The 72,089-nt window shown below is 36.1% G+C and overlaps 2 protein-coding genes across 4 annotated transcripts; both read left to right on the plus strand.

Moving 5' to 3' along the window:
• Positions 1–7,752: 7,752 nt before the first annotated feature.
• Positions 7,753–24,341, plus strand: gna14 (guanine nucleotide binding protein (G protein), alpha 14). The gene is made up of 7 exons (XM_056458416.1): positions 7,753–7,946; positions 11,670–11,854; positions 11,984–12,138; positions 18,779–18,907; positions 18,992–19,121; positions 19,201–19,354; positions 23,014–24,341. The coding sequence occupies exons 1-7, from the start codon at positions 7,778–7,780 to the stop codon at positions 23,202–23,204; spliced, it is 1,113 nt and encodes a 370-aa protein (XP_056314391.1). The 5' UTR covers positions 7,753–7,777; the 3' UTR covers positions 23,205–24,341.
• Positions 24,342–51,002: 26,661 nt separating this feature from the next.
• Positions 51,003–67,778, plus strand: prune2 (prune homolog 2 with BCH domain). Of its 3 annotated transcripts, none has more exons than XM_056458417.1 (13): positions 51,016–51,059; positions 54,852–55,031; positions 55,816–55,935; positions 57,232–57,308; positions 57,442–57,642; positions 57,711–57,887; positions 61,892–61,994; positions 62,119–62,250; positions 62,324–62,410; positions 63,995–64,093; positions 65,653–65,691; positions 65,786–65,830; positions 66,322–67,778. In XM_056458417.1, the coding sequence occupies exons 4-13, from the start codon at positions 57,254–57,256 to the stop codon at positions 66,347–66,349; spliced, it is 966 nt and encodes a 321-aa protein (XP_056314392.1). In that variant the 5' UTR covers positions 51,016–51,059; positions 54,852–55,031; positions 55,816–55,935; positions 57,232–57,253; the 3' UTR covers positions 66,350–67,778. The 3 variants fall into 3 exon arrangements, with proteins under 3 accessions (XP_056314394.1, XP_056314392.1, XP_056314393.1); XM_056458418.1 differs by having other exon boundaries at positions 55,819–55,935; XM_056458419.1 differs by lacking the exon at positions 54,852–55,031 and having other exon boundaries at positions 51,003–51,059.
• Positions 67,779–72,089: the final 4,311 nt, after the last annotated feature.

A 72,089-nucleotide genomic window follows, 5' to 3' on the forward strand; every position in this document is an offset into this window, starting at 1 on the left:
TTCATCACATGGAAGACAAGTAGGAATCATAAAAGGGGTGGTCCGCTACGATATCATATTTGAAACTTTAGTTGATGTGTAATGTAGCTGTGTGAACATAAACAAGATCTCTAAATGTAAGACGCTCAACGGTCAATGCAAAGGGAGACCTTGGTTTTTACAGAGTTAGCTTAAAAAAATACTTCCGGGACTGTGAGATCACAAATGTATTTTACCGCGCACACATACTGCGCAGCTAAGGGGCGTGGCCAGAGGCGCTGTAATGTTACAACAGAGAGAGAGCTAAAATCCGGCTGCTATATTCACAGAGCTTGTTCTGTTTCTGTATTTGGGGCGAAGGGCGGGCCTTTCAGAGGAACTAGGAAATATGACAGTCGTTTTCATGTTAGCTGAGTAGCTGTATATAATCGAAGTAAGATATATGAAAAAAATAACCTGATTTCCTTTAAGTGAAACATGAGTACACGTTGCTTTGCATCTTATAAACACAACCAAGCCTTAAAATTACTTTCTGGACCACCCCTTTAATAAGTGTGTATATTATGCTAAGCGCATTTAAGCATCACATATTATTTGCATGGTAATGGTACCCCCATGGAATGGTAATGTTTCACGTATGCAAATTCGTCTTCAGATGGCGTCTTTATAGCAATGTGCGTGCAGTCGATTGCTCCGATTACATTGGGAAAACCGGCGATCAATGCAAATTGCGTTTTAATGTTTAGCTGGTCAACTGCATGGTATGGAAACCTTATATACCTGCTAGACATCCAATACAGCTGGCATTGCACGGCTCAAAGATACTTTGTAATGTTCAATTTAACATAATTGCCTCTAGGAGTCGCCAATGTACGCCAGACATGAAGTTAGTGTGGACCAACACACATTCTCACGTTCATTTCATCAATCATTTCACCCTCATATAACTTACGGGATATTAATTTCCGTTCACCTTACAACCACTTCCGTCACGGCACAACAGGTAAAACTTCTTAAACATAAATACTTGAATTCAGAAACAAAACCTCCATTATACAATAAACAAATATAAAACAAATAATTATTATATAATTACAACAAATAAATTAATTGACAACTGGGCTTCACACATTTGCTCTTGTGTTGGACCACTGCCTGTCTGACTACTTCTTAATAAAACTGCACGTGATCCTCAACTCCATTGTCCAGCGTCCTCACAGTTACACAATGTGATTGGGCTCTACAATAATATCCAGCTGCAAGCAGCAGTTTGATTTCTAATACCATTGTGAATTGATGCTTCAAAATATGGTAGATTACTGCAGTTACAATTATTATATTTTAGTATATTATTGTTTTCATAGTAATTAATATCATATGTGGAATATTATTACTGCTCGTTTACAAATGCTTACGAAGTACCTGGAGAAGTATCATTAAAAATAAATTTGCAGATCTTTTTTTAGTTTACAATGACACTTCATATGATCTGATTACTGCTAAAGTCTGCTCAATGTCATCAGATTTCACAGACTAAAACTAGACTAAAATATCATACATTTTTGTTGACTAAAACTAGATGAAAATAGTCATGGATAATTTTGACTAAAATACAAATCCTTAGGCATTTAGTGGTCTAAATCTTGATCAGACTAAAAAGAGTTTGAATGTGACTAAAACTAATAAAAAGTAAAATGACAGCTTCCGCAAAGACTAGATTCAAACTAAAATTAAACAGAAAGCATTTAACCTGCCAGATCATGGCCTGATCACAGCAATGGACACTAAGCAACAAATGATAGAAATGATATAGAAAGAGCAGAGCCCTCTGTCTGTTTTCTCTGAAAATCAGCATGTGCGACATCTGTTCTCATCCTGGCAGGAGATTGATATCCTTTGGTCTGTAGGCAAGGACTATGTGAACATTTGTACAGTTGTACATTTACTGAAAACTAAAACATTGACTGATGATGTGGAAGACAAAGAGCTGACAGACTAATGCTGGCCTACATGGAGGCAAAATATGATTATCATACAACCCAAACTATGCTATTATTTGCCAATTGTATAGACCAAGGTTCAAGAGAGTATATTTTTCAGAATGTAAAATCAGAAATGAAAGCAATTTAGAAGGTAAGAATATTTTAAATGGCAAGAATGATTTGAGCACACAAGTACCTCCATACTTTAATTACAGTACTTTCTATTGTAGTAGGCACAACCTGCTTTTGCTGTTGAACCTGCTTGTTTATCTCCAGATACTGACTCTCAGACCTCTTTCAGACCTCAGTCACAATCTATAGTGATTTTGCTATTGATGCTGAAATTTAACAAGCAAGCAAGTAGTGTTACAAAAGAAAAATAAAGATTTAAATTCATTCTGTTTCTGCTTACCTAAATGATTTTTATGTTTTTTTAGGTTGATACAACATGCCAGTTGAGCATAGTGGTGGTGATATTCATTTTACCTATTTTTGTTTGTCTACATTGTTAAAATGCCTGATCTGTCTTGTCTGCAGTCTTTCAGGTATTTAAAACAGTCATGTTCCTGTCAGAGCTCCAATTGGGGTGGGTATTCATCAGCGGTATAGTTAATAGTGATGGCATTATATATTTTGCTTTTATTTCTGGTGTTGGTTCTTACAGAAACTGCATAAAAACCTATATAATACAAGTGTATTGACAGTTATAGGTACTGTACAATGTTATAGGTCAATGATTCAGCACAAATCCATAAATATCTCCCTTCTGGCTTCATGTGTGTCTCCTCATGAGTTAGTAACACTATTTTATAGCCCAACAATAAGCCTTGGCAGCGTTTTGGCAAAAATAACGGTTAAATTCATAATTTGCATATTTCTTGGGAATGTCTGACACTGGTGCTTTCCTATTGTAAATGATGTGCCAGACATGAAAGCTGGAAAGGTGTAACTACAATGAGGTTGTCAAAAGCAGGGCTTAGAAAAGGGTCAGTTACGTAGGATATTGTTTTGTCACCAAGAACAGACTTGTGATGGATTTTTGGGTCAAATTTGTAAGTGATAGCATGTTCTAGGTGTCTGAGAGAAAAAATACTAAAATAAAAAGCATTATGGCTGTGATGGTAGTATGGTAGTGTTATGGCAGTATTAATGGGCCAGTACGTTGTTCGATGGATCTAAATACGTTTTGTGAAAATGTCTAGCAATTGAAAATGCCTAGCAATTGAAATGTCGTAATTGGTTGTCTGGTGTCAGGGTGGAGGGGTTGGGATTATTAATGCCACAGCCATATCACCCTGCAGACCAAGACCGGTTACTCACTGAAGCTATGCAGCTGAGAATCTCGATCTTTTAACATAGGTTGATCCCCTACACAGGGGTACCTCAGCCATCTGTTTTTTGTCCCCTTCTATTTTCTATTTACACCGCATGACTGAAAACCATAATCCAATCACATGGTTTCTCTCATCATTGTTATGCCGAAGACAGAAAGCTCTATCTTTCATTTCATTCAGATAACCTTGCACTGCCTGGAGGATATCTCAGCTTGGATAAAAGATCATCACCTACAGCTTAATCTGGCCAAAACTTAACTTCTCATCTTCCCTGTAGCTCCACACATTCAACACAATTTTAATCCAACTGGGATCATCTACTATTTGGGGTAATTCTGGATGATCAGCTGTCCTTCAAACAGATTTTTTTTTTTGAGATTGCTATGTGTTAGATATTGCTAACACAGCTTGAACATATTTGCAATTTTCAACATCAGTAAGGTCAAACACTTATTTACAGATGACAGAGTTAAATCGCCAATTACTTTCATGTATTTTGGAAGAAAATTATGAATAAACATAAATCAGGCATCTCTGTTTGATCTCGACTAAACATGTCGTAGACTAAACATGGCATATCAAAGAATATGATCATTTTTAAACAACTGTAATGACGAAATACATGTTCCTACACATATTTGAAAATCAGAATATTAGATATTTCACAATATAATTCTGACATTTGACAGGGGGGAACTGGATTTCTCATGACACCACCATAAAAAACTCAGACAAGAGGCTGGAGGGTTTACAACTTAATCTATGGTCAAACTAGAGTTTGAGCTTTAATTCTGTTGTCAGCGCTGTGAAAAGCGGCGGGATTAAACAAGAAGGTTAGACATTAAAAAGCGAGCGATTGCTTTATATTTTGCATTTCTTTACAGAGAGGTCATGATTTGATCTTCTATTGGTCTCACGCAATCACGTGATGCAATTTCGCAGGTCAGAGTTGACCAAACTTGAACTTTGTATGAGTATGAATGGATGAATGACGCTTTGTGTGCTTTAATGCACCTTTTGGCCAAAACACACTCATTCAGAGAATAAGGACAACCCTTTTATACCATGCACGCGCAGACCATTTTTTCCATCCTTAAAAAATCCAAAGCAGATTATAATACACCTTAGTACTTTTGCCCCACACGCTTTAGACTTTGCATTTAAATCATTAATGTAGAGAAATTTGTGTTGCTGCATTTAAGTTTATGATAATTATTTTTACCTGACAGTTCGTTGGCATTTAGGCTGAACATTTGTTTTGTTGTCTTCATTTTTCAGGGCAGGTTTGGTCCTGTATTGCCTTAGTATAACTCAGTCCTGCTCCCTGAGTTTTGCTCCCAACCCTAATCATACACACCTAAACAAGACAGTCAAGAAATGAGTATTACTACGCTAACGGTAAGTTTTTTTTTCAAGGTTGCAAAACTTTTTAGGATTGTAGCTCTCCATAATCAAACTTCCCTTTCCCTGCCCCAGATGCTATTAATAATTAAACCTACTACAGTCAAATAGGAAGGAATAACACCCCTTAGCTTTTCCCTTTCCTTCCGTCCCAGTTCTCTTTAGCTTGAAGGCATAGGGCTAAGGGGAGGGGCTAGATATCTCTTGAAACAGACAATTTTTCAGGACCACTCTCGAAACCGAGGAGTAAGAAAATTTCCCAGAATACACCATCTACAACGACAGCATGGCTGCACATGGAAGTAAGGAGATGCACAAATTTGTATTTTTTTGTCATTATTACATTTTTTTACAACAAACAAGCATATGTTTTAATATATTCATAACAGTGTTCGTGTTTTACCGTCATGCTTTTAAAAAAAAAACACGAAATGAAAACTAAATTTCGCTATCTATAATACCTAATAATAATTCCTGTATAGCAGTCCCACAACATTTTGTCACTCGATGACACTCGAATATCCTGTCAGAAAAGGCATAGGGGTACATAAATAGAATTGGGATTGGGCCTAGGTTTACTGTATGTAACATTTAATTATGATAATTAATAGTGTTATAGTTTATTCTAAATTTGTTATTCTTAACAACATCAGCATGCGTGACCATTGCATTTAGTGTGCATTAACATTACAATAAGATTCCAATATCTGTACAGTCTCACTGTACTATAGCATTGTAGCCTGGAGTCCTCCAAGCTGCTTATGGCTGCTGAGCATGTGCACGTTAATGTAGCATGATTTTGTGACACTTTACAACTGTAAATTATTATTTCTTCATTGTTGTGAGGAGTTGTAAGGTACAGCTGTACAATTTAGGGTTGGAATAGGTGTAGACTTTAGGAGTTTAAGAGTACAAGACATAAATAAATCAATCAAAAGAACCATTAGGTTTGTACAATTCACTTGGAACTCAAATCTCAACCATTTGAAGCTGGTTCTGACCTCTGTTTAAATCTAACTCCTTAGATGTACTATGTGCCCCACCTGTGGCATGTCACATTTCACATTGCATTTTTGGTGTAAATAATGAAATATGCACACTTCAATTATGAAACAAACCCAGATTTTTGTTCTGGACAAAAAAATTGTCCTTTGAAATTAATTTTGAGAAGATATTTGACAAATATTACCAAATACAGTTGAAGTCAGAATTATTAAACCCCCTGAATTATTAGCCCCCCTGTTTATTTTATTTTCCCAATTTCTGTTTAACAGAGAGAAGATTGTTTCAACACATTTCTAAACATATTTAATGACTCATTTCTAATTACTGATTTCTTTTATCTTTGCCATGATGACAGTAAATAATTATTTACTAGGTATTTTTCAAGACACTTCTATACAGCTTAAAGTGACATTTAAAGGCTTAACTAGGTTAATTAAGTTAACTAGGCAGGTTAGGGTAATTATGCAATTTATTGTATAATGATGGTTTGTTCTGTAGACTATCTAAAATCATATAGGTTAAAGGGACTAATAACTTTGACCTTAAAATGTTTTTTTTTTAATTAAAAACTGCTTTTATTCTAGCCGAAATAAAACAAATAAGACTTTTTCCAGAAGAAAAAATATTATCAGACATACCGTGAAAATTTCCTTCATCTGTTAAACATCATTTGGGAAATATTTAAAAAAGAAAAACAATTCAAATAGGGTTTAAGAATTCTGATTTCAACTGATTCACAACTGAAAAAGTAAAAAATGTGCTCTTGCGTGCTTACAGCCAAAATCTCTATGCAATCTTAATCAACAAATTAAATCATTATTAAATTGAATAATTTTGGAAAATGCTTTTAAAACACTTTATTAAGAATATTAAATAGTTATATTATGAAATATTTCATATTTGCATTCATGTATAATCTTGTTGGTCTAATTAGCATCTTCTCAGTTTCTTGCAGTCTCGTTTAGCTGGGCTCCTAATCTGAACAATCTGAAAAATGCTTAAATCTCTTATTACCAGTCAACAAACAAGTTTTGTTCAAAGGCATTTTAATTGTGTGGTGTAATACTACAAGAAGTTCCTTGTGTGTGAAACGTGCACTCATGAGTTAGTCTTAACAAGCAGCATTTGTTGGCAGCTGGCTCCAACAAACACTGACAAAAACAAACTGATAAGACAAAATCTATAAGCAGACAAAAAGTGTCTGTCACTATCCATTGGTGCAGTGTTAATTGGTGTATGTTTGATTTTTCATGTGCTGCCAAAACAATGCTTACCCACCGGAGGTTAGGGGGCTCCAGGAACATGGTTGAGAACCACTGGCCTACCCAAATCTTAATATCATTGTATATAATTAATATAATCACAGTGTTTAAGTGCTGAAATGAAATAACCACATAATCACAAAAGAGAATTATGATTATAGTTATGGTGAGAGAGAAAAATAAATAGTGCTACATACAGTAGCTAAATAGCTACATGTTACTTTTAAAACAACAAAGAATTATATACGTTTTCAACAAATTCCATCATAACAATTCTTAGACAAACATAATTGCATAAATAGTGTTCAATTTTACACACAAGCAAACAATTTATGAAATTTCATCTGTTCTACATTTGAAACTTCACTATACCTTTAAAGTCACCATGAAACAGAAGTTAAGATTGTTCTCCTCCCCTCTGATGTACTTCCAGTTGAAACATTCCTGAAATGAGGAGAAAAATGTAGTTTGACAAAGAGTTTGCAGCTTTTTTTATTAAAGCTTTTTTTTGTAGAGAATTTCATTGTTTTTTTTATCCTCATTAAAATCATGAGGATAACATTTTAGTTTTTCAGTCTGATTATGTAAGATTTTTAGACTACATGAAAATATAGTTGAATAGTGCTAGAATCAGGAGAGAGCAGCTGAAGCACAGAGGAAAAGGAAATAAAGGCTTTACGTGTCACTACCCACCCCATCCAGGGAATGAGGAAGAAACTCCACCTGTAAATGACAGCACATCACAGCTCCTGAGGTAGGCGTGTTCCCATAGACTTTCTTCAAGACGATTCTTTTAATACTGCCGAGTGAGCCGATGTGTGCATTGACTGTGAAGTACTGGAGGAGGTTGAGACGGTTCAGGATGGAGGAGTGCTGTTTATCAGGCGAAGACAAAGAAAAAATGAGGATTCACCAAGAAATTGAGAGGAAGCTAAAAATGGACAAGCGGAGTTCCAACAAAGAATTGAAGCTTTTACTTTTAGGTATGTACTTTCTAGATTTTTAAAACTAAACAAACTATTTTGGTGCTTGAAATGAACACTCATTTACCGAAAGAAATGCATCAAACTCATCAATTTTATTTATTTTTTATTTCAGTTATCAGCTCGCAAGGATATATTTATTAGTTTAACTTAGCTTACAAGAAAAGATGTAAAACAAAATAGACATATTTAAGTATTTAAAAAAAAAGTTCCAAAACAGAGAAAAGTAAAAAACAAAAACTAACAAAAAAAAAAAACAACAACAACAATCTATTAACAAATACGACAATAGTAAAACTTTAAATACTACTACTACTACTACTACTACTACTACTACTACTACTACTACTACTACTAATAATAATAATAATAATAATAATACATTTTTAAAAACTACCAACTATTTGTAATGTCAAACATCATTCATTTAAGCTGTTTAGCAGTTTATTTTGTGTAACAAAAAAAATAATTACTTGACATTAATTTACTATCCAATTAAAATGCCAATGTACTTTCATTAAAATACAATTTTAAGGCTTAAAATTCACACTTTAGATGCTTAGACAACATATTTCCTCGGTTTGTGGTTATATGCAAACACATGCAAAAATATGTCAATGCAAAGTAAATCCCTTACATGTATCATTATGTTTTTCAGTTCTTAATAAAAAAGAAAATCACATGATCATATCAACATGTTTGTGAAAAACATGCAAAACATGAACATTTTATGAATGCCTAACACAGCATTTACTGATAGGATCATTTCCAGGATGTGCAGTTGTTTTTATGGAGAAAATAAGCAATTTTCACTGCGATTAAATTCTGTCATTTTTCCCCCTTGTATGTCACTGTTTGACTTGTGCTTTATTTTTTATCTATTTATTACTGTTTAGTTGGGATGTGACTAGTTTAACAGAAGAACAAGCTTATCCAGTGTTTCCTTGTTTTAGACATGATAACAATCTCCACACTTTCAGCAAAACTTCCATTTGTCAGACCTGTTTAACATGTTAGGGATTAGTAGCAATCCAACATTGAATAATTATTTTTATTCCATCATATGTGGTTATGTGTTATCAAACTCAACAGATTGAATTTGGTTTTCTGCATGTTGAGAATTGTGTTTTCTGTATGCATCGTAGACCATACTGAATGTTAGCATGTCTAAAAATAGCTGTTCAGTTTCACATGAATACAAATCATATACAAATAATTTGCACCTTACTGGCAGGGTAGTTTGATGACATGATTACAATATCCTAAGGCAAAAAATCTAACTAGGAAATACATAATAGCAATCTTTGTCTGCATTTCTAAAATGAACCCGAGGAAATCGACATTTTATCGTCCTATTTTTGCATGTCAGCAGTTCTATAGTTGAAGGTTAATTCATTTTAAAAAATAAAACTTTGTCATTTAATTCTCATGCTGTCACAGAGTGTATAACTTTTAATGTGAAGAATCAGGGTAGTCTACATATTTCCATGATGTGTTTTTTCATCAGACTGGATTTTCAATGTTTTCAAAATAACCAGTTGGTTTGTGTGACTTTTAGAAGCCTTGGAATATTCTGATAGATTTGTGTTTTGTTTTGTATCACTTGTCACTTATATAAAACTTATTAATATATATATACTTTTGCAATCTAGTTTCATTTTTGAGTTTGTTAACCATCAACTCTGTAGTCTTATACCAGCAGATTCTAAATGTCTTTGAAGCTTTGTCCCGATTGTTAATATTTTATCATTTTTCTACACAAATCAGGGAATATCCAACAGTTAATGACAACTCCAGGATGATAAATAGAAGAAAATGAACGCGTAAGATGAGAAAAATATAGGCCTACATAAAACAATGTTAAAACTTTAAAGACCTCTAGCGGACAACTGCAGAATCGCAGTCTTTTCCCAAAACGTCTAAACTTGGCCATGTAAGAACTGATCACTGTTTTGACTTTGATCTTTGATCTTTGACTTCTATGTGTTTTTAATTCAGAAAATGTTTTTGTTCTGCTAAACATAAAGCTACGGAAGTCCTAAGAGGCCATGCATTAAAATATTTCTGGACATAACAAAAGTTGTTTTTTTCGTGATAACGACTTAATTATCTCGTGATCTCAACATAACAGTTTTATGATTGCATTATTGCTTTTTTCATATAAATATTTGTTTCAAATATTTTCATTTTTATAGCAAAGGTATGGTTGCACAAATAAACTAACGTTTTTAAATCATGCTTTTAACAACCCTGATTAAAACAATTAAAATATAATCTCCTTATTGATATAAATATTATCAATAATAAATACGGGATGCACGGGGGTGCAGTGTGGGTTTCCTCCAGGTGCTCCAGTTTCCCCCACAGTCCAAAGACATGTGGGTATAGGTGAATTGGGTAGGCTAAATTGCCCGTAGTGTATGAGTGTGAATGAGTGTGTATGGTGGTTTGGGTTGCAGATGGAAGGGCATCCACTGTGTAACACATATGCTGGATGAGTTGGCGGTTCATTCCACTGTGCTGACCCCAGATTAATAAAGGGACTAAGCCAAAAAGAAAATTAATGAGTGAATAATAAATACCTTTAATATTGCCAAAAAGTAGCACCAGTAACACCAGTGACAAAAAAGGTACATGCCATATTTAAAGTACAAAAACTAAGCTGTCATTGAGGTGGTCTCATAAAGACAAAATGTAATTGATTATTGTGGAAGTCTAAGTTTAAATGTAAAAAAAACATTAAATATTTGACATTTTAACAGAAATATTTAAAGGAATGAAAATGTAAAGGTCACTGTCATCATTTACTCACCCTTGACTTAAACAGACAAAAGAAAAAATCTGGGAACCTCTGAATTCCATTGTATGTGTTTATCTTACTATTCTTCAGAATATCTTGTTTTGTGTTTAACAGAAAATATTAACATAAATATGAATGAATACATTTTTATTTTTATTTTGTATTTTGGGGCAACTATCTCCTTAAGCCATTTTATTCTGAACAACCAAGAAGAGATTTAAAATCTGTGGTTTTGTTTATCATTGGTTTAAAAAAAAATGCCCCATAAAATAAAAAAATAAAAAAATAAATAAAAAATAAAAAATAAAATAAAATAAAATAAAATAAAATAAAATAAAATAAAATAAGGGTGTCATGGTGGCACAGTGGGGAGCACGATCGCCTCACAGCAAGAAGGTCACTGATTCAAGTCTGGCTGGGTCAGTTGACATTTCTATGTGGTTTGCTCCAGGTGCTCCGGTTTGCCCCACAGTCCAAAGACATGCAGTACAGGTGAATTGAATTAAATTGGCTAGAGTGAATGAGTGTGTATGGGCGTTTCCCAGTGTTGGGTTGCAGCTGGAAGGGCATCTGCTGAGTAAAACATATTCTGGATAAGTTGGCGATTCATTCCGCTGTGGCGACCCCAGATTAATAAAGAGACTAAGCCAAAAAGAAAATAATTTATAATGAATAAATGAAAATAAAATTTATTTAAATAAAACAAAACAAAAGTCATGATTCACTCAACCTAATTCTTTTCCGTACAAATGAAATATTTGGTGACTGAGCCAGGCTTAAAAATAACAAGATTTAGTGGTAAATCGTTTTATTTTTCTGAAACTATCCATTTAATATCAATAGTTTAGCTTTGATGGCATGCAGCACAATAACTGTGTAATGCATGATTTCTCTGCGCTAAAACTTTTCATGTTACTGCACAGGCACAGGAGAGAGTGGGAAGAGCACGTTCATCAAGCAGATGAGAATTATACATGGCAAGGGCTACTCAGAGGAAGACAAGAGGTCCTTTGCCAAGCTGGTGTACCAGAATGTCTTTACTTCCATTCAAAGCATGCTTAAAGCCATGGAGAGCCTGAAAATCCCCTTTGCTGATGGCAAAAATGAAGTATGCACCATAAAATCTGACACAATGATGTGTTTTATTATTAAATATTTAAACAAAATAAAATTGAAAAGAAATTGAACTGACTGGATTTTTTTAAATTGACTGAAATTGTGCACTATTCTGTTGCAGACATTTGCTGCAATGCTTAAGGAGGTGGAAGCAGAATCAGTGCAAACAATGGAGGCTACATATGCTGAAGCCATCAAGAGTGTGTGGCTAGACCAAGGCCTGCAGAAATGCTATGAACGCAGGAGAGAGTATCAGTTATCTGACTCTACCAAATAGTAAGTGCTTTGATTGTTTCTTTGTTTTACACAGATATGATAGACACTTTTGTTTTAAGATATTGTTTTTAGATTATTAAGTTGATTTCGCAGAGTTAGACATGTTCCTGGATTAACATATATTAATTGATCCTTGAATATCTTTCCTGTTCAAAAAATGAGTAACACTTTACAATAACAGTACATGAATATTGATGTGTTAATATGTAAATGAAACATTACTGTATTATGAATTAATGATGTGTTAATGTATGCGCTAATCATGAACTAACTTTAACTACAACATAAGTCACAAGAGTTCATGTGTGAATAACAGCTACCTTAATTAACTGTTAGTACATGCTTGTTTTTTAATTAATGTATTAATTACCACATTAGTTTAAGCTTGATTTAACCAACATGAACTCATGAGCTGTTAATGTAAAAATATATCATGACTTTACTTGGAGGGGCACATCATCATTAATCCATACTTAACTACACATGAACTCCTTATGCACCTTCAGCTAGTGTGTTTACACAGAATAACAATAGAAAATTGTTCTGTCAACATCAACATGAACAGTTTATTGTGTTTATGAGTAGTTAAGAAAGAATTAATGATGATTTGCCCCTCCAAGTAAAGTCATGACATAATTATACATTCAAATTTAGCTTAAACTTAAATGTTAATTAATACATTAATTAACAACATGTACTAAGAAGTAATTAAGGTAGCTGTTATTCACACATGAACTCTTGTGACTCATGTTGTAATTAAAGTAAGTTCATGATTAGCGCATACATCAATTCATCATTAATTCTTAATAAAGTAATGTTTAGTTTACATATTAACACATCATTAATCATGTACTATTATTGTAAAGTGTTACCAAACCTTAACCGTAACCCTAACCCTAACTGTTAGTTATTCCAAAAGTTTGGGGGAAATAATAAGTGATTCTGTGTTATTCTTGTACGTCTTGATTTAACTGCAACATTTATCAATGGAACATGACATTTTGATCTCTTGTATGGAACATTGGGTGGGCATTACGTGCACGGCCTTGGTTCAATAATCAGAAAGCACGAGTTGTCCTTTCATTTTTATCTGGACAATAGCAAGATTCATTTACCAATCAGGGGTGTGTTTCCGAAAACCATCGTTAGCCTACTAAGGTCAATAGTATCTGGATGCAGCCTTTATGATGCAAGCTGAGACTGCATCACTCAGCGATGCAAAGTCCGATACAATGCACTCAAATGGAGTAAGTGACATCACTGTGAGGGGTAGGGTTAGGTGTGGGGTAAGGTGAGCCCATTAAAAAGCATTAGATGCAGCTCAGATTGCACTGCACCAGGTCGGCATCCAGACCCCTCTCACTAAGGCTGCAAGTTCCGTTGTTACAAAAATAGTTCATTTATTTGATGTTTCCCAAATCCATCGTTCCAACAAACATTCGCAAACTGCGTGGCAAACTTGTGCACTTGCAGCTACACCTCTGGAGCTGTAGTTAGAAACATAGTTCCTGGCTGTGTTCTATTCCCAAATATCCCCCTATGCCCTATTCGTTGAACATTCCAACATTTAAACTTGGAATTATATAAAAAAAAACATTAAACTCATCACTCTTAGGTGTAATTTGCTTTCAAAGTATTTTTTCATGTTTACAGTTGCACTCCCTTTGCAGTGCACTTTGAATCATTGATGTCATTTTTAACACAGCCGAGCAGAATTTGTGTTACGGCTCCAAAGCTATATTATTTACAGTCATTGCTCTAAAGCTTGTGAAAAAAACAAAAAAACAAAACAAAAAAACATATCATACATTAATGCTTTTATTTTATAGTAGGTTATTTATTAAGAAATGTAGCCTACCGTATATGACATGGGCCTGTTGTTATTTCTGCAGTGGTTTGAATGTGTGAAATTGTAAAAGTAGACTTAAAAAAACAATATCCTACTTATTATTATTATTATTATTATTATTATTATTATTATTATTATTATTATTATTATTATTAATAATAATAATAATAATAATAATAATAATAATAATAATAATAATAATAATAATAAATAATAATAATAATAATAATAATAATAATAATCATCATCCTTTTAAATAAATAAATAATAATCCTATTAAATAATAAATATTAAATTTAATTTCTTAATAAATAGCCTCATTATTTATTCAATATATCATTTAAATATGATATTAGAATATGTGTTAGCTTTTATAAGTGATTTTACATTTTAGAATAGAATATGTAATATTCTCAATAATATCTGTAAAGGAAGCATAGGCCATATATGTGCCATTCACATATATTTCAATGAATATAGAAAACGAGCATGTTTTTACCAAAACTAATATAGGATTTAGAAAAAATGTGTGCGTGTAAAACAGTATAATTTGCCCAAAGAAATTATGGGGTTCTACTCTAAAGAAGTTGTTACTCCACCCCGTTTAGAGCATCATTATGGGTGTTATACGTTATAACTAATGTGGTTCAAATGATGGATCTGCGACAGAGAAACTACGAGTTTTGGGAAAAACTCGTCACTACATCATTCTTTTCCCAAATGATGCAACGTACTAGGATAGTTCAGCCGCGAGTTATGTCGTTGTTTGGGAAACACACCCCAGAATAGGTGAAACTGTCAGAGCACTACTTGACTGTCTAAGTTGTAAAGAACAGTTGAAGTGATAGTCTTTCGAGACACCACTTGGACCCTGCTCATCAATTTAGGTACCTTGGCTCAGTTCATCCAGTCAATCATCGTTAACTTTGACTCTGAAAATTTACTCTGACCTGAAGCTCAATAGACAGATCAGGGGTGCGTTTCCCAAACAATGACATAACTCGCGGCTGAACTATCATAACACGATGCATTGTTTGGGAAAAGAATGATGTAGTGATGAGTGTTTCTTTGTCTATAATGATGCTCTAAATGGGGTGGAGTAACAACTTCTTTAAAGAAAAACCCCATCATTTTTTGTGCAAATTATATTGTTTTACACGAAACAGAAAATTCTTTATTAGTTTTGGTAAAAACATGCACTCGTTTTCCATATTAATTGAAATATATATGAACGGCACATATAGGACCAATGTTTCCTTTTGAAATAATATTGAGAATATTCCATATTCTATTCTAAAACATAAAACCGCTTAGCTAACACCTATTTTAATCAAATATATAAATCATATACATCGTTAACGGTTGTAATTTACAGTAGGCTATTTAATAAGAAATGAAGAAAAATCCTACTTAATAATAATAATAATAATTATTATTATTATTTCTATTATTATTAAGTAGGATTTTGTTAATTTTTTTATTTAATTTTATTTATTTAACAATAATACAATAAATTATTGTACAGTTTGACACATTCAAACCACTGCAGAAATCTTCTAACCAACAGGCCCATGTCATATACAGTCAGATACATTTCTTAATAAATGACCTACTATAGATTAAAAGCGATAACGCATGCTATATATTTTTGTTTCATAAGCTTTGGAGAAAAAATAAATTCTGTTTTTAAATAATAGGTCAGCTATAGCTTTCGTCGTGAGCCATGGCTGTGTTCAAAATGGCATCAATTTTTTCAAAGTGTACTACGAAGGGAATGTAATTGTCAATATGAAGATTGCTAAAACTGAACTGCAAAAAAATACTTTGAAAACAACACCTTAAGAGACATGACTTTAATGTTTTTTTTTAATAATTCCAAGTTTAAATGTTAAAATGTTCTAAACGAATAGGGCTTAGGGGTGGTAAGGGGTATGCTTCTAACTACAGCTCTAGAGGTGTAGTTGCAAGTGTACAAGTTTGCAATGCAGTTTACAAATGTTCATTGTAACAATGGATTTAGGAAATGCCAAATCAACAAACTATGTTCGTAACGATGCAACTTGCGACCTTAGTTGGCTAACGATGGTTTTTGGGAAATGCACCCCAGGGCAGTTGTTAAATGGATTTTTTCTTTTTTCAATAGAGGTAGCTGATTAAAGTTCTCCCTAGGCAAAACTCTTGGCTAGATTAGTGTATGGTTCAATTTGGTGTTTTGATATTGTAAAATAAATAAAGTTTAATTGCTTGATTGCTTGTTTGATTATTAGATAGTGAATAACGCAATTTAGAAGCACCTAACCCTGATTGTAATGAATTTAAACTTATACTTATGACATTATAACTTATGACAAAATTGTAAACTCAGATCTGTTGCTTCTGTTGAGAATCGTTGAGGCCACCAGGAATATTTCTGAACTGTAATGAAGTGAATCAACTGATAATGGCAGGTCATGTAATAATGACATCATTACACTTTGTGGTGCAATTGCTTCATACTGTGAATGCTTAAAATTCGCCATGTCTAAGAGTGATGGACACGTTTTGCTCGCAGGATTCTTTGCTTATTTATTTAGATTACACATAAATGTGTTATAAAAAATGAGTCCCTTACCCCTCATCTAATAACAAGTTATTATTTTATAATAAATATTTTGGTTTAACTTACAGTTAAATGTAGCAGAATAAATATAACAATGAATTTATCTACTCGACTGAGTGACCTAATTTAATTGTCTATTTATTTGAAAGGGAAAAAAACTTCTTGTGAAGTAAGGGAATCATTTTAGAAGTTGTATTACACTTTATGAAAGCTGGTACCTTTTTTTTACCATTAAAGCAACTATTCCTGTGAGGCAAAATAAAGGCAAATTCAACACGATTTAAATGATTTAATGATTAACACATATAGCGAACAAAACATAAAACACAGAAAAGCAAGAAAATATAGAATTTAGGTATAGAGTGGAAATATTCACTCAGTTCCCCCGACAACAATTAAGAACCACCAAGTAAAACACCTTTTTGATGAAAAGGAGCACAGCTTAGAAACGCATGTATAATACAGTACCTGCATTGGGTCTCTCTCTCCATGTGATGGACCTTTGATGTGTGCAAAATGCTGGGAAGTCTTTTTGTAAGCTTGTGGCCGAGTTGGGTGATATGCAAGGCGTATCTTTAACTGAGTTTATAATTACTGGAAAAGCAAAGCAAAAATGAGTCTTTACTGGACATGTTCTGCCCTGATTTTTTGGCGTGTAGATAGATTTAACTATTGGCCAAGTCACACCCATTCTCTACTGACTGACCAATGGCTTGAGAGGAAAGTTTGTGCTAGTGCATTCATTTGTTTCTCCTCGCTGGTCTGGGCAGTCCCAAGACAGACAGATAATCTTTTAATTCATGGTATAATAAAATTACACAAAACATACAAGTTATCATCATATGTCTTAGATCATGTGCTGTAGAATTATATACAGAGCACATAGTAAACATGACAGTTAAAAAAAATACATAAAACATTATTCATTAGTTCTTAGTTTATCTAATGCCTTGAAAAAAGCATATTAAAGTGTTTTTTGAAATTAATTTATTAAAGTGTTTCTATTAGATTATACACACATTACATGCATTTTGGAGCGAATTTTGAGTTTCCGGGAGTCCATTTAAATACTGCGTTTGTGTGTGGGTTCCAAAGATGAAGGGGGTTTCCCTCTGGAATATCTTTGAAGACCAGGACAGGATGGAGGGCCAGCATTTTGCTAGACAAGCTGTAACAGAGTGATCTTACTTCCAGAATTTTTGGAGCTAAGACTTGTAAAAGTCAGGAGATCGGACCCAGATCCATAAGGGACACTTATTTATATTCGCCTACAACTTCATCTGTAAACTTGAAAGTATTAGGGCAAAAAGGCAATCTTTTTTGGGAACATAGCCAGTAATGGTGCATGTTGTAATAGATAGAACATTTGAATTTGAACTAATTGCCTGCTAAAACATATTTTCTTTTTATTTTTGAATTTGAAAACTATGAATAAATGAACAAGTTCTTCATCTGCCATGCTACCATTATCACAAGACCAACCAATGCCAGTTTAGCCACTTCACTTCCATTTAGAAAACCTCCCCTGTGTCTTCATGGGATAATACATTTAATGCATACTTCAGAATCTTGACAAAAGAAATAAGTATTTTTTTTCCAGTAGTATATCTTTGTACTGCTCTCAGGGTATGTAGAAACTTAAATTGTGTGCCATAAATTGAAGCCAGCTGGACATTTTAGCACACAAGCAAGTATTCATTAATTAAAAATCATTGGTTCATTTATTCGTTCATTCATTATCTTTTCGGCTTATATTCCCTTTATTAATCCGGGGTCGCCACAGCGGAATGAACCGCCAACTTATCCAGCACATGTTTTACACAGCGGATGCCCTTCCAGCTGCGCCCCATCTCTGAGAAACATCCATACACACTCATTCACACTCATATACTACAAACAATTTAGCCTACCCAATTCACCTGTGCTGCATGTCTTTGGACTGTGGGGGAAACCGGAGCACCCGGAGGAAGCCCACGCGAACGCAGGGAGAACATGCAAACTCCACAAAGAAACGCCAACTGGCCCAGCTGAGGCTCGTACCAGTGACCTTCTTGCTGTGAGGCGACTGCACTACCTACTGTCCCATTGGATCATTTATCCAGAGAATTTTAAAATGTTCATATTTCTGTGTTTTCAGAGTATGTGTAAATTTCTGTGATTGTTTTTTGTCTTTTTTTTTGCATGTTTTTCAGTTACCTTGATGACATTGACAGAATAGCTGCAGGATTTTACATGCCGACTTTGCAGGATATTCTGCGAGTCCGAGTTCCAACCACAGGCATCATTGAATATGTCTTTGACCTACAGAGTGTTCTATTCAGGTAACTACTAACTGGTGTAGTGAAGATGGCTAAATAACAATGGTTCGTTTTTTATAAATTAAAAATTCATTGATGAATCTACAGAATGGTTGACGTCGGTGGCCAAAAGTCAGAAAGACGGAAGTGGATCCATTGTTTTGAAAACGTCACATCTGTAATCTTCTTGGTGGCACTGAGTGAATATGATCAGTTCTTATTTGAGAGTGCAAATGAGGTTAGTCTATTTCTTATGGGATGTTAAGATAAAATCTGGATTTGATTCCTTTTGTTTATACGATGTTATTCCTCCACAGAATCGAATGGAAGAAAGCAAGGCACTTTTTAAGACAATCATCTCCTATCCCTGGTTTCAGGATTCCTCTGTCATTTTGTTCCTTAATAAGACAGATATCCTGAAGGATAAGATCTTTAAGTCAGACCTTGTGAACTATTATCCACAGTTCACAGGTTGGTGTGTGGCTGACAAGCTCATTCTTCACTTTTGGCTTATTTACCAAGTCCTTGTTTTTCCTTTTAAATAGTCCAATTACTTTTAAATAATTAGACACCTCACAAGATGACATGATTTACCAGATGTGCAATTTGTTTTAAAATGTTTTTTTTAAACATGTTTTTATTAGTTTTTTTTCTTTTTAGACATATACAAAACAAAATTACAAACACAACATAAAATACCTGGCACAAAACATAACTGCATATACTAAAATATACATATGGCCTAAGCCATAAGCTTAGATGAGTGAGAAGTTTGATGAAAACAGAATACACATGAATGACTATACGGACATTAAAATATTCCATGGGAATAATCTCTTGAATTATTGAATGCCATCCTTTTATGTAAGGGGGTTTATCATTGATCCATGACATCAAAATGTTCTTCCTGGCAGCAAAAGTTGACAGGCAGAGGAGTCGTTGTTCATACTTGTTCCTAATTAGTTTGCAAGGAAAACCCCAGGAGAAGGGACAGAGGGTTTATATCTATGTCCAGACCAAAAATGTTGTTTATTTGGGCTACAATTCTGCTCCAATAGGCCTGAATCACCTGACAATCCCATATGCAATGAATATAATCCCCTATATTTGATTTTAAAATGATATTTAATTTTTGAATGGATCTTTTGATGCATGAAAGTTTGTAATGACTTTCAATGAAGGCACAAAACTCAAGAATATTTCAAATTGTAATTTGTTTTTCAAATATGAAAGGATGAAAGTATGAGAGGGAGTAAATTATGACATGGGAGTGCCCATAACACTGGATTCTGACGAAATAATGTATAGTCACCCCAGATACAACATATCAACCACATTAAAATATGTGTAATGGATATGATAAAACAAAGAAAATATTGTCATGCTATACAGTGGAGTACAAAAATATTAGTTGTATTGTTATTTCAAGAGTCCACACTTAGTTGATGACTGATTATAAAGCGAGTTTGGCATGCTGTCCCGGGAGAGAGCCCTGAGCTCAATAAGATCCTTGAGCCCGGGGCTCCCTCTCGTTTGCGGGGCGAGAGGAGGGGTTGTAGGAGTGGCTTGTGTGTTGTTGGTAAAAACAAATGGTTTGTCTTAGCCCATTACTTAGTTCATTATTTGGCCAAAACCAAAAAGTGTTACTTTTATAAGATAAGAAAATGCCTGTAGATAATTTTAAATATATATATTGTAAATGTAATCAATCATTACCATTTTTTATGCAACAAATGTGACGGGTTGTTTTAAAGTAAATGAAACCCTACACTGTACAGATTAAGGTGAAAGGGATGTCCCATAACAAGGGAAGTCATGCAAGATCTTTACAAGGTTACTAACTCATTCCCCCAAAAGACTGGTTGTCCACAAAAGGCGAGTGCATATGGGGGCAGCATAATGCAGAGAAACTCAATGAACAATCAGTTCAACACTGCGACTTCTTTGCAATTTCAGCATGATATCAACTCTCACTGAATTGGATGATGGCATGAGATGTAAATGCAGAGCTCAGGATTCATTTGCTCACATGATAAGGTCTGATTGCTCAGCAGCAGATGACTGCTCACACTGTGTGTATGAAATCAACACGTAACACCTGCTTCTTCTTTTTTGTTTAATGGTGGTTGGCAAACCAGCAAATGGTGTATTTAACCACCCAATGGGAGGAAAATCAAAAACCACAACAAATTATTATTATTTTTTCTAATTAGATCTGCATCATACATATATTGACATATATTTATTCATTTTCTATTCGGCTTAGTCCCTTTATCAATCAGGGGTCGCCACAGCAGAATGAACCGCCAACTTATCCAGCATGTTTTACACAGCGGATGCCCTTCCAGCTGCAACTTATGGCAGGGAAACACCTATACACTCTCATTCACACACTTACACTATGGACAATTTAGCCTACCCTATTCACCTACAGCACAGATCTTTGGACTTGTGGGGGAAACCAGAGCACCCACATGAACACAGGGAGAACATGCAAACTCCACACAGAGATGCCAACTGACCCAGCCGAGGCTTGAACCAGCGACCTCCTTGCTGTGAGGCGACAGCGCTATCCACTGCGCCCCCCCTTCACAATTATATGAACTGGATATCATACATTTTTATTTGTTCCAGTACATTCTAGAGTATATTCATTAATAATGCACCAGTTCACCCATGAATCCAGAAGTTCATAGTTTTGATACATAGTTCTGATTGGGGGAGTTTAATCACCTGTCCATTCCCCTGTACACTGCATGAACACAGGATGACAAACGATGCACAACAAAGATGAAATCTGGATTGATATAAAGAAAAGTTGTACGAGTCAGAATTCGGCTCACAATCTGAACCAAAATCACAAATTGTTTGTACCCTCAATGCTTCTGTGTAAAAACCGAAAGAGATACATACACGTCAGGGTCAGAGTGTCGGCAGGATCTTAAAAAGTCTTAAAAGGTCTTAAATTTCAAAAACTAAATTTTAGGCCTTAAAAAGTTGTAGGCCTTAAATAATTTACAATTTTTAAAATTGTAATTAATTCTTAATTTTTAATAAATTTTTGCTATGTCCATGTAAAGTATATCCAATCACCAGCAATACATCTCAATAAAATTTTAACAAAAGTTTATTTATTAACTCTATTTACCAATATGGTTTTATTATCTTCTTTAGAATAAAGTTTATTGTTTAATTTTTTTTAAACAAAGATTTCTTAGCGTTAAGCCCCTTTGTGAGTTTATAATAGTCTTAATAAGTCTTAAATTTGACTTGATGAAACCTGCAGAAACCCTAAGGGTTTATGGGGGTGCTCTGGTGCCATATTAATGAACATTTGGTTTCTTCCCGGCATTCATTGGCCAACCAACCAGCAATTTTCATGCAGAAAAAAAATCAACCCTGTCACACAAAATGGGTAAAGCAGTTCTTTGACACTAAAATCATTAAAAAAAAAAAAAAAAAAAGAAATGGTCAGCTCTGAGTTAAACCTGACTGAAATGCTCTGGAAAATCATTAATGCCAAAGTTCGCACTAGAGTAGGGATGTCATGTAACCACAGATGTGCTGAAGTCATTCAAAACAAGGGCCTGTACACTTCCTATTAACCTCTGAATGCTGTAACCTTCAGAAATGTAAGTTATAACCTTTCTCCTTGCTGCAAACGTTGCTGTTCTTTGATCTCTGTGTTGGTGCTGTGGATATTTTGTGAAACACAATATGCACAGGCATACTTTATAGAAAAGGTCAAAATTCGAGATTAATTTATAAATGCTTAATATAATGTTGTAATTAAAATTTAGTCATTCAAAATGTAATCAAAATTTTAAGAAAAGCGCACAAGCCTACAGTATGGATATGTACAATAGTCTAAACACATTTAGTATGAATTGCTTCTAAGAACATATTACAATTGTCACAATGCTGCATCTTAAAATATAGTTTAGCAGATTAAATGATAAAAAATTTTGTAAAAAATGAGTTACTGCACTACGTTGTCTCAGTTTTCAAAAAAGAAAATGCAGCTACTGTGGGTTAGTAGCTTTGCTCTTTCTTTTTAGTAATTTCTGACACTGCTAGAGATTTTTCAATTAACTCTGATCATTAGAATCTGTTTTCTGCTTCTTCCACAGGCCCTAAAAATGATGCAGATGCCGCAATGAAGTTCATCTTGAAAATGTATGAGGAACAGAATCCAGACAAACAGAAGCGGATCTATGCACATTTTACATGTGCGACTGACACTGAAAATATCCGTTTTGTTTTTGAAGCAGTAAAGGACACCATTCTGCGCAACACCCTCAGTGCATTTAACTTAGGTTAGGCAACAGGAATGCTTTTGCATATACTGTTAGAATGGTTTTCACTCCTGATCCAATGAAAGGGTTTAGATGATCTGTGAATGAGGACTGGAATTGCTGTATGGAAATATGCTGTGAACTTATAGCCTACTTGTGTATACATAAATTATAGACATAGTCTGCCCAAAAAAGAAATGTCTAATTTTATGTTAATCAGAGGTATGCCATACAGGTTTGGAACAACATGAGGTAGAGTGAATGATAAAATATTTTTTATTTTGTGTTAGCTGTCTTTTAAACTTAAAAAAAAAAAAAAGAAAAAGAATATTTTTTAGGAAATGTCAGGAACTTTTTTTTCTCTTCACTAGGATGTTTTTCTATATGAAATGCTATATTATGCTAAATAGATCTAAATTTACTTTAATACCTTAATATGTAATATCAGGTAAATTAGATAAATATTTTCATTGATACTTCCTGTAGCGTCTTTTGTGAATATCTTCAATATTGTATGATATTTCTAACAGATTTGAATAAAATATGAATTAAGGCTTATATCATGAAAGGGATGCTTTGAATCCATGCAAATCATGTGTAGCCACTGTCTTTGCTATTCAAACAGTCTGCTCAAAACTGACATGGATATAAGAATGATGCCATTATACAGATTGTTTCATGTTTATTGTAACATAAATGCATTTGATTACAGATTAATTCTGTGAAAAGTAAGGAAAAAAGCTGCTGCTTATCATAAAATGTACAGAGAAATACAATCAAATGTTTCTGCATTTAGCAGCATTGCATATTAGGTTTACTTAATAATTGATAATGAGTATTGCAATATTTTTTTTCTATCATTTAAACTTTGTGTAAGGACATTTTTGCAGTGAGAACTAGACATTTGAGCTGATTTCTACCCATTCTGATACTATAGGAGTGTCAAAATTGCAGAATTGCAACATAATCTGCTACTACGGAGTCACTGTTAATATAACATTTTTGTATATTTATATTTTGTATGGACAGTCACAGTTTCAATTGTGATCACTTAAAAACTAAATGAATATGTGTGTGACACATACAATTGTATTTATTTTTACAACAAATGTATGTTAGTGAGCCAAAATAAATGTGACCATATGTCATTTTTTAAACCTTAAGTCTGTCAAGTGGCAACTCTGTATATATATATATATATATATATATATACAATGGTCAAATGATAACAAGCCAAAGATAACACAAGTAAACACATCATGCAGTTTTAAAATAAAGGTTTTTATTGTCAGAAACAAAATACAAAACTACATGTTGCTTTGTGAAAAAGTGTTTGCCCCTAAACCTAATAACTGGTTGGACCACCCTTAGCATCAACAACTGCAATCAAGTGCTTTTGACAAATTGCAATAAGTTTGTTACAGTGCTGCTGATGACACTCATCTTTGCAGAATTGTTCAGCCACACTGAAAAAAAATAGCTCTTAAGATTTACTTTAAAAAATCCTTGTAACAATTTGCACTAACAAATTTCAAGTAAGTTTTACATTCTTATATCAGATACAATTAACTTGACAATATCATGTCAAATGTACTTACTGTTTAATCTAACACTCCTAAATTAACAAAGTAAAAGTTAATGGATTATCTTTAATTTTGAGTCTATATTTATTCAAATTAATCAAGTAATGTCAAGTTCATGTTTTAGCAAAAGGAACACTGCTATTTTGTTTTTAAATAACTAAAATAAATCTTATTAGTTACAAATTAGTACATCTGGCATTACTTGTTTAGTTAAAACTTGGAATTTGTTATTTCACTTTAATTTAAGCAAATTGAAACACAAAACAAATTTGCTTTAAAAATCCTTACTGATCTCAAAATTAGCGTTAGCATAGCTGTGGCTCTTTGAGTGAAGCATCAAACATTAATGTTGAAAAAATGCCAAGATTCACTGTTCTTAATCTTTAAACTAATGTTGATTAAACTCTTAACAAGTCTTTCTCTTAAATTTAAACAGCTAAGATTGCTTTTATTTTCAAAATATTCTTCTCTTAATTCAGTCCCGCATGCAAAACATTCCGAGAACTACACATCCATTATGAAAAATCAATTATTAAATTTTTTTATTAAAATATTTAAATATTATGAGTAAATGGGGTGTTGCAGTGGTAGTGCTGTCGCCTTACAGCAAGAAGGTCGCTGGTTCGAGCTTCGGTTGGGTCAGCTTTTGTGTAAAGTTCTGTGTAAAGTTTGCATTTTCTCCCTGCGTTCGTGTGGGCTTCCTCCGGGTGCTCCGATTTCCCCTACAGTTCAAAGACATGCGGTACAGGTGAATTTGGTAGGCAAAATTGTCCATAGTGTGAGTGTGAATGAATGTGTATGGATGTTTCCCAGAGATGGGTTGCAGCTGGAAGGGCATCCGCTGCGTAAAACATGTGCTGGATAAGTTGGCGGTTTAATCCACTGTGGCGACCCCAGATTAATATAAGGACTAAGCCGAAAATAAAATGAATGAATGAATTACGAGTAAATGAATATTAATATTTAATTCTTTCCACCCATTTCATTTATTAGTGTCTCAATTGGATTCAGGTCAGGACTTTGACTACACCACTTCAAAATATTGAATATGTAGGGCTAGGTAAGATAAGGCTTTATTAGTATTTATTATTATTTTTATTTAGCATTGTTTGTATAATTATTATTTTTGCAAATTTGTAGACTTTACTTGATTTTACTGTGTTAAGTGAACTTTAACGTGGATCCAGTAGATAAATTAAAGACCTTTAGTAAACTTTACTGAAGTTCATCAAGTAAGTTTGACTAAAGGTTGGAGCCCTGCAGTACCGCACTTTGGTCAGCAGGTGGAATAAGACATGCACATGCGCAGACGGAAGGTGCGTTCAATCACATGGCGACATTTGAATGGGATTCAAACTGGCGATTTCACAATGCAAACTGAGAAAATAAGTGAACATTTTCCAATTTGTGGATGCACAGGTGAGATCGTATGGTTTATGCATGTTTATTATTAAGGTTAATCAAAAAAGTATGTGTTTTGTGTATTATGTCATTACATAAAGTTGCCATTTTCCTCGTGTGGTGTTCAGGTTATTGCTAACGTTTCACTCGGTTGTGGTATTTCATATACTAGTTGAACATTGATAACCTTGAAATTCTATCACACAAAGATCTGAGATACATTAAATTGCAAAATTTAAGTAGGAGTTTGGAAGAGTTTCTCCATTTATTTGTTAAACTTAAACCAAGTGAACTTACAAATTGTGTTGCATGTTCTTATTTATTGGCAGATGTTAAATTTAGAGTTTTGGAAAGCCCAGATAAAGCTTGATAATGAGTATATCTGACTCTCATCCATAGTTGTAAGTATTCTTTATTTTATTTTATATTATATAGGGCTGTGCAATTAATTGAAATTCCAGTTTCGATTTCCATTTTGGATTTTGGTTTTACATGAAAATTACTAAAAGCATGTACTGTAATGTAACTTTTGCAGAACGAGCTGCGCATCATTCTTTGATGTACATTCATTTAATTCATGTTTTTAAAAGCGCGAAAGAGATCGTATGCTGTTGTGTGTGCGCTCAGCCTCAGAGACGAGCAGAGCACACACATCTAAAGTCATCTTAATGCGAATGCTTTAATGGTCAAATACATGCAAATTTGAGTCAAAAACGTGGTGTTTAGTGATTATTCATATTAACCCTCATTTATGAAATAAACAAACGAGTTGAGAATCAAAAGACATGTGAAAGTGAAACCATAAATCAGAATGGTACTGCTCTTAAGGAGACAGCGCGCAATATACCTGCTGCCGACAAGAATATTTGATCATTATTAATCAAACAACAAAAGGACAAAATCACTCACTGCTCTTGACTGAAGAACTTTGTTTTTTTTCTTACAGTGAAGATGCTTAAAGCACAGTTTGTTTCATATTTTTATTTTATTGTATTTATTTCCCTTTCCTTATTTACAGGGAGGAAAATAACTGTATATACAGTTGAAGTCAGAATTATTAGCCCCACTGATTATTTTTTTTCCTAAATTTCTGTTTATTGGAAAGAAGTTTTTTTAGATTTAACAACTTTTAATATATTTAACAACTCATTTCCAATAACTGATTTCTTATCTTTGCCATGATGACAGCACATAATATTTTACTAGATATTTTTCAAAAGACTAGTATTCAGCTTAAAAGGACATTTAAATGCTTAATTAGGGTAATTAAGCAAGTCATTGTATAACAGTAGTTTCTTCTGCACACAGTCAAAAAATATATCGCTTAAGAGGGCTAATAAAATTAATCTTAAAATAGGTTTCAAAATGTTTAAACCTGCTTTTATTCTAGCCAAAATAAATCAAATAAGACTTTTTCTAGAAGAAAAAATTCTTGCTCTGCTAAACATCATTTGGCATATATTTGAAAAAGAAAAACAAATCACAGAAGCAGCTAATAATTTTGGCTTCAACTGATAATCGTTTTGAATAATCGTGATTACAATTATGACCAAAATAATTGTGATTTTGATTTTTCCCATAATCGAGCAGTCATTATATTATATTATATTATATTATATTATATTATATTATATTATATTATATTATATTATATTATATTATATTATATTATATTATAGGGCAGAGCGGTGGCGCAGTGGGTAGCGCTGTCGCCTCACAGCAAGAAGGTCACTGGTTAGAGCCTCTGTTAGATCAGTTGGCATTTCTGTGTGGAGTTTGCATGTTCTCCCTCGTGGGTTTCCTCCGGGTGCTCCAGTTTCCCCCACAAGTCCAAAGACATGCGCTATAAGTAAGCTAAATTATCCATAGTGTATGTCTGTGAATGAGAGTGTACGGGTGTTTCTCAGCAATGGGATGCAGCTGGAAGGGCATCCGCTGTGCAAAACATGTGCTGGATATGCTGGTGGTTCATTCTGCTGTGGCGAACCCTGATTGATAAAGGGACTAAGTCGAAAAGAAAAAAAAAAAATAACAACAAAAAATAATAATAAGATAGGCCTACATTGGCGTGGCTATAAATAATATATGTATAATAATATATAATAAATATAGATATTATTCATTCATTTTCTTTTCGGCTTAGTCCCTTTATTAATCTGGGGTCACTACAGTGGAATAAACTGCCAACTTATCCAGCTCATGTTTTACACAGCGGATGCCCTTCCAGCTGCAACCAATCTCTGGGAAACATCACACTCATGCCTCATCATCACACACTCATTCCCACACTGGCTTACCCAATTCACCTAGACCACATGTCTTTGGATTTGTGGGGGAAACTGGAGCACCCGGAGGAAACCCACGAGGGAGAACATGCAAACTCCACACAGAAATGCCAACTGACCTGGCCGAAGCATGTGGGGTGATCATGCTACTCACTGCGCCACCGTGACGCCCTATATTCTATTCTATTCTATTCTATTCTATTCTATTCTATTCTATTCTATTCTATTCTATTCTATTCTATTCTATTCTATTCTATCATTGCCAGTACTGTTATTTGGTGATTTTTTTTCTTACAGTTTGCCTTATTACATCTACATGTGGCTGTGCAGAGATTGTAGCTCATCTAACATCCAGATCGGAGCATTTTAAAACACTTGAAGTTGGACACTGTCTGCAAACTAGTGGTACTTACATCACATTTCAGTACGTATCTTAGTTTTTAACTCAGTTTGGTTCAGTTTTACTACTGTTAGGGGAAAGAAATCTAAATCTTAAAATTGCTTATTATTATTACTATTACTATTATTATTATTAGGATTATTAATATTAAAATTTGTGTTTAAAAAATTTTCAAATGTCTGCTTGGTTTAAAAATGTAAAAAAATAAATAAAAATCATCTCCAATAAAATAATTTTCATGTACATATTATATGTACACAATAATAAGCTAAAATAGTATACTTATGAAATTATGTACTTAAGAAATAATTCTGCTGGTAATTGTTTTTGTTTGTTTTTTTCTTGTTCTTAGGTCTTATGTTGAACATGATTAATCTCTAACTTCAATGTGCAATACTACCCTGGGAAACCAACTCATCATATACGAGAGGCACTGAATCATCACTGAAAAACTTGGACAATGTGGCAAATGCATGTTTTTTTTGTTTGTTTTTTTTAACCCTTCTCGTATAGTCTGTTTTGCCCCCCAGTTTTTTTTCCTTTCCCCTTGTGTTTTCTCATGGACCCCACCCACCACCTTGAATTTCTTCTCCTCCTGCTGGAGCATGGGGAAAGAAGCCGTGATATGGAGAGCCACCCACGGTGCGCGAACCAACGGGAGCAACAGAGCCGCAAACCACCGTTCACGAGGAGCTCACGGAACTGTCTGACCAGGTGTGAGAGCCGGCAACATCGCCCAATGTGGGAGTCCTGGTGGACATCGAGGGGCTGAACAAGAGTCCCGCCCAAATACCCCCAACCCCCCCCCCCCACCCCCCCACCCCCATGCGCTGCAGATGAGCAACCCCTGGACACTGGGAAGTTGCTCATTGATTTCTGGAGTGAAGTCGTCCGTCCCCCCACTATCTCCGCGTCTACTGTTCCCAGTCAGTTTCATGGTTGTGCTGTTTCCTGATACTCCAAGCTCCAGAGTTGTGAGTGACTTCCCACCCTATCCACCTCTTCTGATACCAACAACTGCAGTCAGCCAGCTTCAGCGCTGCTGCCCTCAAGCTTCAGAGGGGGAGCTCGCTTTGAGGTGCTGCATGCCTGCATCGCCCTCTGGAGGGTGTCACCCAGTGTCAGCTCCTCCAGCCTCTGAGTTGCGGACTCTGCCTCGGCCCTCCGACCCTACGGCTCCCCATGGGCTCGTCTCCTCCAAGGGTCGTCAGCCCACCAGCTCCACCAGGCTCCCTTGTCCCTCCAGCTCCGCCTTTGTCAGTCGTCGCCTTTCCTACACCTCTGGACTCCACTCCTTTGGCTGCCTCTCATCGCGCTGTCCTACTAGCTACGTTGGGCTCCCCCCTTCCTCCAGCTACACCTTGGTCCTCTGTCGCTCTGGCACTGCCGCGGGCTTCCAGACCCACGTCTTCGCCTCGGTTGGGTGAGCCGTCTGTTCCACCTTGGCCCTCTAGGACCTCGGCGTCACCCTCGCCCATCGGCTCTCCATTTCCTCCTTCAAAAGGAGGGAGTAATGTTAGAGTCTGTATTACTCCATGTGCTTCTGTTGTTCTCATGTGATCCCTTTGTTTAGTTTTCCCACTTGTTGTTAGTCTCATGAGTTTCAGCTGCGTCTCTCCCCTGTTTTTAGTCCTCTCCCCTTGTAATTAGTCCTATTATGTGGTGTGTATTTAAGTCCCTGTGTTTAGTTCATTCCTTGTCCGGTGTTACATGTCATTCTATGTTATCTTCACCTCATGGTTCCTGTGTTGATTTTTTTCCAAGTGAGTGTTATGTACATAAATACTGTACGTGTTTTGATAGTTCCTGTGCCTTTGTGAGAGAGCCAGTTGTGACAGTTATGTGGAACTCACTAACAAAAAACAATTTTCGAGAGAGTGGCAAATAACTAGTCAGGTTTTATTTAAGTTCAAGAGAAATTTAAGGGAGATTGATTTACCAGTACTCTGTGTTGTCTAGTAACCATTACAAGTAAACAAGTTATCTACACAAAGTAATAGTTGTATTTAATTAAAGTTGGTGAACTAATATGCTTAAATTTGAGGCAATGAATTTCCATGCTTTAATAAAGTAATATGAACAAGCAGGCTAGTTGAGAATACTGCTTTCCTATAAGTAATGTGTACTAAGCATAACTACAATTTGTAAGTTAACTGAACTAGTCATATTGAGTAATTAGTACTCGTGTTGTTAGTTACACAAGTTATCTACACAAGTTAGTAATAGTTACTCAAAGTTGGTGAACTGATTTGCTTCATAAATTCGAGGCAATCCGCTTCCATGTTTTCTAAGTAAACTTAACTTGTTACTTTTTACAGTGTACATTTCAAATATAATTACTTTTATACTGTCATGGCAAATCTCTGAAATATTAGTATGGTAATGACCTATATGACTATAGATAGAGAAAAAATATGAACAACATGACACTGCCTCCTTCCATTAAATACTTTGTATGCCAAACATCCAATGATGGACATAGACTATTGCAAAAACTCACTGCAAAAGGAGTCTGGTCACGCGCAGAAGAAATCATATGTGGAGCCGTGGTATCTTCTGACCAAACGCTCACGTCAGATCAACCACACCCCCGGATTGTCTAAAACTGCAATATATCAAAGGTTGTTAAAATAAATACAAGAACTAGGGATGGGTACATTGAAATGTATTTTAAAATAAAATACCTCAATTTTACCTGTATCATCATAAACTATAAAATACAGCAACCACAACATGTATCAACATAAAATACTGTATTTTGTATTTTGAAAATACTACAAAATACTTTTACAAGGGAGCATGTCATTTCTTTGCAAACCTTCTATCAATAGGCATATTCGATCAATCCCTTTACTATTAAACTGATGTAGTTCTGTAAACAATGTTCGACAGCAACAGCATTTCTCTGAGCAAATTTAAGTCAGCTTCTGTCAACTCATTCACCTCTACTCCAGTACATGAGTAGGTATTCATGAAATCTTGTTACTCTTTCATTTTAGAATAATTTTTTTCACAAATTTTATACAGAAAGTGTAGTCTTGAAGTTGAGCTCTTTGATCAGTAGAGGGGAGTCTGAGCTCAGGTAGAGCTCGAGAGCTCCCCCGTTTAAGCTAAGAAAAAGGGGAAGGAGTCAGGGAGGATGGGGGATTCTTCAAGACGAAGATGGTTAATGTAAGGAGATCTGTATATTCATGTGTGCATGAAAGAGGTCAGTCTGAGTTCAGGTAGATCTCAAGAGCTTCCTGAAAGACATTATCTCGGGACAGCAGCCACGTATTGAAGAAACCCCCCAAAAGGCAAGAAAGAGAAATGCTATATCCGGCTGCTGGATATAGGGACTCCGGAAAGGGATAGTGAAGCTCGGAGTAGCAGAGTAACTCGACACTGGAAGCAAAAGAAAGAAGAGGTGGAGGATCTCAATGCTAAAAGGAAGAGAAAGGAAGGAGCAGAGCAACTCAAAGCTGGAAAGAAGAGAAAGAGAGTTCTTCATTGGCCAGGGAGTGGCAGTGGTTGACTCCTGGGGGATAAATTAGATTAACACTTATGTGGGAGTCAGAGCTGTGAGGGTCAGGCTCCTGTGGGACTCAGGAAAGGGAAGGGGCAGTGAAGACTCCTGTGGAACGTGGGCCGAGGCAAGGACTCTTTCGGAGTTGAAGCTCGGGGTAGCACTTCTGCGGGAGTCAGAGCTGTGGGAGGGAGTGTGCAGCGGAGTAGTGCTTGCACTGAAAAGTGAGGCTGATGAGGTAGGGAAGGGGGAGAGTATGTGGAGTCGTGCCAGTGCTGGTGCAAGGAGGGAGGGGAGGAGTGGAGCTTTTGCTAAGAAGGGAGAAGCAGAGTCATGCTCACACTGGAGGTAAGGGGAGGGAGAAAGCAGAGGGGTTAGGCTCAGTGCTGTGAGGAAAGGAGAGAAGGGGAAATGGCCGGGTAATGTTCATGCCTTTGGATTCCAGTGGATGGGTGGCAGCTGATAAGATTCTGCTCGGCAGCTTTGAGGTGGTATTGGCTGAGACGGATGTAGTATTTGAAAGTGTCTGATGACCATCTAATGAGGCTCTGAATTTGTTTTTGTGAGAGCCCTTTATGGGCTGCAGTAGTGGCTGCTCCTATTCTAAATAAGTGGCTGAAATACGGTTCTGGGGGAAAACCTGAAAGGCTGGAAACCAAACCTTCCAACTTTTGGAACCAAAATTGTGTTCTTGTGAAAATCTGCTAAAACGACTTCAGTCAGACAAGGGTTAGAGGAGGGGTTGGAATTTAGGTGACGGGTTGTCTGGAATCAGTTGGGGAGGGGGGATCAAACAGACATATTTCATTGTCAAATAAACTTTTTAAGCAGCTCTCGGAAACCAACAATCTCCCCTCACCGGAATTTTGATAACAGCTAACGCCAGGTTAGAGTTACCATGGAAACCATCTTGATAGGCGAGCCTCAAAGCCTTTGACACTCACATGTGAACAGAACTGGACCTTTTTAAACTAGCCATTACTATATTCTAGAATGTATGTAATGTTTTTGTGTGTGTATGTTCATGTTCTTTGTAACCTAGGTAGAAAGCTATGTCTGTGCTTTAACATTTCTCTTTGACCACTATACAACAAGTATATGCAAATCACCAGACATGAAGAATGAGCCATAAAACTGGTTAGAAGACAATATCCCATTGGCTAACTCAGCCCCTGAGTTCATGACATCAGTAATTCTATTTAAGGAAGGCATGACGAGTACACACTCTCTCTCTCTCACTCCCTTAAAACCCTCTTGTGGAGAGGTAAGCATGATCGAACACCCAATGAGGGGGGAGAGCAGGCTTGGAGCCCGGCGGCTAATCAGCAGGCCAATCAGAAGTAATAAATAACACCTGTTTATTCTAGTGATTGGGCCGGAGAGACACCCTTCTTAAGGAGAACAGAAGGAGCAGCCGGGAGAGAGGGAGAAAGCACACACACACACGCAACTACGGGTGTTGTGCACTTACTTGGAAAAAATAAAACTTTATTGCTTTCCTGAATCGCCGTCTTCTTCTTCCCTCAACAACGAACCTTGCTACAGTGGTGCCAAAACCCGGGAAGAATAAGAAACTCTGCCAGAATGGTTACTCCGTCTGCCAGTCCATTTGGGGAAGTCATCCAGGCGCTCGCGGCCCTCCACCAACAACAACATCGTGCGCTGGGGGAGCTGAGAGAAAATCTGGAACGACGCTTCCAAGTCCTCTTAGAGGCCCAGCGGGAGGACCGCGAGCTAATCCGGAGTCTGCTGGTCCAGGAGATCCGGCCCGCTCCGACATCTGCCGCCCACCCGCCCATCTCGCTACAGAAAATAGCACGGGAGGACGAACCGGAAGTGTTCCTGAACCTCTTCGAGAGGTTGGCGGAGGCGTATGGCTGGTCGCTGGCCGAGTGGCCGGTAAGAGTTATCCCCCTGCTGTCGGGCGAAGCCCAAATTGCCGTGCAGCAGCTACCGGCCCAGAATCTCTTGGAGTACGCTCACCTGAAGCGAGCCGTCCTCCAGCGGGCCCTTCGTGTTCGCTCAGCAGCTCCTTGACGCCTGCCGCAGATGGCTGGTGAAGGATGGCCAGACCACCGCCCAGCTGGTGGATGCCGTGGTGCTGGAGCAATTCATCACCCGCCTCCCCTCCCGAACATCGGAGTGGGTCCACTGCCACCGGCCAGAGGATCTGGAGACGACCATCTGGCTGGCGGAGGATCACCTGGTGGCGAGGTCCAGGGTCGGCGAAATAACCTCTCTCTCTTCTCCCCCTCTCTCTCTCTCTCTCCTCCTGTTCCCACCGCCCACACCAGCACCCAGACAGCGGTGCACAGAGGCGGATCTGCCAAACGTCCCAAGAGGGGCGGGGCCATATTCGGACAGCGGGGTGGAGCCACGACCCCTGGCGGTTCCCCAGACAGCGCCAGGTCTCTCTCCGGTTCAATCGGTTGGTCTTGCTGGCCCTGGGGGTATAGTGAGAAGGGCTGGGCCGATGCATTGGCGCCGCGGGGGCAAGAATAGCACACCAAAAGTCTGTTCCATGAAGGAGGTGAATGCGCTGATTCGGGTCCCCGCCACGCCAATCGTCACCCCCGGTCGCGACGGGCTATACCGGATACCAGTGAGTATAAAAGGGGGTACATATCAAGCTTTGGTGGATTCGGGGTGCAACCAAACCTCCATCAACCAAAGCCTGCTTCAAGACCCAGCATTGGATACGAGCCGCACGGTAAGGGTAAGGTGTGTGCACGGGGATGTAATTCACTACCCGCTAACGGCGATAGACATTCAATTCCGGGGTAAAAAGCATAGCGTTGAGGTAGCAGCTAACCCGTTCCTCAAACACCCGCTGTTTCTGGGAACCAATTGGCCTGGATTTAATAGATTATTAGGGATCTTATGTGCGGGTGTGGCTTGGAAGAAGAAATCGCCGGGTAGGGGGTGTGTCGCTCAGCTGGGGGAATCCCAAGCGGTGACGTCACGCGCTGTCTCAGGGGAAGGGCTGGGAATTTCCTGGTGTAAAGACTTTTCCCTGGAACAGTCGCGTGATGACACGCTAAGACATGCATTCGAAAGAGTGCAGGTGATAGATGGGGAAAACCTCCAGCCTGACCAGCCCCTCTCCTATCCATATTTTGCGATCATTAATGACAGGGTGTATCGAGTGACCCAAGACGCTCAGACAAAAGAAGATACTACCCAATTATTAGTACCAAAGAGCCGTCGGGATATGCTTTTCCAGGCGGCTCATGCTAATCCTATGGCCGGCGATTTAGGTCAGGCGGCCTAATTAAATCGCCTCATGACCCGATTCTTTTGGCCAGGCATTCACGGGGATGTCAGCAGATGGTGCGCTGCGTGCCGTGAATGTCAGCTGGTAAATCCACCGGCCACCCCAAAAGCGCCATTGCGCCCTTTACCAATTATGGAGATGCCCTTCGAGAGAATTGGTATGGATCTCATCGGGCCATTAGAGCGATCCGCACGCAGGCACCGGTTTGCATTAGTCCTAGTGGATTATGCAACCCGCTACCCGGAAGCAATAGAGCTCCGTAACATCTCAGCAAAAAGTGTTGCGGAAGCTCTGTTTCGTATAATCTCCCGAGTGGGAATCCCCAAGGAGATTCTCACTGATCAAGGCACCGCATTCATGTCACGCACCATGCGCGACCTTTACGGATTATTGGGCATTAACTCCATTCGCACCAGCGTCTGTCACCCACAAACAGACGGGCTGGTGGAAAGGTTTAATCACACGCTTAAATCAATGATCCGTAAATTCGTTCACGAGGACGCGAAAAATTGGGATAAGTGGTTGGAGCCCTTGTTATTTGCTTTGCGGGAGGTTCCCCAAGCCTCCACGGGGTTTTCCCCCTTCGAGCTTCTTTATGGCAGACAGCAAAGAGGGGTTTTGGGTGTCATTAGAGAGGCTTGGGAGGATGAGCCTTCTAATAATAAAAATGAAATTCAGTATATTCTGGAGCAAAACTCCACACACTGGGGCGGCTCTCTATGGAGAATTTGCTTAAGGCTCAGGATGACCAACGCCGGCGATATGACAAGGGCACTAAACTACGTAAATTTGCACAGGGAGATAAAGTCCTTGTACTGCTACCCACTTCCAGCTCTAAATTAATCGCCAAGTGGCAAGGGCCGTTTGTGGTCACACGACGAGTCGGTGATCTCGATTACGAGGTGGTTAGTTCGGACAGGGCTGATTCACGTTAGATCTATCACATTAATCTTCTGAAGCAGTGGAGGGAGCCGGAGGCGCTGGCTACGCTTGTTACTAACGAGGATGACCTGGGGCCAGAGAGCCCCAGCCGGGAACGGCCGGGCGCTCTGGTCACCGGAGGGGATCATCTCTCAGCGAGCCAGCTCCTCGATATCCGGCACCTCCAACGTGAATTCTCTGATGTGTTCTCGCCCCTGCTCGGTCGTACTAACCTGATTCAGCACCATATCGAGACCGAACCGGGCGTGGTCGTTAGGACCCGGCCGTATCGCCTACCTGAACCTCAAAGCATTGCTGGAATATTACTGAAAGAGCTGCAACCTGTAATAGCAGAACCCCTTCTTGACCTCATCAACTTTTCTCTACCTTTAGGCCATGTTCCAAATCCTTTCAAGCTAGCTGTTATTAAGCCTGTTATTAAGAAACCACAACTGGACCCCAGCAAACTAGCTAATTATAGGCCTATTTCAAATCTTCCATTTATGTATAAAATACTAGAAAAAGTTGTTTCTGCCCAATTATGCTCCTTTCTGCAGATGAACAATGTTTTTGAAGTGTTTCCGTCAGGTTTTAGGCCTCATAACAGTACAGAAACCGCATTAGTAAAAATAACCAACGATTTACTCTTAGCTGCTGACCAAGGGTGCATCTCGTTATTAGTACTACTGGATCTTCGTGCTGCATTTGACACCATTGACCATAATATCTTCATAGACCACTTATGTTCTACAGGTGTCCAGGGACAGGCTCTACAATGGTTTAAGTCATATTAGCTGTCCGTTACCAGTTTGTGAATATTAATGGACAGCTTTCACAAGTCAGGCAGTGAGGTATACATGCTACCCCTGGCATACATTGTTAGAAGACATGGGATCAGCTTTCACTGCTATGCAGATAGTCCATTACATATTACAACTAAACCTGATGAGACATCTGAACTGTCTAATCTAACTGAGCGTATTAAAGATGTTAAAGACTGGATGACCAACAACTTTCTTTTCACTTAAACTCAGACAAAACAGAATTGTTACTTAATGGGCCTAAATCCTGTACACAGCAGATCTCACAACTCGGCCTGCCATTAGAGGGATACAAAGCTAGCATTAGCTCTACTATAAAAGATGTGGGTGATATATTAGACAGCAATTTAACTTTTGATCATATATCACAATGTATATCACCCATGTCACAAAAACTGCCTTCTTTCATCTGAGGAATATCGCCAAATTATGAAGTGTGCTATCTATCTCAGATGCAGAAAAGCTAGTTCATGCTTTTATGACTTCTAGGCTGGATGACTGTAATGCTCTATTCACTGGTTGCCCAGCATCCTCTATTAACAAACTTCAGCAAGTACAAAATGCAGACTTCTTGCTAGGTCTAGAAAAAATGATCATGTCACCCCAATTTTATCCTCCTTAAACTGGCTGCCTGTTAAGTTTCGTATTGATTTTAAAACATTGCTTCTTAACTACAAAGCTTTAAGCCGCGTGTCAGAACAATTATAAAAGAAGACGCTTCTATCCCGGTTTGTGGACGTTAAATCAGGTTTATTTTGTACATTAACATAACAGATATCCATACAGCAGTGGATATTACCAGTATCATGTCACATATGCGTGCAAAACGAGTGCAAAGCTTAACACGCTGTCTCTCTTACTGTGTGTGTGTGTGTGTGTGTGTGTGTGTGTGTTTGCGCCATGTCTGTGTGTATGTCTGCGCTGTGTGTGTGTGTGTGTGTGTGTGTGTATGTCTGCGCTGTGTGTGTGTGTGTGTGTGTGCGTATGTGTCTGCGCTATATGTGTGTGTGTCCTCGCTGTGTGTGTGCGTGAACTTTGTAATGACATTTTGTGTGACTCATTGTTGCAACTCAACAAAAAATGCATCAAATACTGATTGTTAAAGTTCTTATTGTAGTATTTCTCACAAACGTTACTTGAGATCTGCTTCCTGAGGCAGCCGGGGGCGGCGATTGCTGACAGGCACGTGGGAACGGTGGGCGGGGAGGACTAGCCAGACTAGACTTTTTTTCAGCTATAATATAGACCCTTCAAACAGCTATAATAAATAATCTGATAGGTGTTTTGAGCTGAAACTTTACAGACACATTCTGGGGAAGACTTATATTAAATATGAACACAAAAGACTTATATTAAATATGAAAAAAGGGGTAACCTAAGTGCCCTTTAAAGAATCTAGCTCCTGTTTATCTAACAACCTTCTGTCTCGCTACAATCCAATCCAAGATCTCAAAACTCAGGGCCTAGAATAGCAAAGTCGAGTAAAGATGGTCAAGCCTTCCCATTTATGGCTCCTAAACTCTGGAAATGCCTTCCTGATAATGTCCGAGGCTCAGACACACTCTCGCAGTTCAAAACTAAATTAAAGACCTATCTTTTTAGTAGAGCATACACTCAGTGCATCACATAGCGGTATGATGCATGAATGTGCTCCACACAGGTTTTTGAATCTCGTTAATATACCCTATGAACAGCAGCTACGCTAATTATTCTCTTTATTCTCTATTTCCACCTGGGGATACTCATCCTGAGGCCCCCAGAGATTATGCAGTGCCACTAAAGCGATCCAAGACCTGTGAAAAGATAATCCCAAGATTTACTCATTTCCAGGACCAGGCCATAGTAGCTACTGTGGTGGTCAAGGCAGGAATACAGAGTATGCATCTGATTCCTGTGAGACTCCAGGGACAGGCTGATGTATAGTGTTCTCCAGCCTCTGGCACCTAGACTGCAGCTCCCCACAAGACGTTTGGCCATATGAAATGGTCATGCCCAACTGAGCCAGGTTTCTCTCAAGGTTTTTTTTTCCTTCACTTTCGCCCATTGGTATTTTTTTTTTTCTTCGCCGCTGTCGCCACTGCCTTGCATAGTTCAGGACTTGTAGAGCTGCACATCGATAGATTACTCATCAGTGTTCGGACTCTCAGCAGTGAATATTAAAACACATGAACTAAACTGAACTAATCTAAACTGAACTGAACTTAAACTTTGAAAACTGAACTACACTGTTTCAATTCACTATAATCTTTTATAAGAAGCTTGTTGGCCATGGAAAAATAGTTTCGGCTTCTCGAATGAACAAGGCTGTTGTAGTTTTTCTTAAGGAAGAAAAGCTAGTAAACAGACATGTTGAAAGTGGAATTTTTGTAGAGGATACATTGTTGTCAGTTGCGCCTCTCTGTGCACCGGCCACTAAAGTGGTAATTTCGAACGTTCCTCCTTTCATCTCAAATGATGACATTACAAGAGAACTAAATCGATTTGGTAGGTTTGCTAGTTCTATTAAAATGGTTCCACTTGGATGCAAAAACGCGGCATTAAATCATGTCTTGTCTTTTCGAAGACAAGTCTTCATGTTTTTAAATGCACCCTCTAAATCTCTGGAAGTTTCTTTTCGCATACAAAATGGAGACAATTCGTACATGATTTTTGCAACAAAGGATAGCATGCGCTGCTTTAAATGCGGTGATTTGGGACATATTAGATATTTTGTCCGCACAAAAAGCAGAGTGAGATTGAAATGAATACAAAAAAGACAAAAAAGCACAAAACAGCGAATGATATGGCAAATGCTTTGATAAAACAAGCATGCGGCACTGAAAAAGAAAATCCGGAGGAATTTGTTTCTACATGTGAAACTTCACATGCTGATTAGAATAACCAGGGAGCTTCATCTCAGCACACTATATCAGAAAACTTCTAAGATTGAGGTGAGTGCTTTTAATTCATCTAAGTGTAATGATAATATGAATGTGAGTTCAATTGTGAAAGATTCAAAGTTTTCTGTAACTGATGAAGTATGTGGAGGTGGAGATGTGAGTGCCAGTAGAGGTTTACAGCCTGTTGTGTTAGAGGATGAAGAACAGATGGATGACTATGAAACATGCTCTGAGATTTCAGAGATTGATTGTAGTCAGCTTTTGTACGATGTCTATTCTGTCGAGGAACTAAACGATTTTCTGGATCAAACTAAAGGAATTTTTAAAAATATTTTTAAATATTTCCCAGATGGTGATAAATTTATTAAATCAGTTGTGCTGGCTCAAAGATCGGTAGGTTATGATGTGATTTCAAAACAAAAAAGATTTAGGCTGAGAAAGTTCATGACGGAAGTGCGGAAAGATCAGAAATAACCAGAAAAAATGTCAAAACGGAGAAAATAAATACACATGGGTGTTGGGTCTATATTTATTTATATTCTTGCTTTAAGTTTTATTTTTTTTGGCTTTCAGTTTTCCCTATTTTCCATCCCCTAAAATGAGCATTTTAAGAGTTGGATCTCTAAATGTTAATGGGATGAGGGATAGTGAAAAATGAGCCTTATTATTTTAACTTTTTAAGATTAAAAATAGCGAAATACTTTTTCTGCAAGAAACTCATAGTTATGTAATTAATGAATCAGAGATAAATATGTGGTGGAAAGGGAAAACTGTTTTAAGCCATGGCACTAATCTTAGTTCAGGGGTAGCTATATTTTTTTTAGTAGACTATCTTAATGTTAATATTTTATCTAAAATAGAGTTAGTCAAAGGATGTCTTATGATTGTTAAAGCTGAAATTAATAATCAGTTATTTGTTTTAGTAAATATTTATACTCCAAATAAAAGTGCAGATAGATTATCTTTTTTTAGAAAGTTGAAAGATTTTTAAAAAACATTTCTTATAATGACTGGAATTGTACCCTAGACTTTTGTTTGGATAGAAATAATGAAGAACCTGACTCTATATCATCTTCTCTTTTGAAAAGTATTCTTACTTAGTATGATCTTGTGGATCCGTGGAGAGAAATAAATAAGGTTGTAAAGCAATATACTTGGATAAAGGCTTCAGAAGGAAGAACCAGTGCTGCTAGACTTCGCTAGAGATCGTTTTTACATCAAGAAAAAAAGAAAAAACTGAATAATAGATTGTTTGGTTTTTCCATGTTGTTTATCTGATCATCACTTTGTTATAGTTAATGTTGCATCGACACAGCCAAAATATAAAAGCCCTTACTGGAAGTTAAATGTGGCTTTGCTAAAAGAAAAGGATTTTTATGAAAAATTTTAACTGTTTTGGTGTGACTGGGTGTCTCAAAAAATGATTTTGAAAATTTAATACAATGGTGGGAAATTGGAAAGGCACAAATAAAGAATTTTTGTCTGCAATATACCTGCTTTTCTACTAAACAAATGAAGCAAAAAAATAGCTGAGATAGAACAAGAACTTTCTCAGATTGCCTCAGGCATGTTTCAAAGTTTGGATTCTTCTTTAATGGACAATTTTTATGAAAAAAAAAGCAAGATCTTGAAACATTATTGCATGTACGGGCTAAAGGAGCTTTAATAAGATCTCGGTTCATGTCTGTTCACGATATGGATGTTCCTACTGCTTAATTATTTAAGTTAAAAAGACATTTAAAAAACAAAATGAAATGTACTGCTTGACAACTTCTGATGGAGTAAAGACTTGTGACCCAGGATAAATGAGAAAAATTGCCGTGGATTTCTATTCAGAACTGTATAAAAAAGAGGACATTGATTCAAGTTGCGTTTCATAACTATTGCAACAGCTTCCCACTATCACTAACGAACAAAGTCAGACTCTGGATTCTTCACTTTCATTTAAGGAGTTAACTGATGCTGTTATGCAAATGAAAACTGGTCGTGCCCCTGGAATTGATGGTCTGCCAGTGGATATTTTTAAAGCATTTTGGGAAATCATTGGAAAAGACTTTTATCAGGTAGTACAAGAATGTTTTAAAGAAGATGTACTTCCCACAAGTTCTCAAAGAGCTGTGTTGGCACTGATACCCAAAAAAGATGATTTGACCCTTTTAAAAAACTGGAGGCCAGTTTCTATTTTGACAACTGATTATAAACTGATAGCCAAAGTTTTGGCAAACAGACTGAAATTAGTTCTGGGTGATATAATATATATCGATCAATCGTATTGCATTTCAGGAAGAACAATATACGGCAATATCTTTCTATCAGAGACATTTTAGAATACTCTAAAGAAAATGAAGAAAATTTTGCCTTTTTGTTCCAGGATCAGGAAAAAGCCATTGATAGAGTCGACCATGGCTTCTTGTTTGATACAATGCAGGCTTTTTTTGTGTTTGGAAATGTTTTTTATTTTCCAGATAAAACTCCTGTATATGAATGCAGTTTGTATTTTGAAAGTAGGTTTTGGGCTAAGTTGACCAATAAGGTTACAAAAAGGCATCAGGCAGGGATGTCCACTTTCAGGACAATTGTATGCTTTAGCAGTAGAACCTTTGTTGTGTTTGTTAAGAAAAAAACTGACTGGTTTGAAAATTGGTCATATGTCCCATGTTGTTAAATTGACAGCATATGCAGATGACATCACTGTTATTGTTAAAAAACAGGATGACATTGATGTTGTTAATGATTGTATTGGTTTTTATGAGAAAGCATCTTCTGCAAAACTTAATTGGGGAAAAACTGAAGCTTTTTGGTGTAACAATAGCACTACAATGTCTTTACCAATTATCCCTAGAAATGTGAAATGGGAAAAAAATGGATTCAAATTTTTAGGAATTTATATGGGCTCTGAACGTTATACTAGGAAAAACTGGGAAGGTGTAATGGATAAAATATGTGCTATGTTGTTGAAATGGAACTAGATTCCACCTAATCTTTCAAATAGAGGGAGAGTACTAGTTATTAATAATCTTGCTGCTTCCATTTTATGGCATAAAGTAATTGTAATGAATCCACCAGATGATTTTATTGGAGAATCCAAAAGTGTTTTATACATTTTTTTTGGTCAGGCAAACATTGGTTGCGAGAATCTGTTCTGTATCTACAGTTGAATGAAGGAGGTCAAGGACTTGATATACGATCTAAAATTTGATATAGATATACGATCTAAAATTGCTGCTTTTAGATTGCAAACAATTCAAAAGCTACTTCATCTTTTTTTGATGAATTTAAAAGAAATGAATTTGACTGTACTTTCCTCTTTTTACATTTCAGTGTTTAATGTTTGGCAAATTTTTAAGGTGGAGAAAGAAGAAATATCTAATCAGTGGTTTTTAGACGAACCTTTCAGTTTTAATCCTCACATTCCTAGTGTGAAACTGGAATCACAGTCAATTCGCACTAATTTGATGACATCAGGAATATATAAGATTGGTCATCTTAGATTAAACGATCAATGGATATTTGCAGAAGATTTGGCAGTAAAAATACTTTAATATTTTCAGTTCGAATGGTACAAAAATTGTTAGAAGAAATCAAAGATTATGTTTCTGCTTTGCCACAACAAGAAGAAACATCTAATAATGTCTTCCCTAAGATTAGAGTAACTGTGAATGTTGGACACTGGCAAGAGGTGGAAGGAAGATTGCTTTATTTTAAGACACCTGAACTTGGTCTTTTTAATTCTATTCTAAGAAAGCTCTTTATTGTATATGTGTTAAATTTTTTAACATGAGAGTTCTAAAAGACCTTCCAGAGACTAAGTGGACTGATTTACTTGCGACTGGTTCTTCTCCAAAAGGATGTTGGAGATCTCTATATAAGAAACCTATTGAAAAAAGAAGTTGAGATCTACAGTGGAGGATCTCGCATTGCATTGAAGCAACGAATAGGTTTAAAGCACGTATAGATCCTTTGCAAGGTGATGAATGTTCATTTTGTGGCATTTCAGACAGTTTTTCACATTTTTATTGGTTGCACAAGGTTAAGGGCAATTTTAAATTTTATATGAGAGTTGAGTCATAATTTTGGTTTAATTTTTACAAAAAAAAAATGTTTTTGGACCAAAATATAGTGAACTAAATAAGAATAAAATAGTTTTAATAAATTTCTTGTTTGGAAAAGCTAAAATGGCCATTTGGCTAACAAGAAAGAATAAAACAATGCTTAGTGGAGGCACTGATCCCTGTCAAATGTTTAAGGCTCTGGTTAAAAGTAGGTTAATGCTGGAGTATAAGTATTATGAATTAGTAAATGATTTAGAATCTTTTTTTTTCTTTGTGGGGTTTTGAAAATATTCTATGTCAACCCAGTGAAGAGGGAGGATTTAATACGATGTTTTAAAGAGGAGAGGGTGACAATGCATATGTGTGTGTATCTTTGACATTTTTATGTATGTAGTATATGCAGCATTTTGTGGATGTTGTTGCATGTAAAAATGTTTTTTTTTGGATTGTTTCCGATAGTTTTTTCTTATTTTATCTGGATTGTGTAATGTTGTGAATGTATAATTGTTTTTGTAATTAAAAGAGCTTTTGAAGGTCTCTCTCTCTCTCACACACACACACACACACACACACACACACACACACACGCACGCACACACACACACACACACACACACACACACATTTAAGGTGCTTTATTGGCATGACAAATAACTGTACATTCGTATTGCCACAGTAGTGCAGCATCACTGTGTACAAAGTGCAAACAAATATGAATATAAAATATAATACAGAAAAAAAATAGATTAATAAAATTAAAAATAGATTCATGAAATAGAAATAGATTAAAATAAAATAGATTCATAAAAATAAAAATAGATTTTTGGTAACATTAAACAGGTAATGCCAGTGATATTAAAAGTAAGTCCACAAGTAAAGAGTTCCAGTAGTTGTGTGTTGGAGAAAGTGGAGCGGGTCATTGTTGGTTCCTCAGACGGTGGCAGGAGTGCATAAACTGAGCTGCTAACACACAGCAGTAGTGAATTTCTCCCGGATTTTCTCCAGTATTTAGTGCACTCAGTGAGGATGTGCAGCTCTGTCTCAATCAGCTGCTCAGGGCAGTGTGGGCACAGCCGGCAGCCATGTTTGTCTGTGCCGGCCCGTCTCCATGGCCAGCTGCTGTCCACTGAGTCTGTATGTGCTCAGGATGTTCCTCAGACCTTTATCTGTCACTGTGTGAAGATAGTCTGCCAGAGTATATTGTCTCTTCATGGCCAAATAACACTGTATTTTGCTTTGCAGTTGTGTTTGAGTTTCCCAGTGGTTTGTGTAGCTGTTCTTGAACTGGTGTGTGATCTGAGTCAGTGGCAGGAGTCTGTTCAGCTCCTCAGGAGACGTCTCAGAGACCCTGAAGATCTGGGCCAGCTGGGAGAGTGGGTCTGCTCTTCTGCTCAGCTCTCTGTCTTGCAGGGCTTTATAGTGATATGAGGTCAGGTCACTGAGTTTTAAGTGCTTCCAGAATTTGACAGCAGTTTTCTGTATCTTTATAATCAGTGGGTATTGGCCTAATTCTGCCCTGCATGCATTGTTTGTTGTGTGTAGGTGGAAGTGTAGAATGTTCTTACACAGCTCTGTGTGCAGGGTTTCTATCGGGTATTGGACCCATTTGGCCAGATCTTGCTCAGGGTTTGTCAGTGGACCCCACACCTCACTGCCACAGAGGGCAATTGACTATTTTACCATTGCTGGGGATTTTAATATTCACATTGATAATCCAGAAATCAATTCTGTAAAAGAACTGATGACTGTTTTGAACACTTTTGATCTGACTCAGCATGTTCAAGGACCCACACACAATCGTGAACACACTCTTGATCTACTTATAACTAAGGGTTTACACATTTCATCGACTGTTGTTAAGGATGTTGCACTATCTGATCATTTCTGTATTTTCTTTGATATATTGATCACTCCAGCTATTAAAGACAGATCTGTCTCTGTCAGAAAGAGATGCATAAATGAGAACACTAATGAGCAGTTTATGAAGGCCATATCCCTAGCACCAAGTATATCTGCAGACTCTGTTGATTCTCTCCTTAATTTGTTTAACTCTAAAGTTAAGAATGTCATAGATGACATTGCTCCTGTTAAAGCCAAGAAGATAACTAGCAGGCAAAGGGGATCCTGGACTAGGTCACCAAGAGTACAAATGATGAAAAGACAGTGCAGAAAAGCTGAGCGTATGTGGAGAAAGACGAAACTAGTCATCCATTATAATATCTATAAAGACAGTCTTCGTGCTTTTAATATGGAACTAAAAACTGCTAGGGAGACTTTCTTTTCAAGCCTTATAAACAGCAACGTAAATAATCCTCGTAAACTCTTTGCAACGATAGAGAGACTCACAACCCCCCCCCCCCCCCCCCCCAGTCGGATTCCCAGTGAACTACTCTCTGAAAGCAAATGTAATGAGTTTGCTCATTTCTTTACTGACAAGATCAATAATATCAGAAAGGCAATCAGCTCATCCAGTCAGCCAAGTTATGTCGAAGTCAGACTAGCTCAACCACAACTTAAGAAATCAGACATTATATCTGATTTCATGGCAATTAATGGTAAAATCTTAGAAGAGATCGTGCAAATTATGAAAACATCAACCTGTGGTATTGACACGCTCTCCACATCATTCTTTAAAACGGTGTTTACCTGTTTAGAAATGGATCTTCTAAAAGTGGTAAATGCTTCAATGACAAATGACAATTATCAATTTGGTTTCAGACCACATCACAGTACAGAGAGCGCCCTTATAAAGATAATCAATGATATATGCCTAAATACAGATTCAGGCAAACTAACAGTGCTGGTACTGCTCAATCTCAGTGCCGCATTTCACACTGTCGATCACAGCATACTTCTGGATAGGCTGGAAAACTGGGTTGGGCTGTCTGGTGGACACCCATGACATGTGGAGTCCCACAAGGCTCGATTCTGGCACCTCTCCTGTTTAACCTTTATATGCTCCCTCTGAGCCAAATAATGAGAAAAAAAACAAATTTCCTACCACAGCTATGCTGATGACACTCAGATCTACCTAGCCTTACTGCCTAATGACTACAGCCCCATTGACACCCTCTGCCAATGCATTGATGAAATTAACAATTGGATGTGTCAAAACTTTCTTCAGTTAAACAAAGAGAAAACTGAAGTGATTGCATTTGGGAACAGAGATGAGGTTCTCAAGGTGAATGCGTACCTTGGCTCTAAGGGTCAAACAACAAAAATAAGGTCAAGAATCTTGGTGTGACTCTGGAGTCAGATCTTAGTTTCAATAGTCATATCAAAGCAGTTAGTAAATCAGCATACTATCATCTCAAAAACATTGCAAGAATTAGATGCTTTGTTTCCAGTGAAGACTTAGAGAAACTTGTTCATGCTTTTATCAGCAGCAGGGTGGATTACTGTAACGGCCTCCTCACTGGCCTTCCCAAAAAGCGGCCAGAATTCTAACCAGAACCAGGAAATCAGAGCACATCACACCTGTCCTCAGGTTTTTACACTGGCTCCCAGTTACATTCAGAATAGATTTTAAAGTATTATTACTTGTCTATAAATCACTAAATGGCCTAGGACCTCAATGCATTACAGATATGCTCACTGAATACAAACCTAACAGATCACTCAGATCTTTAGGATCATATAAACTAGAATATCCAAGAGTTCAGTCAAAGCAGGGTGAATTGACTTTCAGCTACTACGCCCCTCGCTGCTGAAATCAGCTTCCAGAAATGATCAGATGTGCTCCAACATTAGGAACATTCAAACCAAGACTGAAAACACATCTGTTTAGCTGTGCCTTTACTGAATGAGCACTGTGCTACGTCCGACAGATCGCACTATTATGTTTTTCTCTTCTTTTTCATTCTTTTATAACACATTTAATCTTTTTTTAGGCTGATTTATTTGATTTTTTAACCATTTTTATTATTTGTTTTTATTTTTCTTATTCTTGTTTCTTTTATTCATGTTTATGTAAAGCACTTTGAATTTCCACTGTGTATGAAATGTGCTATATAAATAAACTTGCCTTGCCTTGCCTATGGTCTCTCTCTCTCTCTCTCTCTCTCTCTCTCTCTCTCTCTCTCTCTCTCTCTCTCTCTCTCTCTACATGCATGCATGCATGTTGTAAATAAATGCATTGTCTATACCTTTTTGTTACCATTATTAAACGTTTGTTTTACTATGGTTTAACTAGTTTAACTATGGTTTTATTTTGGTTTTACTATAGTTTAACTATGGTTTTACTGTGGTTTAACTGTACTTTTACTATGGTTTAACTATGGTTTTACTATAGTTTTACTATGGTTTTACTATAGTTTAACTATAATTTTACTATGGTTTAACTGTAGTTTTACTGTAGTTTAACTATGGTTTTACTATGGTTTTACTATAGTTTAACTGTGGTTTTACTATGATTTTACTATAGTTTAACCATTGTTTTACAACGGTTTAACTATGGTTTTACTATGGTATTACTATAGTTAACTATGGTTTTACTATAGTTTTCCTATGGTTTTACTATGGTTTTCTTATAGTTTAGCTATGGTTTTACTATGGTTTAAGTGTAGTTGTACTGTAGTTTAACTATGGTTTTACTATAGTTTAACTGTGGTTTTACTATGATTTTACTATAGTTTTACTATGGTTTTACTATAGTTTAACTATGGTTTTTCTATGGTTTAACTATGGTTTTACTATAGTTTTACTATGGTTTTACTATAGTTTAACTATGGTTTTACTATGGTTTAACTGTAGTTTTACTGTAGTTTAACTATGATTTTACTATGGTTTTACTATAGTTTAACTGTGGTTTTACTATGATTTTACTATAGTTTAACCATTGTTTTACAATGGTTTAACTATGGTTTTACTATGGTATTACTATAGTTAACTTTGGTTTTACTATGGTTTTCTTATAGTTTAGGTTTACTACGGTTTAACTGTAGTTGTACTGTAGTTTAACTATGGTTTTACTATAGTTTTACTATGGTTTTACTATGGTTTTCTTATAGTTTAGCTATGGTTTTACTATGGTTTAACTGTAGTTGTACTGTAGTTTAACTATGGTTTTACTATGGTTTTACTATAGTTTAACTGTGGTTTTACTATGATTTTAATATAGTTTTACTATGGTTTTACTATAGTTTAACTGTGGTTTTTCTATGGTTTTACTATAGTTTTACTATGGTTTTACTATGGATTTACTGTGGTTTTACTATAGATTAACTATGGTTTTACTATAGTTTAACTTTAGTTTTACTATGGTTTAACTATGGTTTTATTATGGTTTTACTATAGTTTAACTATGGGTTTACTATAGTTTAATTATGGTCTAACTATGGTTTTACTATAGTTTAACTATGGTTTTACTATGGTTTTACTGTAGTTTTACTATGGTTTTACTATAGTTTTACTATAGTTTTACTACAGTTTAACTATATACTTTTTATGGTTTTACTATAGTTTAACTATGGTTTCACTATAGTTTAACTATGGTTTTACTGTAGTTTAACTATGGTTTTATGATGGTTTCACTATGGTTTTACTGTGGTTTACTATGGTTTTACTATAGATTAACTATGGTTTTACTATAGATTAACTATGGTTTTACTATAGTTTAACTATGGTTTTACTATAGATTTACAAAGGTTTTACTATAGTTTAACTATTATTTTACTATAGATTTACTGTGGTTTTACTATGGTTTTACTATAGTTTAACTATGGTTTTATTATAGTTTAAATACGGTTTAACATAGTGTAACTATTGTTTTACTATAGTTTAACTATGGTTTAACCAACCTGTCAGTAACCCAGTAACCTGTCAGTTACCTATAGACGGGCTCAGGGGCGTCGCTAGACCCTATTTATAAAGAGTGGTAATTCCGAAATAAAGACGTTATTCTCTATGTGTACCCGAACCAACGCTGGTGAAAGCAATGTAGTTTAATCAAAAAGCAAACTGACGCATCTCCGTGTGTGCGCAGAGAACCCGCATGCCTCTCGCACGCGCTGCTGTTCTGCCAGTGGGAGTCCCGGTAGTTAACATGCGCGCCAAAACAGCAGGCTATTTGCTGCTCACGCGCCGCTCATGCGTTGTAAAACCGACGTAACTGCCTTTTTTTGTTTTGCAAGTCGACAAAACAAAAGTTTGAACAATATGATGGTGATCTAACTAAGCATGCCTCCTGATAGATTTTTGATGTATGAAGCAAAAAGGAGGGATGACGAGTCATCTTAATAAACTTAATTCTCTGCCATGTGTCAAGTCTAAGACAACAGGTAATTCTATAAAACATGTTTTTTTGGTATTTTATTGAATTGTCTATAGAACTTCATTCAAGTTTTGTCTTAACATTGTTTTCCAGTTACATTTAAGATTATTTAGATTAATTGTATAATAACAAGAATACTTTTATTTATAATAAATATTTATAAATATATAAATAAACATATATAAATATAACTAAATGTACCCTAAATTACATTCTGACCATTATGCGTCTACAATTTGTTACAACAATGAAGTTAAAAAGCAAATAAGCAAAAAATGTGATTTTATTTTTTTCACCACCGTGATTGTTCAAAAGAGCTAAAGAGTGAATCTATAAGTCCAGCAATGATTTATGTCTTTACACTTATGTCAGGTGTGGCACAGTAACCGTTGTAATGAACATTGGACCAAACACTTTCTGAGTAAGAGGTCATAGAGCACCTCCCATTGCTTCCTTTAACAAATACAAGAGACTTGGAGCAGAAAGCTGGTGAGTAGCTGAACATACAACACACTTCTCACAACACTGTGGGGATCTTAAATCAAAGAACATGCTTCATTTTGGTACAGCTGGGAACAGATATTTTACTATTTTTACTTTGTACTTAGAGTAAGCTTTTCTGTGAACACTTTCAAAAGGCAGATTCAACACAATGAATCTTTATGGGTGATCAAGTGAATGATCTCCCGAGAGCACAAACCTTGATTTACAGTTTGACCACAATAGTTTATGATTTGAGTATATACATAATACAGGACATTTGTGAACTTCTTTTAAGTAAGATAACGTTTATAAATGTTATTTTTCTTTTGAATTTAGGATTTAATAATGAAACTGACATCATTTTCAGTGTTTGGGATAGAAGCATAAAACAATAATAAAAAATTATTCATGTCATGATGTGCCCTTTGTTATAATTTAAAATTATACATTTTAAAGTACATTTGAAAACATTTGTGGCAGCACGTTGTCTCAGTGGTTAGCACTGTCGCCTCACATCAAGAAGGTGACCCCTTATTATTACAGTACAAAAATTAATGTATACAAAAATTATTAGTACAGGCAGAAAAATAATCACATCGGGGAATAAGAAAATGCTAAACTGAAAATTGATTTTCCACCCCATTCAAATGTTTATTCATTTTTTTAACATGCTCCGTATTAACTTTCCTCAGCTCAACATGCTAATGAGATGGTGTTTATCAATCACCAGTAGGTGGTCTTTATACCATCTTATGCCATTACTACAATCACGTAATTCATTAAATTATTTATTTACCCACACTATTAATTATTTATATATTTATTTACGCAGGAATTTGTGGATTTATATACAGTACATTTATTTATTTATTTATTTGTGGATTATTGATTTATTTATTAAGGAATTTATTTGTGGATTTATTTATTTATACATTGTGTCAATAGAAATTACATTTATATATATTAGTTTATTATAAGTATTTGTCAGCTCTTTCAGACAGTACACTTTAACCATATTTAAAAAAAAAAAAAAAATGTACTATAATACATAAACCAGAAGTAATTGTAAAAATGTTACATTTTGCTTTATAACTTGAAAGAAACAATTAATTTTTTTAAATACGATATACAAATATAGGTGCACTGATTCATACATTCATTTTCTTTTTGGCTTATTCTCTTTATTAATCGGGGGTCGACAGAGCGGAATAAACCGCCAACTTATCCAGCAAATGTTTTATGCAGCAGATGCTCTTCCAGCTGCAACCGATCACTGGGAAACACCCATACACTCTCATTCACCCACATACATTAAGGACAATTTAGCTTACCCAATTCACCTATACCCCATTTCTATGGACTTGTGGGGGAAACTAGAGCACCCGGAGGGTGCCCACGCGAACACGGGGAGAACATGCAAACTCGACACAGAAATGCCAACTGACCCAGCCGAGGCTTGAACCAGCGACCTTCTTGCTGTGAGGCAATAATGCTACCCACTGCACCACTGGTATGCCTAACTTAACATTTTAAAAGTATTTATTATCAAATTGTATTATTTTCCCCCTTTGCATTTTTCCCACGATTAAGTAAAGAACAAACCACTGTTGTCCAGTGGCTTGCCTAATAATTCTAACTTGCCTAGTTAAGGTAAGTGAACTTGTTATTGAACTTTAAATTGCTCAGCTGATTACTGTCTTGAAAATACATAGTAAAATATTATGTACTGTTATTATGGCAAAGACAAATATAACTTATCATATACATTTTCATTATCTTGTTATATAAATGTAATAAAGTTAGTTATTAAAAGTATGTATGTTTAAAATGTATTGGAAAAATCTCTCCATTTAACATGAGAAATATAAAAAATAAATAAATAAATAAAATAAAAACAAGAGGGCTAATAATTTGGTCGTAAACAGTAAATAAAATATTTAAAATATTTTAGATGTTAAAAAAGCAAAATCCTATTTCTACTAGATTTCACTCAAGTTTGTTTCTGCCAGGAGGAATTACCCATGGTTTACCCCTACTTGGCTCAAACCACTTTAATGGTTAAATAATGGCATATATTCAATCATTTTCCTTTTTTTTAGCGGAATGAACCGACAACTTATCCAGAATATGCTTTACATAGTGGATGCCATTCCAGTTGCAACCCATCACTGGGAAACACCCATACATTTCAGTGGTGGAAAGAGTACTGAAAAAAATCACACTTAAGTAAAAGTACTATTACTTGCCTAAAAATGTAGTGCAAGTAGAGTAAAAGTATCTGTTGTAAATATTACTCAAAGTATAAGTAAAACGCCCTTTTCAAAAGTACTTAAGAGTAGTGAGTAATACGCTGTAAAAAGCTGATGCAATTACGTGCAATTTGTGTATGTGTGTAAACGTAACATTCTGAAGTGCATCTAGTTATTGCCCAGCAGGCACACAACATCATAAGATGTTAATATTAGGATAGATTTAGGTTGTGATGTCAGGTGATCAAAATTCAATGCCTAGCTAGTGTCTAATGATATTGTTATTTCAATGTCCAATAGCGATGTCAAATAACGTTGATATTTGGTTGATTTTAGGTTGTGTTAGAAAGTGACCAAAAACAACATCGAGCCAATGTCTTAAACCAACTTCATATTGATGTCAAATACTGACATTTATTCGTCAGGTGTGGCAACCAAAAACGTCAAGCCCTAACAACGCCAAGCTGTAACATCATTAGACTTTGGTATTTGGTTGATTTTAGGTTGGACGTTGGACATTGACGTTGGGCTGATGTCAACCCAATTTTCATTTCCAAACAAAATCCAACGTCCCCACAATGTTGGGGTACAACTTCAATCTGACATCATGTTGACGTCTTGTGCCTGTTTAAGGCCATTTCGCTCTTCATACAGTAAACGTCCATCCTTTTTTCATCATTGACATGCATCTAAACAGTCTCTGGGTCATTGCATGTAAAGATTTTGGACATCTTCTTTTGGACATGTTTAACGCGTCCATGTCTTGAGGTAGTTCAGTATGATGTGATTTACCTTCTGTGTGCGATTTGATTGGACAGGAATCACAGGACTGATTTTTCTAATCCCCATAGACAAGAAAAAGATAAAGTAGTGACTGCAGGTTAAAGGAAAATAGTGGAGTAAAAGTACAGACGTTGCACTAAAAATGTACTCAAGGGAAAGTAAAAGCCCACATAACTACTTTACAATTCCTCAGAAAAACTACTCGATTACAGTAGTTTGAGTATTTGTAATTAGTTACTTTACACCACTGGACAGTTTAGCTTACCCAATTCACCTATACCACATGTCTTTTGGACTTGTGGGGGAAACTGGAGCACTTCGAGGAAACCCACGCAAACACGGGGGGAACATGCAAACTCCACACAGAAATGTCAACTGACCCAGCTGAGGCTCAAACCAATGACCTCTTATTGTGAGGCGATTGTGCTACCCACTGCGCCACCGCCCAAAATAATGACATTCAATACAAATTTTAATGTAACTGAAAAAACAAAATACCAGATTACTTCAATAATTAGCACTCTTTTTTAAAAGAATGCAAAAGTGCACTTCTTTACCACATGCAAACAAAACAAAAAAAAACTGCTTAAAAGGCAGTTCCTAAACACTGTGACCTTGTACCACTTAAAACAGCTTCAGTTTATTTAACGAATCTAAAGCGTGTTACATAGTCAGACTCATTCACACACTGTAGTTCACCTGTGCATTCAGGCCCCTTCAGCTTCATTGAGTGTTGCTGCTCAGTCTCACTCATTTGTATCTCCAGCTCAGGGCGGAGAGAACAGCCTCACATCCTTATTTGGTGCTCGAGGAGGTCACATGACCATAAAATGGTGGATGCACTCGGCAGTGGATGAGCTGAGCATCCCTGACGCTGAGAGAAACAGCCACACATCTATGATCTAAAACCCAGGGCAGGGAACAGAACGGTGCCTCAACCGTGGTGGTGAGTGCATTGTGGGTATTATATCAGGCTTGCTGTTATTTGAAAACTGGGAGTGAAGGAGAAAGGGATGGGCATTTGTTTGTGATACATCTGTGTGTGATAGCGGAAGAGGTTTAACATCAGCATCCTCTATGATGCAAGATAGAGGCAGCTGCTTCTGTTTGCATATGGATCATAAATGATTGTTTGTCATGTTGAATGCAAGCACATGTTTTATCATAATGAAGCTTCAGCCTATGTGTACAGTTGACCTGTTTTGGGCATCATTCAAATTCACTGCTCTACATGCATGGCTCAATAATTTGCCTATGTGTGTGTGTGAGACACTGAGTGCGTGTTTGTAGATGTGAATGTGTGTGGACACTCAGGCGGAAGAGTGATTCACAAAGAAGAGGGAGAGAGAAGAAGGGGTTCATGATGATGATGATGATGACATAATGCCCGCCTACTTTTCCTGTTTCCTGCTGTGGAGGATGGATGGATGGATTAATCCAACATCTTGATGGAGGGAGAAAGCAACAGACCTTTCCACTTTCACCCTCACCCACTCTCTTTCTCTCTCTCAACACTCTGTGTGAGAACTGGAAACCATCTGGCAGCTTATTGTAGACACTCCCGCGAGACAGGCTTCCCTTCTCACGTGGCTGTGTGTGTGTGTTTTATGCATACATTTACACATGAATGCACACTGCTTTTTAATTTCAAAGAAAGATAGTGAAAGAATAGCATGGATAATTATTTTTAGAGCAGATTTCTGTTGACAGTTTGGTTGTTCTTATTGCAGCAGCAGCCAATGCAAGACTGCCATTGCAACATACTGAAGGAAAAGCTGCAAAAGTTCCGGATTCACAGTTTTAAGTGCATCTTCTGTGCTTGAGACTCATTTAAACAGCTCTCTGTGTCTGTGAGTTCTTACTTTTTACTTTTTAACTAGAAATGCTTACATTATTATTATTGTGTGTTGATTGTATTTTAAAAAAATGTAGGCCCACACAGAATTTGTGCGCGCAGAAATTTGCAGATTTCCGCAGATTTTTAGCCTATTATTGAGTCCATTTATTTACTTGTGTAAATGTGTGTAAATTTATATTAATTCAGTTTTTAAATTAATGTCAGTTGTATTATTGGCTCACATGAAAATGTTCATATGATTTATATAGAATACAGTTTGTAAAGTAATATTTACTTAGTTAAATATTAATTAATACTTAATTAATACTTAGTAGATAATTATATGAGAGACTTGCTTTGTTTATTGAATAAGTGGTTCTAATTCGATTTGCATTGTAAATATTAAATAAAAGCTAAAAAGGTGTTATTTTTTGTTTCATGTATTAAGTTTTTAGTTATGCTACCCCCAAAATCAGTCCGCATAGATCCACAGATTTTTTTCGCTGATTCTGTCTGGCCCTAGTAAGGAATAATGCATTACTTAAAAAATATTAATAAGTAGAATTAATACTATTTGAGTAACTTGCGTTACATTCTAGTTTAATTAATTAGCTTCTAAAAAATAAATTGCTGAATTACTATAAGTTTTGATGAAACCCAAAAGAGAGAATAAGAGAATGGGCTCCACGTGGGAAAAAAAAAGAAACCAAGATGGCAGAGCCTTACATTTCTGTGATAGAAGTATTCTCATTATTCTGAACACATGGAAGAAAATGAAAAGGTGATTGTCTCAATGTCTTTTATTACCAATAAAAAAGTACAAAAGTTGCAACATTTGTGGATCAAAAGCTTTCATCAAAGATGTCTTAATACTATTGAACAACACCCAGGCTTGTCTTAGGACAATTCTGAAAAACTGCTTTTTTTTTCGGATGTCGTTCATATGTTGACTACTATGTATTAATCAGTTATCATTCATTTATTCTTCTTGTGACTGTTTATCTTTTATATTTGTAAACATTATTTGTAATAAATGTATATTTTATTATGGTTGTTATTAACAAATTTAATATAATTATTATCTGATTATTATTATTATTATTATTATTATTGTTGTTAATAATAGCTTATTATTATAATTGCTATTATTATTATTATTATTATTATTATTATTATTAATAGTAGTAGTAGTAGTATTAGTAGTAGAAATAATATTTTTTAATAAAAACTATTGTGGATAGTTGCATGCATCTCTGACAGCAAAATGTCAATCCATTGGCAAGTGATATAAATATCATGTTTCTAATAGTTTTCCTTCTGGCAATGTGGGGATGGACCAGGCTTATGAAAGCAAGATGAGTTTTGAGGGGGCAGAGAGTAGACCAGGTGAGTATTTGAACAATGACACAGAATCTTCTGAAGATTTTATAAAAAATTTTTTTATATCTTTTTATTGTTTTAAAGATTTTTTATTAATTTACATTTACATCATTTTAATTTTCGGTTCATTTCCAACTAGCTCCACCCACCTCACTGCCCCTAGAGGGCCAAGGGGGTGTGTCCTCTCAGAGGAAAAAACTGTCCGCTCCCCGTATTAGTCTTTCATTGGACCAAAGTGAGGATGACCTGTTTGACACACCAGATGACCTTGACATCAATGTGGATGATCTGGACACACCTGATGAAGCAGATTATACAGACCATGAAATAGACTGGGAAGGTAGGCCATTAACACTTGTGACCATTTTACATTATTTAAAGCAGATTAATAAGTCTCAGTGTTATTAGAACCTCAAGCATCCCAGCGAGATTCTGTAAAAGAAACAGTTGAGCCCATTCCCACATACAGTGCTGAGGAGGAACGGCAGGATTCCAAACTCTGGAGAACGGTCATCATTGGAGAGCAAGAGCACCGCATCAACATGAAGAGCATTGAACCCTACCAAAAAGTGATATCCCATGGAGGTATGCAATCAGAACTTTATTGCTATTAAAAAGAAAAACTCTGGGTCAAGTATAACAAGAGCATGATTAGCATACACAATTGTGTGCAAAAACAGAAATTGTGTCGAACCTTTATGAGTGAACCTTTATTTTTTTTATTTATGTTGAACACAAAAGAAGATATTTTGAAGAAAACAGAATACCTGTAACCATATTTATAAATATCTTTGTGTTCAACAGAAGAAAGAAATTCAGTCTGGTTTTAAACAAGTAAAGGTTGAATAAATGATCACATAATTTTTTTACTTTGGGTGATCTAACCCTTTTAACAGCCCCTATTATGCAATTATATTTTGGGGGTCTCCAACAACAGGCTGATATGCACACATGGTCAAAAAAACTTTCATTGTTTTATATTATGCATATATTTTTGCCTGATTATCAAATGACTGCCATATGATGTGATCAGCGATTCACTTTTTCCAAAAATCACTTTTTATTCACTTTTTTTGTGGGTTGACTGTGTTCAGCAAAAGACAGAAAGAAATGCACAAGTAGCCAGCCATGGAGAGTATACAAATGCTGGTCATATAATTTGTATATCTTCAAAAGTTGATTTATTTCACTAATTCCATTCAAGAAGTGAAACTTACATAATGTGCACATTCATTTCACACAGACTGATATATTTCAACTGTTTATTTCTTTTAACTTTGATGATTTTGATGACAACTAATGAAAACCCCAAATTCAGTGTCCCAGAAAATTTGAATATTGTGAAAAGGTTCAGAATTGAAGACACCTGGTGCCACACTTTAATCAGCTAATTAACTCAAAACACCTGCAAAGGCTTATAAATGGTCTCTGAAGCTACGGTCACACCGGGCTTTGTGTGTGCGAAGTTCTGTAGTGCTGCGCTGCGAAAAGGGGCGGGATTAAACAAGCTTATTAGACATTAAAAAAGCAAGCGATTGCTCCATGTTTTAAATTTCTGTCCAGAGAGGTCCTGTTTTGATCCTCGATTGGTCTCATGCAGCCAAGTGATGCGATTTCGCAGGTTAGAGTTCACCAAGCTTGAACTTTGCACCGCAGCAACATGCGAAGCTTGACGCATGACCCCGGGTTTCCGGTCTGACGCATTCGCGTGCGTATGAATGGAAGTCTATGGGAAGAAAAGTCAAGTGTGACCGCACCTTTATACTGCGTCCGAAACCGCCTACTACTCAGTAGGTACAGCATTTGAATTGCATTTGCATTTGAAACGTACTACTCGGCTGTTAGAAAAGTACGTTCTATACAGTAAGAATGTGAAAAGTATGAATGGAATTCGGACGTACTACATCCACCATTTTGTCATGGTCACGTGACCTACCTGTGTCAGTTGCGTTGCTTGAAGCTACGGTCACACTGGGCTTTGTGTGTGCGAAATTCTGTTGTACGGCGCTGCGAAAAGGGGCGGGATTAAACATGATGATTAGACATTTAAAAAAGCCAGCCATCAGTCCATGTTTTAAATTTCTGTCCAGAGAGGTGCTGTTTTGATCCTCGATTGGTCTCACGCAGTCAAGTGGCGAGATTTCGCAGGTCAGAGTTCACCAAGCTTGAACTTTACACTGCTGCAACCTGCGAAACTTAACGCATGACCCCGCGTTTCCGGTCTGACGTATTCGTGTGCGTATGAATGGAAGTCTATGGGAATAAAAAGCCAAGTGTGACCGCAGCTTTACTCCCATTCATAAATTCGCTCGTGGGGCATCATGGGATAGCGCAGCATGCATAGGATGCGCACTTCAGAATCTCGCCGGAAGTAGTAAGTCATCCGGGTACTTCTCGCATACTGATTTTCGAATTCTATGAATTCGGACATACTACTCGGCTCGCATACTGATTTTAGCGTACTGTATAGTATGGAAGTGTGCAGTTTTGGACGCAGCCATTGTCTAATATTTTAGGCTACACAATCATGGGGATGATGACTGATTTGATATTTGTCAAAAAAACGACCACCGACACCTTGCACAAGGAAGGCAAGACATAAAATGTCATTGCAAAAGAGGCTGGTTTTTCACAGAGCTCTATGTCCCAGAACATTAATAGAGAGGTGAAGGGAAGGAAAAGCTGTGGTAGAAAAAAGTTTACAAGCAATAGGGATAACTGCACCCTGGAGAGAATTGTAAAACAAAACCCATTCAAAATTGTGGGGGAGATTCACAATGAGTCACCTGGAGTCAGTGCTTCAAGACTGTTGCAAGACATTGGTTTCAGCTGTCGCATTCCTTGTGTCAAGCCACAGTTGAACAACTGACATTGTCTCATGTCAGATGTGTTTCAACTGGGAAAAGACTGGACTGTTGCTGAGTGCTCCAAAGTTATATTCTCTGATGAAAGTAAATTTTGTATTTCCTTCGGAAATTAGGATCCTAGAGTCTGGAGGAAGAGAGGAGAGGCACACAATCCATGTTGCTTGAGGTCCACTGTAAAGTTTCCTAAGACAGTGATGGTTTAGAGTACCATGTCATCTGTTTGTGTTTCTCCACTGTGTTTTCTGAGGCCCAAGATCAATGCAGCTCAATAACAGGACATGCTAGAGCACTCTAGGTCACGTCGCATTTCTGCAGTAATTCAGGCAAAAGGAGCCCAAACTAAGTATTGCGTGCTGTGCATGCTCATACTTTTCATGTTCATACAATTCAGTTGGCCAAGATTTCTAAAAATCCTTTCTTTGTACTGGTATTATTTTATGTTCTAATTTTCTGAGACACTGAATTTAGGGTTTTCATTAGTTGTCATCAAAATGATCAACATTAAAAAATAAATAAACAGTTGAAATATATCAGTCTGTGTGGAATGCATGTATACATTATACAAGTTTCACTTTTTAAATGGAATCAGTACAATAAACCAACTTTTCGAAGATATACTAATTATTTGACCAGCACCTTTTTGTGTGAGCCCAATCAAAGACTATAGAATACACAAGATGTGTCGTATAGTTTTGAATGGGGAAAAGTGTAACCATCAACATGGTGAATGAAGCCCCACCTTCTAGTACAAGAGTCAATCAGCAATTGCTATAGAATGACAAATATCCGGGGGAGGGGCTCGGACCAGCCTTGAGTTTCTGCAGATTTTGTGTGATTTGAACATTCAGAAATGAAACTAATGGCACAGTTGTTTAATTATATTGATGATTCCTAATATGAAATTTAACCTTAATGTTTCCCCATTCAGAAAGAATGCACGAGCATAGCCTACTGCCCGAGAGGCTTTTCAAAGATGGCCACCAAGTGAATTGTCTTGAACTGCCTTGTGTAGATTATTGAATTAATCATCAGAAAAATGACAGGAACAAATCAGTGATCAGTGTGATCACTCAAATTCAGTCATGTCATTCAGGCGCAATACCCCCCCCCAACCTCACTCAGCTAGTATAGGGAAGGGCGGGCTCCTGGTTTTTCCCGGTCCAGCGCCTCCTATATGGACATCAACACGAAACATCAACACGAAACAGCTAAAGATTTGAAACCGAGTTGACTTTTGACTCTTGAGAATCAATAGTTTTAAACATGGTGCACTTTCAGATTTAAACTTCAGCTCAATTTTTTTCATTCACTTAGAGCTATTACACACTGCATGGAAGGTAATAGTTTAATTTCTAATGAATTTATTGTATTTACACATTTCTTATAATGATGTAGGCTATGATTATGTGCTTTAGTTTTTTAGTCAATACATCAAAATATGACGAAGAACATTTAATCTGACAAAAAGTTTGTTAAATTTAAAAGATTATTCCATCATGGATGTCAGTTAATTTAATTAATATTACATTATCTGCAACAACAGCTTTTAAAAAACATATTTAAGGCTAAATGTACACATTTAATAGAATTAAGCTCAGACTTTTTTTGTACAGGGCTAACTTGTAATATGACTTTTAATGTGTTGAGAAATGGGTTCACATGATGAAACCATAGTGACTGTTTGCAGGGATCCTTCACAACTGTGGTTTTCTTCACTTATAGGCTACTATAGCAATGGTGCAAATGCCATCATTGTGTTTGCTGCGTGCTTCCTTCCTGACAGCGATAGAGAGGACTATCACGAGATCATGGAAAACCTCTTTCTGTGAGTTCATTCAGTTGTCCTTATGTCAAATTATCTTTTAAATGTGACCTGAAATGTAATAATATCAGACAGACAAAGCATAAATCATTAAGTAAATAATATTACACTTACATATTACACTCAGGTATGTTATCAGTACACTGGAGCTCATGGTAGCAGAAGATTATATGATTGTTTACTTAAATGGAGCCACTCCACACCGGAGGATGCCTGGCCTCAATTGGCTCAAGAGATGCTACCAGATGATTGACAGGAGGTATACTGTCTATACATAAATTTTTAATATTCTCAATAACATATTACTAATATCTTTTGTTTACAATTTTCAGGTTGAGAAAGAACTTAAAATCTTTCATCATTGTTCATCCGTCATGGTTCATTAGGACAATTCTAGCCATCACAAAACCTTTTATCAGGTATGTGGACAGAATTTTATGTTTTAATACAGTGTCAACTAATGGTTAAGATTCAGAAAAGGTTGATCTTATGACATTTGTGTATAGAATAAAATAAATAAAAAGTATATACCGCAGACAAATTCTGACTTAAATATACAGTACCAGCAAGTTTTGTTTTTACTGGAAATGACACATGCCTTTTCTAAAAGCTAATAAGATGATGTTCAAGAGGCATCATTGTGGAGACAAACATTTGTCATCTTTTATGTATATCTGAACTAAAATTGGCTTGTGCAAAATTATTTATACCATTCTCAATAATTAATAGAAAATCTTTTATTGGCAATCACAGCAATCACATGCTTCCTTTAATTTCTGACCAACTTTTTGCATGTCTCCACTAGTATTTTTGCCTATTCATCTTTAACGATAAGCTCCATTCCTTTAGTTTGGAGGGTCTCTTTGCGTTCACCCTGATCTTAACCTCCTTTCACAGATTTTCAATTGGATTTAAATCAGGACTCTTGGCTGGGCCACTGCAAAACATTAATGTTTTTGTCTGCTAACCAGTTCTTTACTGCTTTTGCTGTTTGTTTTGGGTCGTTGTCATGCTGAAATGTCCACTGGTGTCCAAGGCCAACACAATCTCACGGCAATTCGTAACTTTTTGATTTAGTGGCTAATTTGTATGAATTCGTATGATCTAATTCGTACGATTTAGTACGATTTGCTCATCCCCCAATGACGGTTGGGTTTAGGGGTGGGGTTAGGTGCCACGCCTTCTTTTTAAAATTGTACAATTTCGTACGACTGAACTCGTACGAATTCGTACGAATTAGCCACTAACCTGACAAAACGTAAAATACTTACGTTTTCTCGTGAGATCAGGCTGCCAAGGCCATGTTTCTCTGCAGACTGCCTGATATTGGTGTTTTAAATTTCTATGTATTGCTCCTTTTTCATAATGTCATTTCCTGTGATTAGGTTAGCTAAATGTTTTCTTGTCCATTATAAGCAATGTTAAGCAGCACAACTATTTTCAGCATCGATAATATCTCTCGAGCACCAAATATTAGAATCACAATCAAATAATTGTACATCGAAGACTGGAAAAAACGGCTCCTGAAAATTCAACTTTGCCATCACAATTATATTTGAAATATATTCAGAAAGAAACGGATATTTTATATAATAATAATTGTATTGTTTTGACTTTGTACTTGATATAATAAATGCAGCTATGCACTGTAAAAATATCCCCAGTCTATAAAATAGCACAAAATCCTCTGATTTTACTATCAGGTATTTGTATTCATTTACAACAATAATACAAACAATGTATAACTTAAAACTTTTAAGAATGTCCGTAAATGTCACTAAAATTTGTTGGAGGAAAGATCAAGGTGCCATAATGCAATTCAAAAACTATTAATGTAATAAATACATAGGGGAAAATATGAATCACAAAATATGCTAAATCGAGATATTTCAAACAGTGATTTAAAATAACGAAATACATTGTGTACAAAAAATACAGTTGTATAAAAATTATAATTAAATAATAAATAAATAAATAAATGTAATGCATTTGATGTTTTTCAGCTCAAAATTCAGCAGTAAGATAAAATATGTGAACAGCTTAGCTGAACTGGAGGAACTCATCCCAATGGAGTACGTCCACATACCTGAATGCATCGTCAGGTGAGCAAGATTTATTGAGCGACATGTTATACTGTCTTTAATTGCGATCTATTTTTGACATACACGGTATGAGAGTAACCACAATAATGGCTCTGATCAACTGCACACATACATTGTGAGAGTGAGACAAAAAGGTGTTGAATGTGTTTATGAGAATCTGCACGGGAGTTGTGACTATAATTTAAAACCTGTGAAGACATGTTTCTATGGAAACAGATATATTTTAAATTCTGGGGTAAGGAGCAATGGATAGTGATTCTATCCATACAACCAATATGTCTTGGGACAACATCATGGAATTAAGTTAACTTATTAGTTTTTACAAATTTAAGTGCATTGAACATAAAACAATGAAGTTGTCCCACAAAAAAACTCAAGAATTGTGTTGTTTCAGCTCATTTTAAATAATAAGTTTGAAGAAACAGCACACGTTTTATCAAGATTTCACAAGTTTTTACATTTTTTGTTCTACACCTTTAGTCCAATAATGTATTTTATTAAATGTAATGATTATTGAATTTATTGTCAGATTTTTATATATAAAATCTGTGTAAATAGTTATTTTGTGTTGTTTTAACTATTCTACATTTCTTATTACATTTAAAAAGGACCAATTATGCCCCTTTTCACAAGATAAGATGTACTGATAAATAAGTCTATGATGTCCCTTGGATGTGCATATGAAGTTTCAACTCAAAATATCCTACATAAGGGACCTTTTAGGCTTCGATTCAATTTGTGCCATTGTGGTGTCTGTTACTTTAAATTCATATAAAATTGTGCTCTTTTCAAAAGAGGATGGCGCTACAAATTCTTATGTGTCAGTATACTTACAGATTTAAAAACAAGACTAATGTCCTCAGAGGGCTACAAAGGGAGAATGTCAATCAAAGTGTTTTTGCTAACTGTTTTTGTGAAGTGTGATTAATAAAACATAAAATTAATTAAAATAAATTACCATTAGAAGCAAATTACATCCACAGACTGTTGCCACACAACTGTGTTTAAACCCTTAAAGTTTTTTTTTTTTTTTTTTTTGTGTAACTGGTTGCCTTAAATAGTAATAAGTATATAACTGAGCTGTACAGTTGAAGCTGAAGTTGAAATGTTTAGTCTTTTTCAAATGTTTCCCAAGTGATGTTTAACAGAGCAAGGATATTTTCACAGTATTTCCTATAATTTTTTCTTCTTAGCAGTCTTATTTCTTTTATTTTGGGTAAAATAAAAGTGGTTTAAATTTTTTTTAATTAAATAAATTTAAGATCAGTTATCAGCCCTATTAAGAACCACTGTTGTCCAATGACTTGCCTAATTAACCTGGTTAAGACTTTTGCACTTTAAGCTGAATACTAATCTACTTGTACTTGTATATTATGTACATTCATCATGGCAAAGTCAAAATAAAATAGTTATTAAAAACGAGTTTGACGCAAATGTGTTGGCATTTTTCTTCTCTATGTTAAACAACACTTTGGAAATATTAAAAAATAATAAAAATTTCATGTGGGATAAAATTTTTGACATCAACCATAACTAATAATTAGTCTCTGCCTCTCTAGATTGGATGAGGAGTTGCGGGAAGCTGCGGAAAGCTCTAGGTGAGTATTCCAGATGTTCAAAACTTTTCCCTCTGTATTTATCTAATACTGCCATAGTTATGAACATGTCTACCTTTTTCATTTCTAACTGAAGAATCAACAGCTTTCTCCAAGGAAGTGAGATTCCACAAGAACCTATGTAAGATTTCTGAATCATTCTTAATCAAGTAAACATGAAAATCTCAACAAATATTATTTCTGGTTATATAATGCAAAAAAAAAAAAAAAAAAAAAAAAAAGAATAAAAAATCTGCTGGGCTAAAAAAGTTATTGGCTTACATAAATAGCCAAATTGCTACTAAGATAATATTTATTGCAAGGTTGTTTATCAAAAGCAATATATATTTTATTATCACATTTAATTATTGCATGAAAGACTCTCTTAATGAATGAATTAGTTTAGTCTTCCATGTTATTTTTTAGTTTTACTGAAATATTGTCATATTACATTAAAATGTGTTATGAATGCTGTTTCATTTAAAGTATTATTATTATTATTATTATTATTAGTAGTAGTAGTAGTAGTAGTTAGCAGCACAGCAATAGTAGTAGCAGCATTTTAATGCTAAATAATAATATAAATAAAAATATATATATTATTTTCATTTCACATTTTAATATCTGTTGCAGAGCTCAGCCCAATGCAAGCAGTTCATAGGAACCATTGGATGTGGGTACAAGAACAAAACTGTATGTCTGTAAAGGATGTTTTGAGTATTTCAAATTGTAATGATTGCACACTGGTGTGGATGCAATAATTGCAGAAAATAAGAGAAATGTTATTTTTGTGCTTTGGTGTCTCACAGTGCTGGGATGAATCGAGCAGAATCACATGTTCTTTAAACAAATCACCTCTAATACAATAATTCACATATTTGAATTTGCACCACAGAACAGTAGCTTAAACCAGCTCAGTGCTTGAAATATTCTTTGTCTCTTATTGTCTTGCGAAGGTTTCTCTTGTTACTTGAATTTATGCATGAGAGGCATTTTAGCAATAATATCATGTTGTACTTTTCCCCTTAAGGCTCATGAATTTTCAGTCAGGTACTTTTCTAATTGGAGCATGTATAAAGGGCAAACCAGACAAATAATACTGTCACTTCAGCTGTTCAGTATGAATATTAATGCATGCAAAGTAATTCTAAACACAAAGACAATGCATAGCACCATGTTAGCATGATTGCTAACTCTTTAACCTCTCATGCTACCGATAGCACACTCTAAGTTATTTATAACCTTTGTCAGAAACAAACTAAGTCAGGTTTACTTCACATAGGTTCAAAAGAAGCAAGGACAAATCATTTGTAGCTCTTAAATGTGAAGTGTGTTGGTAAATGCTTTCACTTTTACTATAAGCCCTTCGTAGACTGACTTCTTGAAAAATTCAGTGTGTGGCTTTTTAAAAAATGGTTTCAAATTTGTTTAATGTACACATATTGGTGGATGTTGCCACAAAAGGTGGCTTAAAAGTGACATTGGATGTTTATTTTACATAAGTTGATATGATTCTTTGAGGTCTTAATGAAAAGTCTATAATTATCTTTGGTTAAAGTTCTCAGTGTAAATAAACATGATTTACTCACCATTAAATAAGTTTTTCAGTTTTAGTACACAGTGAGCCATTTTGCTTTATATCTCTTTAAATGCCCATGAGCTGCTGCTTCCCATCCCTTTCTGAGGATGCAGGGTCACAGTTGTGTTTAGCCAACCAATCCATTCTGGAGAAGCTAAACTAAACAGACACAGCACTCGACCAAAACTCGAGCTTCTGCTGACTTTTGTCTGTATTACTGACATAAAAAAGTATTAAAACATATTTTCATAATATTATGACAAAATGTGATATAAAATATAAAATGTATTCAAACAAACATCTGTAGCCTACATAATAAAACTGACACTTCTGTATTTAACAAATGCTCAGCTGCCGTTTCTGAGCTGGTTAGTGTGTAAATCAACAACACCACACTGACAAACACAGCTGTGGACATGAAGGATGATGATCTGATTCTAAACACAAGTGAACTGAAACTGGCATAACCCAACATAACAAACACAAATGATATGCAGTGCTCAGCATATATAAGTACTAAAGTACTAAAGTAAGTACTAAAGCCAAATCTGTAGCTTATCTAACAAAATAACTTACGATAACAGTCCAAAAGCTAGTACACCCAAATGTATATGTTATTGGCAAATATTAAATACCAATTTCAAAATGAGGAAAAAATTGAAACATTTAGGTGAAATTATGTAGGTTGTATTTTTTAGCAATATTTTGTTTGAATTTAATTGTATTGTCTTTCAATTTCTAAATAATTTTGGTGACTAAAATATTATTTAAATAAATATATCTATTTAATAAATCTGTTTTATTATAATGCCCTGAAATACATTGCCTGTAATCACTGAGAAATGGATATGAATATTCATTTTCAAAATGGGGTGTACTCAGTTATGCTGAGCACTGTACAGTATATAAAAATCACATATGTTTTAGACAAATTGTAGGTACAACTACATACCTAAAATGCAAGCGTCCTATTGACCGAGGTCATAAAGCAGTCTGGCAAAAAAATCTTTTGCACAAACAAGCAAGTTTTTGCCCACATTTTATAGAACCTTACCTTCATATTTAAAGCTAATTCATCTCGCTGTTGCCTCTCCTGAAGCTGAGATTATGTGTAAGAACTCATGTGAGACTGTACAGTACATCTGAACACAGTGCAGACTGCATGTCAGGATCACTTTATTGTTCAAAGAAGAAAAAAAGCAAGGCATCATCATAAAAATTTTTGTTATCAGTTTACAAAAAGAAGAAGACAGTGTCCATAGCTTGTTTGGAAGCAGGCACAGAAGTAGCTGGTTACGTAGAAACCAGCACAGAATTCAAAGGTCAATTATTTCACCTAAAAACACTCAGAGAGGTAATAACATACAAGCTGTGTGTTTTCTTTTCAATTTGTCTGAGCTGGCAGACACAGCTGAATCCTAACACAGAAAATCTACAAAAGAAAAGTGTAATCTGATGTCACATTTAAAGGCGTTTGTGAAGCACTGCTTGCTAAAATAAATGACCATAGAGCGGATGACCACTTTTCAATGACCTACGTTTTTACAGAGTCACTTCTGTTAAAAAGTCTTTGTTAAAGAGTAGTAAGCCTAGAACCAAACCAACAAGCTATAAGACAAATCAAAACATTACAAACTTAGATTTAAAGCAAAGTATTAACTGAGCTACTAAACAATCACCTAGCAACTGCAAAGAAGCATACTGTGGTGGGTAGAAAGCACTACTCAAATTTACTGTTAAATCAGTTTATTTATTTATATTTTCAATTCTGGTTCCATTAGGTGCAGCAGATTGACACACTTCACCTTTAAGAATCATAAACTGTTGTGATGAATTAGTTGTTAATTGTGCTCAGAGCACTAAACTCAGTCCTAGATGTTTCAGAACTTTGATGTCTTTGAGTGTTTGCTATGTAAAAATAGTTGCCACTTTCAAAACTCAATCAAATCCTAAGAGCATGCCATTTCAGATGTTTTCAGTCATTGTGACTCTGTCTACTTTTGAACACCTCTTCTGTCAGTGTGAGAGTGTGTATAGGTTCGTATGTGGGTGTGTGATTGTTTGTATGTGTTTATATGCTGTTAGGTCTCCTGTGTTCTTCCTGCTAACAGGTTTTGAAACTAAAAGAAAGAGACTTTAAAAGATTGCTGTAAAGCACAATATTCAAGCTAAGTGTGCAAGAGTGTGTGTGTGTGCTATTAAAGTATATGTGTGAGACATAATGTGTGTGATTGTATCACTGCACGTGTCCTGATTGTTAATGTCTGATCCTTTTATTTAGACTGAAATGATAATGAATAAAATAAACAGATGAACTTTAATTCAGAGGCCTTCTCCAGCAGAGCATATTGAGATTGAGATGTATGTTATATTGCAGAGTAAATCAATAAATTTAAATCTTATCTGAATTTGTGTGCTTATATTTGATTATTTGATTTGATTCAAAATTGTTGCTTTGGATAAAAGTGAAAATGCGTCAAGTATTCTTCATTTTTTTAACCTAGGATTTAAGGTGATTTTGGGGCCCTTGGGATATTTTTGATATGTTCTGACATTTGTTCTTATTTCTTCTACTTAGAACATTCTCTTGACTAATGTAATTTTGTTTTATTCAGCACACACTCTGTAAAAATAATATGCAACACAGAAAAAATAAATAAGATTATGCATGCTTGATGCTAAAAATGTCACACAAACAAAGCCAAAACACTCATAGTAAATAGCTCTGAATAAGACCTTTGAGAAAGCAAAGTGTACTAAACCATATGAAAATCAGTCCAGTAAACCATATTAAAGCAGTCCAGTATGCATGAACCATGAATATTTAATATTAGAACGTCTACGTTAAGCTGCTGTGATACAATCTACATTGTAAAAGCGCTATATAAATAAACATGAATTTAATTGAACAATAGATTCTAACCAGGGGAGACAAAATAACCACCTCAATTAATGCTTAAAAAGCCTCTATTATACATTAAAAAGGGTCATAATATGGTTTTAAGAGTCTCGAACAGCAGGCTGTTATGCATGCAAGGTCAAAAAACACTTTCATTGTCTAATATGCATTTATTTTTACCTAAATATCACAGCGACTCCCATTTGATTCGATCAGCGATTTATTTAATCCCAAACCCCTCCTTAGCGCGAAGCTAATGTGCACTGATTGGACCGATGAAAGTCTGTTGCAATTGGTCGACAGCATTCAGCGTGAGACAGAGTGAAATGCCCACCACGACTTATCAACAATATTGAAGTAGTCAGAGTGCAGAGTGTGAGCATACCTGCCAACATTCCCGAGAGTCTCCCGAATTTCAGTCCCATTTCCTGCCACTTTCCTGTTTTGTTATTTATTATTTAAAGAAAATTAGGGCTATAATGCTGAGGTATTTCTGCAAAAATAAACCTTAACCACTGACTCTTCACAGTTTCGTCTTTGGGTAGAGAAATAACACTAACTTTCCCTCACACTTCCTATAATATCCAGCTGAGCACAGCGTCTTCATGACTTCATTCAACTGGGATCTGCTACAGTGTTTGTCTTCCTCTTTTTCTTTGCTACTGTTTGTGGGCAGGGCCGCAGGCTTCAAGTTTCCCATTTAATTTTTAAATTTTGCGCACGCAACAATTGGGCGGAGCTTAAGTTTTGTATCGACGTCATGCCAAAACGGCTAAAGACTCCCTATGAAGACGATTCATTTTAAGCACAATGAGTCAACTCTTTTATAGATGAATCAATAGTTTTAAACACTGTCCACTTTCAGATTTCAGATATTTCACTTAACTTAGAGCTGTGTTACACACTACATGGAAGGTCATTTACAAAAATCCATAATAGGGGCTCTTTAATGTTTCCCCATCAAGGGGGAATGCTCTAAGACAGAGAAAGAAAGAAAGAAAGAAAGAAAGTGAGAAGATGCAAAGATTAACTAATTTTATTGTTAATGCAGCTATAGTGTAAATGCAAACAAAATTGTACAGTAAATGTAAATAACAGTGTACTGTTGTGTACTGATTTAAACTGAACTGAACAAAATTGAGACTGTAACTGAAGCTTATAGTATGCCTGTTGAAGCCAGGTGTAGTGATCAGCGGTAAAGTCAGGAACTTGAGGAAATTAACTTGAAGAAATTAATTTCCAATATGAACTAATGCTGCAGAGTTAACACTTAACTCTGGAACTTTTGTTAAGCTTATCATTAAAAGTGGCAATGGAGACGGTGACCATCTGTCCTCTGTACTTTTGAAGGACAAAGGTGTTAAGAACTTGCAAAACAGCATCTTGACCTAATCTACATCATCTCTGTCACAGAGACAAACTCCGTGATTCCCTCCTCTGACCAGCAGAGGGCACCCTCACCTCATTATTAACTGTCTCATCATTCCCTCTTTACTACATTTCCCATCTACCCCGTACCTGCAATGATTACTAGTCCAGCTGAAATCACTCCGCCATCTATTTAAGCAGACTGGTTTGTCTCACTCTTTGCAAAGTCTTGTTTGCATCTCGTTGACATTTCTGAGCGTTTATATCCACCCGCCATGGAGACGCCATCTCAAGTGAGTCTGAAGCCGTTTATGGTACTTACACGACGACATGTTCCCCACAGTTCTCACTGTATGTCCGTCCCTGTTGCCACTGATGAATCCAAACCCATGCAAGTAAACTCCTATAATCTCTCTTCTGAAGAAAGAAACCTTTGCTTAACACAACGACTTTGTCTATACTGTGGTCAACCAGGCCATCTTCGAGTTTCTTGTCCTTCATGACCAAACCGTGCTTCCCAAGATTGGGTGAGTTTTCCTGTGCATTCATTTAATC

This window comes from Danio aesculapii, chromosome 5 (genome assembly GCF_903798145.1).
Source record: "Danio aesculapii chromosome 5, fDanAes4.1, whole genome shotgun sequence".
Taxonomy (NCBI): domain Eukaryota; kingdom Metazoa; phylum Chordata; class Actinopteri; order Cypriniformes; family Danionidae; genus Danio; species Danio aesculapii.

Coding starts and splice junctions, on each gene's coding strand:
- gna14 (XM_056458416.1), top strand. CDS start 7,778: ATGTGTGCATTGACTGTGAAGTACTGGAGGAGGTTGAGACGGTTCAGG. Junction 12,139..18,778: donor TTATCTGACTCTACCAAATA/GTAAGTGCTTTG, acceptor CATGTTTTTCAG/TTACCTTGATGACATTGACA. Junction 19,122..19,200: donor TATTTGAGAGTGCAAATGAG/GTTAGTCTATTT, acceptor ATTCCTCCACAG/AATCGAATGGAAGAAAGCAA.
- prune2 (XM_056458419.1), top strand. CDS start 57,254: ATGGACCAGGCTTATGAAAGCAAGATGAGTTTTGAGGGGGCAGAGAGT. Junction 62,411..63,994: donor ATCACAAAACCTTTTATCAG/GTATGTGGACAG, acceptor GATGTTTTTCAG/CTCAAAATTCAGCAGTAAGA. Junction 65,831..66,321: donor GAGATTCCACAAGAACCTAT/GTAAGATTTCTG, acceptor TATCTGTTGCAG/AGCTCAGCCCAATGCAAGCA.